Here is a 72,089-nt window from a genome sequence, read left to right as displayed (position 1 = left end):
GTTCACTAACGCTGAGACTTTTCTACATTTCAAGTACCAGCCATAATCTTTCTGTTGTAATGTGGGCTTTAAGTCCAATTAGACAGGTGTTCCTAGCAACTGATATGTGAGTGCCCCTTATTTTACCTTTATAGAAATCTTGACATGCTGGCTATTGTCTTTGCTCATAGGTAGGACTATGACCTGATTTGCTTCCTTGGCAGCTTGCAAAGTATTTTCTAATCCATGAGAGTTAGACTCATCTATGAATCTTTCAAATTATATGAAGCTAGAACAATCTTAATTCTTTGTTCTAATTGTATAGTGACTTCTACAATAGGATCTTACATTCAAATTTTGAGAGGCAACCAAAGACAACACCATAATTCTATACTATTTTTTAGTTATTTGATGGAAGTTCAAGAAAGAGAGCTAAAGCAGAAACTAAGGAGGAACACTGCTTCCTAGTTTGTTCTCTACATCAGGCTCAGCTGATTTTGTTTTATAGCCCAGACTTGCTAGCTTAGAGATGGGGTATAGTGGGCTAGGCACAATCTAACCTTGGCATACAATAGGTTCAGCCTCTGAAACTCCATGCCTAGTTACCATTTCTTGATTTTTTTTTTTTTTTTTTTTTTTTTTTTTAGTTTTTAGGTCGTGGTTCAATTAATCTATGCTGCCCCAAACTCTTCTCAGCTAACCTGGTCAATGTGGATTCCCTCTTAGCCCATAAATTGCTTTGCTTGTCCTCAAACTAAATCCAGCAATCTTTTCTAATCTTCTGGCTCTTTCTCATCTCTGGCTTGTTCTCTCTGCATTCTTTCTCTATTAGTGTCCCAGTAAAACTGCCTCTCCCCCAATCTCTCTATTGTCCCACTTCCTCTTTCTTCTCATTAGAATTAGGTGGTGTATCATGTATTCTGTGAAATCTTTCTCTGATTCATCACTTTTTCTGTCACTCAATTAGGAATAACTTTCAAACATAAGTATTTATTTCTACAAACTAACTTTACCTTCATTATTTGGGATTAAAGGTATGTACCACCATGACCTGAACTAAGCTTGTCTTTTCCTGAAACTTGCTTGATCCTAGGCTGGCCTTGCAATCAGATTCACTTGCTTCTCTCTTTTAGATTAGAGTTGTTTTCCAGCCAGATCACAGAGACATAGAAAGTCTTTGGATGTGATCTCTTGCCTGAACAGGCATCTTCTGAACTAAAATTCCTCTGAGGAGCACTTTTTGATATTTTTAAAAAATGTATTTTTGAAATAATTTATTCAGATTACATCCTAATTGTTATTCCCTCGACTATATCTTCCCAATCCCCCCTCTCTCTCTCTTTCACATATCCCACTTTCCTAGATCTGTGACAGAAGACCTCCTCCTATACCATGTGATCACAGACTATCAAGTCCATCTGGGTAGCCTGCTTCTACTTCCTCTGAGTGCCACCAGGCTTCCCCACCAAGAGGAAGTGGTCAAATAGGGGACACCAGAGTTCAGGTAAAAGGAAGTAACTGCTCTCTACACAACTATGGAGAGTGTGCTTTCCATTGGTTGGATCTGAATAGTGGTCTAGGTTGATACAGTTGTTTGTGCAGGCTCCCCTGGGTCCAGATCCACCAGCCTTGAAGGTCTTCTTGTAGGGATTCTAAACCCTTCTATCCCTCATTTTTCCATACCATTCTCACCTGGAGTCCCACTAGCAAGTCCCAGCATCTGTCCTCATCTCCCACTAAGTGAGGACTCTCACAGGACATCCACGTTGTGCTAGTATACAATTATAAGTGAGTATATACTATGAGTGGGTCTGGACTAACTCATTTAGGATGATGATTTTTAGTTCCATCCACTTGCCTACAAATTTCAAGATTTCCTTGTTTTTAATAGCTGAGTTTTATTCCATATTGTAAATATACCACAGTTTCTTTATCTATTCATTGACTGAAGGACACCTAGATTGTTTCCAGATTCTGGCTATTAGAAATAAGGCTGCTATGAACATAGTTGAGCAAATGTCCTTGTTATATGATGGAGCAACTTTTGGATATAATCCAAGGATTTAAAAAAATGCAAGTAGATTCACATTTATCACCATCACAGAACTACAGAGCAGTTTTTGAAAGCACAAACATGCATATAATTCTGGAAGGTCATAAGAAAGACAGTTTTCAGAAATTTTTTTTTTTTTTTTTTTTTTTTTGTTTTTTTTTTTTTTTTTTTTTATTAATTTATTCTTGTTACATCTCAATGTTTATCCCATCCCTTGTATCCTCCCATTCCTCCCCCCCCCATTTTCCCATTATTCCCCTCCCCTATGACTGTTCCTGAGGGGGATTACGTCCCCCTATATATTCTCATAGGGTATCAAGTCTCTTCTTGGCTACTTGCTGTCCTTCCTCTGAGTGCCACCAGGTCTCCCCCTCCAGGGGACATGGTCAAATGTGAGGCACCAGAGTATGTGAGAAAGTCGTATCACACTCTCCACTCAACTGTGGAGAATATTCTGACCATTGGCTAGATCTGGGAAGGGGTTTAAAGTTTACCTCCTGTATTGTCCTTGGCTGGTGCCTTAGTTTGAGCGGGACCCCTGGGCCCAAATCTGCCTATCATATTGTTCTACTTGTAGATTTCTAGGACCCTCTGGATCCTTTTATTTTGCTGTTCTCCCATGCGTCTCTCATTTAGAGTCCCAATAGGATGCCTTCCCCTCTGTCCCAGTTTCCTGGTAAGTGAAGGCTTTCGTGGGACATGCCCCTTGGGCTAGTATGCAGATATAAGTGAGTATATACCATTTGATTCTTTCTGCTTCTGGGTTAACTCACTCATTATGATCATTTCTAGCTCAATCCATTTATCCACAAATTTTATTTTATTTTTTTTTTCTGTTTAAAAATTTAAAAATTTCAAATTGTGCTAGCTAGTCTTATGGCAACATAAAACAAAATAGAGTTGTTGGATGAATACTCTTTCTTTCTATAGTAATTAATACAATAAATTATTACAGTAGCACGTTTTTTAATCAGAGAGTTCTCCAATGACTTACACAGACAGACCATGATTTATATTCAAATGTAAGCACTATGCTGGGTGAAATCTGAGAGATTTTATCATACTGTCTTTAAAACAAAATCAAATTACTTGTCATTCTGATGACTCTCAGGCAGCTTCTGCTTATCAGTCTGTCTTTACAAGCATGTGTTCATTTCCATCTTGCCTATGGTGACTCCTTTCTCTGGCTTCCAATCCTTCTGTTACATCTTCTGCTTTTTTTTCTCTTGCTCCTTCCTCTAAGCCCAAAATCAGGCACCTAACTTTCCACCTTCCTGTGTTCTACTGAGTCATGGGCTCCAGTATCTTTATTTACCTTATCATGGAATATTGGGGAACATACCTTATCATCACATAGTTATTATTATATTGAAATCCAAACAAGACTTTGTAGACCTTATTTTTCATTGTGAGCCTCACCTTTAGCAGCTGAGCTATCTTTTAAGCATGTAGTATAAATCTAAACATCCTTCTCTGGGCTCTGGGGTGCCTGTTGCATTAAGCTGAGCTTTTACTTGTCCCTTGTGAGCACCTTGCATACTTAGGGATAAGCCAGTTGTCCAGAGCATCAGAAAAGGCATTACCTTTGATATTTTATTTTCTTTCAACACTTTCTACTTTAGTGCCCAAGCATACCCTAGGTGTCTATTACCTACTTAGAGGTTGGAGCCTGAGTTTTTATATTTGTTGTAGCTGTATTTGTTCTACCCCTTTAACCATATGGAGTGGGTGGTTCTGCCTTTCATACATATGAGTAGAACAGCCTTAGTGTTTGGGGACCTAATGTAGGCTGTCTTGTACTTTGCTACCTGCAATGCCCCTGTGTCTCTCTGCAACAGCCGAGGCCACCACCTATCCCTTGAGCACATCTCATCTATAAGGATAAGCTGGTTTCCAGAGTAGAGTGACACCTTACCTCAGTCATCATTTAATAGATTTTGGCTGTGGCAGGCATTCAGCTTGCATGTTCATCTCCCAGACTAACTTTGGATACCTATATTTATTAAAAGAATGTCATTATTAGGGCAAAATGCCTGTTGAAACCAGTTTTCCAGTGAGAGGCCAACTTTCTAAGGATCCTGGCTGGCATTTTAAGGCACTGTGTTATCACGCTTTCCTTACATAAACCTAAGATTGATACCTATCCATGCTATAGATCAGTAAAAACATTATTATGAAAAAAAATGTACATAGTAACTTTAAAGAAATAGTCATTATATTGAATCCTAGACTGTCTTCCTAAGTGGCCTTATTTTATCTATAGGACATCCCACACATATATTATTTCATAGACAATGCTGGTCTAGAATTTACAAAGGTCCACCTATCTCTTTCTCTTTTGTATTGGAATTAAAGACATATGTCAGGGTCTTCCTGCTCAAATATTTCATCTCAATTCCATGATTGTAACTCTTGGTTTTAGAAAGCAACAAATTTGAATTGTAGTGAAAGTCTTCAAAATATTCCATGTTTTAGCATCATCAAATAACAAAAATATCCTCTTTATTCCCTTCTATTGGAAAAGCAAAAACTTTTTAACAAAAATCAAGCAATGAAATTAAAAAAAAAATTAAGTTTGGGGTCAGTTGTTCCATCTTAGGCTGAAGCAATGAAAACCTGATCATTATTACTTGGAATTTGGTTTCTGCTAAAATATTTCAGAGGACCCTTTTCAGAAATATCTGACAAGCATTTTGCCTCCAAAGAGCTTTAAGCTCAAATTGCTATCAACCTCTTATTCTTTATCTGTTAGAGTTTCTTTCCTTCCTCCATTTTCACTACCTGTAAGATAACATTCAATTCTTCAGTTCCTTCCATATTTAAGTTCATTCTATTTTGAACTTTTGGAGAGAAGGCCCACTAAGTCATGATCACTACTGAATACATTGCAACCACCATGACATCATGATGATCCATGACATCAACAACCAAACAAAGCCATAAAATTTCCATGTGTTCTCGATATGGTGCTTTCCCTTACAGAGATAGTTCTAAGTCAGTCTCTCTTTAGAATACTTTCCACCCTGTAGCTGTGTCTTTGGGCTTTGGTACAAGAGGGACCATTGCATCATCCATTAACAACACCTGCAATCTTTGCTGGAAGGCAGAAACTTTTCTTAAGGGAGCTGCACTTTTGATTTTGATTCCCTGCTCTTTCACTAAGAAACCACCATTTACCCAATACTTTTCAGGATGTAAGCTTAGATTCAAGTCTCACATTGCTTAACCAATTTGTTGAATTATTAATCCTTCTTATACTAGGTGGTGGTGGTACATGCCTTTAATCCCAGCACTCTGGATGCAGACAAAGTGAGTCCAGGACAGCCAGGATGACACAGAGAAACACTGTCTCATTTTTTCTTTCTATATTAATTAATATAGCAAATTATTGTGATAGTAATTTTCTTTAACCAGCTAGTTCTCCAATGACTGACACAGACTCATTATGATTTATTATTAAGATGTAAGCACTATGCTGGGCAGATTCTTAGCTATTCTAATACTAGTACCTTGAATAGCCACAGAAAAAGAAATCACTTGCCAATCTGATGACTCCTGGGTACCTTCTACTTATAAGTCTGTCTTGAACCATGTCTTCATCTTGCCTCATGGTGACTCCTCTCTCTCCAGCTTCCTATCCTCCTGCTACATCTTCTATTTTATTTTCTCTTCCTCTTTACTACAAGCTCCAATCCTTGGAACCTACCTCTCTGCCTCCCTCTGATCTATCCAATTATAGACTTCAAAATCTTTATTAAGCCAATCAGGTATAATTGGGGAACATTCTGTCATTAAGTGGTTAAAGCTGATAGTTCAACGTTCATAACAATGCCCATGGCAGAGCAGTAAACAGATCTCAATCACTAAAATCAATATTTTAAAATTCATTTGGACCTTCCTACAACATGGAGTCATTTCAGAAGAGCTATCAACTAAGAAAATATTTCCACAAACTTGTTCTCTAAGATGAATGAATGCCCATGATGCATTTTTATTGATAAATCATGTGGGAGAGACAAGCTTACTAAGGCCATTCTATTCTTTCACTGCTGGTCCTGTGGACTACAAGAAATCAGGCTGAGCAACTGAGAAAACAACATTCACCCAGGACTATTGGATGAGTTTCTGCCCATAGGTTCCTGCCTTGAATTTTTGTCCTGATTTTTATGGTTGATGGACTCCAAACTGTACAATGAAATAAAGCTTTTTCTCCAAAAGATCAGGTCAAGTTAACAAAAAAAATCTAACTAGAATATTTATCTAGCATATTTTCAGTATCGCTATAAAGTATACAAAATGTAGTCCTCAAAGCTTAATGAATTGTTAAAAATTCTGAATATGTCACCAATCCAAGAAAAGGTAAAGTTTCACATAAAATTAGGGTTGCTGACTTTAAAAGATATTTTCATGAATTGTAGGTATTCATAAATATCCTTTTTATGAAGGTCAAAAGAGTATTTCCCCTTAGTGATATGATAGATGGTAAAATTAGAAAAATTTGAAAACTATGAAATTCACACCATCTTCTCTCTTGTGATATGCAGTGATGATGCAAGGGGGTACCGTGGCTGGCCCATGACAAAGTGTACCTCCCTAAAAAATTATGTTATGCAACAGATCTGATATAAAAATGTTTATTGTGGAGAGTGAGAGTAAGGCCTGAAAAAAATATAAGGGAGCCAAGCATGCAAAATAATAAACGTGTTAGGAAGTGAGAAAAAGAGGGTGCCATGGTGAGAGAGAGAGAGAGAGAGAGAGAGAGAGAGAGAGAGAGAGAGAGAGAGAGAGAGAGATGGAGTGGCTGCAGTCCTTTTATCTTGCAGACACCTAGTACAACTTGTGGCTGCAGGTGATGACATAAGAAGTTGCTAGGAACTTGAAAGCAGGCCAGTGTAATCATTTCCATGATAACAATCTCTTTCAGGGATCTACTCAGAAAGTTTGAGTTAAGGCAGCAGTCCCCAAACAGGAAGGTCATATCTGGCTAGCAGTGAGCAATGACTATGACCTAAGATCTACAATATGATGAATGAAAACCAGCCATCACATGCATATATTGATTTGGATTTTCTTTTCTATAATTTAGTAAGGAGTCCAGTCAGTCTTCCCAGCACCTTGACTTTAGACTTGGGAGATTTTAAACAGAGGAACTGTCTAAGTGCAGATGAATCCTAGTACATGGAAGCTGTGACAAGGAAGGGATGCATTGTTTTAAGTTCCTAAGTGTGTGACTTGCTTCCAATGAAAACAAGAGAGAATAACCTGTTCAAGGACACCATAAGCAACAACTCTGTGAATTTCAGGAATGATAAAGGGAGTCCATTTACTGTTCCTTTGTAATCACCTAATTGAACATCAGTCCAGAGGCTATGTGTTTCTTTGTTAAAGAAACTGTAAGTGTATTCTTAGAAAAGGCCAATAATGAATACTAAATCTCAATGAAGTCCACAGTAAGAAGAAATGAACCAGTTCATTCACCATTAACCTTTACCACACTCTGCTAGGAGGTCTTTAAATGTGTAGGACAGGGTACCATCTAACAGCAAGGACAGATTAATTTCATTTAAATGAACATATTTAATTGGACAATGGTACAGGGAAAGAAATATGGGAAGCTTAGAGGAACTTATTATGGGAAACATAAAAAAATTAAGAAATGTTTTTCTCAGAAGTGGTTGTAGACATAAGGTTATTATGTCATTCAAATGATAACTTCTGTGCCCCACCCCATATTTGATTATAATCCTTGTTTGGGGAATCTCCTGTCTTATAATTCTGTAGAAACTATTTCCTTGTTACCCTCTGGTATGCCAATGAAAAAGCTGATGATTAGTGAAGAGAATAAGTTTGTACTTCCTGCTAGCCAGGAACAGAGAGAAGGTGCAGAGCTGGAATAGGGATCTTGTTTCTGTTTTTTGGAAAGAGGAGGAAGCAGATAAGGAACAATATAAGAAGTGGGGATATTAGAGAATAAGCAGAAGATAACAGCAGAGGAGAGAGAGAGAGAACAAACAGCATCGCTATAGGCTTGCCAGGATTTATTGCAGCCATTGATGGGTGATGTGAATCAGATATCAGAGCTAGTAGGATAGCCAGGAGATAAAGGACATGAATTATCACTGTAGATATTTTCCTCTTTCAAATTCTTTCAAATGAATGCATTGCTTGTGAATATCACATGGCATTGCAGTAACTACAAAGCTAAAAATAAAATAAATTCAAAAGTTTTAGCTTGGTATTGAAGAGTGCCCTGTGTTTTTAATTCATCTACCTTATTACTTACTACACCACCTGGCTCAGCCTGTACCTGGGTTGTGAAGTGTAAATTTAATATTATCAATTTTTGGTTGCTATGAAATGTGTTAGAGGAGATGTTGAAAATTATTATTTATTAATGCTGCCAGTTTCTCACAATTTTCATTCCAGCTCAGATCTCACCATGGAGCTGCTCTCTTAGCAGTGCTCCTCTTTAGATATTAGGTAACTTGATTTACAATTGTGTAAATCTCGTCTACGTTTTAGATGAGTTTGTTTCTTGTCAACTATCTGTAAATTACTACTACTCATTTGAGCATTTTAATACTTTTTAAATGACTAAATCAAATTTTGTCTGATCATTTTCTACAGTTATATTTATATACCTGTGTTAGTTTCTTTTCATTTGTCTCTCAATATTAGAGGTTGGCTGTGGGCAGAGAAAATGCTCCCTCCAAGTAAGCATCATGCTGGGACATAGGTGAGTGTATTCCCTGCTGGCAAAAACCTCCAGGCCTAGAATGTATTAAAAGGCTAGTTTCTTGCAGGGACACTTCAAAAGCAAACCCTAAGACAAAAGTTGTCAAAAGCTGTTTCTTTGAAGAGAAACATATCAAAGGTACCCTGCAGACAAGTCCCAGGAAGTGTCCTGGGAGTGTCTCTAGCTAGTCATATGCCCTTAATTTAAAACCCAAAGGCTGGGGGGTTGGCACACACACTCCCATTTCTCCCTCTACAGCTCCCTGTCCTCGTCTTTCTTTTATCATTAAGCTTAATTAATTAAAATCTATGTCTTCTTGTCTTGACGGTCTTTATTTTAATCAGGTGCAGTGGTTATCTGGCCTTTCACAGGTCAGAAGCTCCCTTCCCCCTCTGGAAGGAACATCCCATTGTCTCATCCCCAGCTGAGCATGGCTGTCTTGCAAACCTACCAGCTGCGTAATCTGTCTGGAAATCTCTCTCCCTGACCAGAATGCTTTCTTCATGACTTGTTCTCAGTATAGAGCCTTCATCAGCTAGCTTCCAGAAGGTTGAAGAAAACTCTGTGACCAGATTCTCAGGCCAGCCTCCTGGAAAAAGGAACCCAAATTTGGCACCCAGTGTGGGCCGACACCATCATTTATTGCTGAAAAATAAACATACTGGTCATGACAAAGAAGCGTGATTTTTCTCATGGGGGTAAAAAAAAACTTCGTATCTATTTTTACTACTTTTCTCTTCTATTCTGAATGTCCAGATAGGGTTTGTAGAATAACTAAAGCATATTGGTCCCTGATATTGGCTGAAGATTCCCTAAGCTGAGCTCTGGACCCCAACTGCCCAACTGAGTATGGGTGATGACCTTATAAGCTCTCTAAAAAAATACTTGTTACATAGGGATCAAGTAAAAACCATCTAGGGCTGTTGCCAGGTCTGAAACTGGCTAGGCTTGTGTTTGATAAAGGAGTGAATCTTTCTAACAAGAAATTGTTTAGATAATGTTGACAATCCTCAACAACACTTCCTATCTTTAGGTATCGCCATGGGAAACCATTCATCATGCAAGAAGGACACCAGATTAAGGCCATAGGCAACCTCTTAAAAGCGCAGTGAATAAAAACTTACAAAAAAGAGATTTCCTCATTTTAGGAAATGTTAATCCTACTAGAACGTTTAGAGAAAATGTAGAATATTTATAATCCTTATGCATAGTCCCAATTTTTTTCCATCATACAAAATGAAAATTGTCAGGCTAAAACTACATCTCCTCAATTTCCATATATCTTAAATATAATCCTCCAATGCTTTGGACTAATTTAATAAATGACCCTTTCTGAGTCCTTCCCAAAAAATCTCCATGAGGACTACAAATTGCCAGCCCTACCTTTGCTCCCCCAAACAGATTCCCATTCCCTCATCACATTTCCCACTAAAATGGAGGGAACAAGCCGTGCTTCCCATGATTCTAAACAGAAGCACCTCTATCAAAGGTCCACCAAAAGAATAAAACAAAAGCCAACTATCTCTCCTACCCTGACCCTCTATTCCAGAGTACCTTTGCAATTTCTGTGATTCTAATAAAATCATGAAAATATCCCAAGTTAAGGCTTCCTCCCCCAATGATTATGATTCTGGCTGAGAGCCAGAAAATCAAGAATCCCAAGCTTTTTCAGTTATTACAAACCACACTAAAAACAAGCCAATTAAGTGGTATCTGTATCAAGCTACAGATGTAAAGGAACTCAGGCAGGCATTAAGAGAAGATGGCATTCATACACCAAGACCAAATTGCTCTTACTTAGCTGGATTGACACCTTAAATACACCCAATGATTGGCAAGACATTTGTCATTCCTCCCTACCTGGCCCACTATTTTTACAATGGGAGGCCTACATCAGGGATGAATGTATACAACAACTTTTGAGAAATGATGGCTGAAGTGATACCCCATGGAGATTTGATGAACTTTTTGGCCAGCTGCTCTTCTGTTCTTGGACACAAGAGGCAACATTGCCAGCAGGTTGTTTTGACCAAATATGCTTTTGTGCACTCCAAGCTTGGGATAAAATAATTCAACCCTCTGTCTCACAGGCTCCCACCTCCTCCCTACTCTCTCTCTGACAAAAACAAGGAGAGGCCTTATCTGATTTTATCCTCAGAATCAAGACAAGTGTAGAGAGAAATATCCATGAGTCTGCAGCCAGAGACCACCTTCTCAAAAATATTATATGGGAAGTCATGACTTCAGAGTCCAGACTAGATGGTCATGGTCTCCCAAATTAACACTATAATTGATGGGTAGTAGCCACCCAAGATATACGGACAGCACTAAATAAGATATAAACTTTCACAGCTGCATTAAAAAAGGGAAATTGATTTGACTGTGGGGAAGATGGCCACTGGAGAAAGACTGTCAAAAAAATCACCAAACTAAAGACCCAGAGCACCCTAAGGTCATCTGCTCTTGCTGTCACAAAGGCTTTCACTGGAAAAGAGATTGCATAGCCCATTATGATAGAGATGGCAAATTACTAGAGCCTTTACACTCCAAATGGGGCATCCCTGAGCCTGAGTAAGGGAGACAGATGATTCCATAGAGGCTCTATGGGTATCTAGCATTTCAGAAATTTCTCACCCAAAATTAACCATCAAAATACATAATAAGCCATTAAAATGGCTTTGATATATGAGCTGACATGACAATTTTAAGACAACAAAAAAATCCCACAGGATTGGCAGCAAACACCAGGACACCAACTTCTGGGCACAAGTGGCTCCTCCCATTCATTTATCACTAACAAGCCAATAGATGGGAGCACCCTGATGGGACCACTGGTTTGATATGACTCTTAGTGGCTCATGTAGTTACCAGTCTTCTGGGAAGAGATATATTACAAGCTCAGAAATAATGCTTACTACCCAATCTCAAAGAAACCACATCAAAATAGATGATAATACCCTCAAAAGGAAGTGCATCAGAGAGGACCCTAAATACTCCCCTCCCAATCACCCTCCATCCTAAGGGCTATTGTTAGATTTAATATTCCCTGCCTTGACTGTCTATCAAATGAGCCAGTCTATGCTGAACAATGTCCTCTGTCAAGGGAGAAATTTGAAACCCTCACACAATTGGTAGAACAACTTCTACTACAACACATTCCCCCCTCCTGTAGTCTGTGGAAGACTCCCATGTTACCTACTAAAAAGAACTCAATGAGATGGAGACCAATACAAGTCATTAATAAAACTATGTGAATTTGGTGTTCCTCTCAAATGGGGTTACCCTTTGTCACAGGTATTCCTACCAATGTTCCCTTGTTAGTGATAGATATAAAAGACTGTTTTCTTTCTATTCCACTCCACCTTCAAGACTGTGAAAGGTTCCCATTTTCAGTACCTCCCATTAACAGTGCAACACCAGACTCTCACTATGAATGAATTGTACTCCCTCAAGGCATGGCCATTAGCTTGACTCTATGCTCTCTCTGTTGATCATACAGGTCTCCACCCTCTTACAGGAAAGAGTCTTCCCCCCTCTTCATTCAGCATGTAAGACCCCATAGTCCCCTGCCAGGACCAATATCTGAGTGAAATGCCATAGCTGGCCAAATGGCATCTATAGGGACACTTATAGTTTCTATCAAATATGCAAATCAATTTCTCTCTCTCTCTCTCTCTCTCTCTCCTCTCTCTCTCTCTCTCTCTCTCTCTCTCACACACACACACACACACACACACACACACACACAAATATAAAAGGGCTTAATGCCCACTTCCCCCATATTTCTCTCAGTCAACTCCAGACAATAATAAAAACATGCTTTCACTGTGAGTCCGTCATTAGGACACCAGCCCTATAAACTATGGGCACAAATTGTAGGGGTCTCAAATCCAATGCCCTATGACAAATTGATGTCACTCACATCCCTCAGTTTGGCAGACAAAAATATGTCTTTGTCACCATTGACACCTATTCATACAATGTCTGGGCTATGGCCCAAACAGGGAGAGCTCAAAGACACTAATGTATGACATGCTTTCCACTTTTGCCATCATGGGCTTTCCTCAAGAGATAAAGACTGATAATGGCCTGCTTTTGTTAGTTCTCAATTCAAAACCTTTTGCACACAATGGGAAGTTGCCCATCACACAGGAATTCCCTAAGAGAGAACACATCAACCCTAAAAACCCAACTTCTACAACAAAACCCAAATGCCTGCCTCCCTAATATGTCCTTAACCACCCTAAATATATTTATCATTTATAATAACTCAAAACAACCTTCTATCTCCCTCTATTTGCATATGCCAGGCATGGCCCCTACTATATCAGTTCAATGGTGGGATCCCTTAAATGGAATCTGGAAGGGATTGTACCCCATCCTTACAACTGGAAAGGGCTTTGCTTGTGTCTTTCAACAGAACCAGCCCAAAACTATTTGTGTCCCAGCAAGAAATATCTAACATCACCCTGCCGACCAAGAAGATGGTCAGTCCCTGTCTGATGAATCAAAGACAAAAAGTAAAATGGAGACGTCACATTCCTTGAAACAATAAAAATCTCCTGAAAAGACATACGTGACTTGGTGACAGCTGCTCAGGAGGTGTGCCTCCCCACAGGCATCTCTCTCTGTTACTTTTATGGTTGTGTTTATCATTCTTTATTCCAACTCTGCTAGTGCCCTGCCTCTCCATAGCCATCCTAACACTTACCACTGGAAATTCATGGTAAGGGAGACCTACAACAAACACAACGAAGTTGTAAAAACCTAGGACTGCCCACTGGAAGGATGCAAAACCTGGATTAATATTTCGCTACCCCTCAGGTCCATCCCTCAATCTCTGATGGCCCCTTCCTCTGTTTTCCTTACTGAAACACAGGTGATTGCCTCCAGGAGGTTTCCATATATGGAGGTTTCAGATATTGGAATTGCTGAATTGAATCTCCTGTCAACATGACACCATGTACACAAATTTCACCCATTTCAGCTTACTATCCGTGACCCCTGGGATGAACGATGGTGAATAGGTTCATGGGCAAGCTCTATACTAATGACTATGACAATTACCCTATTGCAGACCTTCACATCTCTCACCATCTTTTCCCTACCTCCTAATTGGTCCTGACCTACATTAATATTCCTAAACATGAAGATCAAACCCAGAAGTATATTGAAACCACCATTTCCTGGATATAGTACATTCAATATGCTGCTGACCTCCTTCTCTTAACCATCCACCCCAACTCCTCTCGATTCTTTATCTGTGCTTCTCTTTCCTGACCATTATTAGAAGCTGTCCCAACTAACACCTCCCTTTATGAATGCTGAGGATCTCTGTCCATTCAAAAGGCACAGGACATCTCTCTCTTAGAACTACCCCCTCCCCTCTGCCTTACAGGGCCCTCCTTAGAACCACATCCTGCTAGCTCTCACACTATCACTATTACCAGGCCAATCCGTGTTAGGACCCATGTCATTCTTTGGTGTAATGAGACCACTGGTTCCTGCCTTACTCTTTCTTTTCATGACTTCTGCTCACCTGTAATGATTGTTCCTCAGGTTTATCTCTATTAGCCTGAATAACTTATGGTGTAGCCAGGAGGGAGACATAAAAAGAGAGAGAATTTTATTGCCCTCCTCATTGGACTGGGCTTTGCAACTTCACTGGGTGCCATCAGAACTGTAGGAGTGGCCCTCGCTAAAACTCATCATCTAGTCATTGATTTACAGGACAAACTCGATCATGTGATAGCTTCTACCGCAGACAATCTTGAATTCCTTCAAAGCCAGATTACCTCCCTGGTGTGAGTTGCCCTCCAGAACCAAAAAGTCCTGGACCTATTGACTGCTGATCAAGAGGAACATGAATGCTAATTCGGAGAAAACGTTGTTTTTATGTCAACGAATCTGGGTTGGTAGAAAAAGATATATAAGTGTTTAAGGATCTCCATTGGGACCTGCAGGCATGATATGCTTCCTACTGCCCCACTCCCTGGTATTCAAATCCATTTGTAACCTGGACTGTCCCATTTCTTTACCTTATGGTGGGCTGTTGGGAGCCGAGAGACCCTGGCTGAGCTGAGAGACCCTGGTTTCGTTGAAATCCAGCTGACCCTTTCCAGCCAGCCTATACAGAAAGAACTTATCAAACATTTTGCCTGGCAATGGACAAACCACAAACATCGTGCTTGGCCCCAGGAGAGGGAACTTGGCCATGAGAAAAGGAACACTCAGTGTACTGTGGCTTTGTAGCCTTTCTCAGAAGTCACGGTACATGAACATCTGACATGCTGTGGTCTCTGGGAGAGGACCGCAGGGCCACCTGTCTCCTCCCCCCGCCCCACACATTGTCCCAGGGGTTCCTACCCCAGAAGATTCTGTACTTTCCCACTGCTCTCCCTCCTTCCCCCGCCCTTCCAGAAGCACACTTTAAAAATCATACACCTGCTTTCAGTAAATGACTCTTGATAAGACATACTTTCTTGAGTCGTGTCTTCTCTCACCCGTTCTTCATTCACAGGCCGCGACCCCCTTCGAGACCCCGAATAACTGAACCCGCGCGACGAGGACACTGGGCAAGGGAACCCTGTTTCTCCTTGCACTCTGCCTTATCCAATTCTTAAAATAACAGATGAATAATATTGCTGAGGTTACTGCCAGCCATGTTCTGGTTCAACACCAATTTCCAAACTAGAAACACAATGGTGACACCTTTCTTTTCTTTCTTCTTTAAAAAGAAAGAAAGAAAGAGAGAGAGAGAAAGAAAGAAAAAAGAAACAAAGAAAGAAAGAAAAGAGGGGCAGATGTGAGCCCTTGGCTATAGGTGGAGGAGATGCTCCCTCCTGGTAAGCTTCTTGCTCACACATAGGTGAGTGTACCCTCTGCTGGCAAAAACCCACCAGGCCTAAAATGTGTTAAAAGGAAAGTTCCTTGCATGGACACTTCAAAAGCAATCTCTAAGCCAAAAGGTGTCAAAAACTGACTCGTTGAAGAAAAGCATATCAAAGTTACCTTGAAGACAAGCCCCAAGAAGTATCCTAGGAGTGTCTCCTGCTATTTAGGTACCCTTGGTTTAAAAAACCCAGAGGTTGGGGGCTGATGATCATGCTCCCAATTTCTTCTTCCATAGCTCCATGTCCTTGTCTTTCTTTTATCATTAAGCTTAGTGAATTAAATTCTATGTCTTCCAGTCTGGACTGTCTTTATTTTGATCAAGTGAGGTTGGTTATCTGGCCTTTCACAGGTTAGAGGCGCCCTTCCCCCACTGGAAGGGACATGGATTCCCATTTTCTCAACCTCAGCTGAGCATGGCTGTCCTGCTATCCCTTGAGATGGGGAATCTAACAGGAATGCGCCCTCCCTGACTAGAAGGCCTTCCTTGTGACAGTTTATCAGTATAGAGCCTTTTTCAGCTAGCCCCTATGAGGCTTAAGAAAATTCTGTGGCCAGATTCTCAGCCCAGCCTCCTGGTGAAAGGACCCCAATGTTGGCTTCATGTATTTTGATGCTATTTACTGCTTGCCTCCTTTTATTACGCCCCAAGTATTTCTATGCAACGTTGCCTAAAAACTTATTATTAGTTGACCTATAAAAGCAAAAATTCCAGAGAGATCCAAGATAGTGGCACTAATCTCACACTGCATCTGATTAGCATAAAAAACAGGAATGTACAGTGACCTAAAGACCAAACTGAAAGTTACAAAAACAAGTGCTGCTGATTCTTAGGTGAGAGGGATACACACTGTGTTGGGCACAGGTAGTTCTGACCCCTGGCCACTCAGATAACCCACAGAAAGTTCCTGGGGGGGGACAGTCTACATTATCAGAAATCTTGGGAAGGACTGTTTGTTATCCGTGCAGCTTTGGGTTCTCAGCACCTGCCTACTGCTTGCCACATCTGGGATTGAGGATTATCTGTACACCTTAGGGATCTCACCACTCATCTATAGCTTGTTGATCCAGGACAGGGAACATAAGATAGACTGAGCTTCATCCTAGCACTGGACACAATCCACATTAGCTGCCTCCCAAGAACAAGTGCAGAGCACCTAAACACCTTTGAGTCCTGATCGCTCTCAGACCCCAGGTGCTTCCTGGCCTACTCTAGCTGCCTCACAGAGGAGATGAGCATAACCATGGCATCTCAAGAGGGACTGTGGAGTGCAGAGCTGAATCCAGGCACTGGCCACAATCCACATTAGCCACCATCCTATGAGCAATTTCAGACCTTGGTCTCTCTCTGCTCACCTTCCTGAAGCATACTGCTCAGACTAAGCTAAGAAACAAAATAAACAAGCTGAACAGAAAGCTCAGCAGGCCACAACTGTATTAGCTACTATCCTGTGAGCAACTTCAGGACTGATTCAATCTCTGCCTGCCTGCCTAAACCATACTGTTCTGACTTGGCAAAGACACAAGGCAAATTTCAGCTAACAGAAAGCAAACTTAGGCTGAGCAGAAACCTGCTCAGACCACAATCCTCATCTATCCTGTTAACAGATTTTGGCTTTGATCTCATTTCAACCACCTATAGCCTATTGGCCTGATGCATCAAGGTGACAGAAGAAAGACATATGCAGACCACACCCCACATTAGCTGCTGCTTTGTGAGCAGCTTTGAGCTCCATTCTTTTTCTAATGGCTAGCAGCTTACTGACCTGGCCCATCTGAAACACAGTGGATAGATAGAGCCCTGTCTTCTCGAAAAGGAATGTAGGGCATTTGAACAACTTTAGGCTTGAAAATCTATCAGCCCACTTATCTCCTGAGAGATCCAACCTGGATAAATTCAGGGAAGCCAGCTGAGTGGAGCTGGGAGCAGGCTCTAACACCCACTGTCCAATATCCTGAGGAGGCGTCTGGGGAGCCCAAGAGAACAACCTCAGGATTGGAGTTCTATTTGCTTGCTGGCAAGCTGACTTGCCAACATGGGACACAGACAGTGACCTCATTGGAGGAACCTCTCTACCTGCTAACACCAGAGACAGCCAGGTGCCTAGAGGACAGTACAAGAAGAATAGCAACAAAACTGAGAGCCAAATAAAAAAGCCAGAAACTTGAGATATGAACACAACCAAAGTATAAGGAGAAGACCTTAAATCTGAGGTGATGAAAAATCATAGAAACGTTGAAAGAGAAAAATGAATCACTCAAAGAAAAACAGGAAAATGCATCCAAAGAGATGAAGAAATTGAATAAATCCTCTAATGAATTAGAAGAAAATTCAATCAAATGGGACAAAGAAATTAATAAGATTATTCAAAACCTAAAGAGGGTATTAGAAAAAACAAACAAAATACAAGCTAAGGCTGTCTTAGAGTTGGAATACACAGCTAAGAGAACGTGAATGATGGACACAAGCCACACTAACTGAATACAAGAAATGGAAGAGAGAATCTAGAGTATGGAAGATATGATTGAAATTATCAATACAACTAAAAATTCCTGACACAAAACACCCAAGAAATCAGGAATGCTATTAAAAAAAAAAAAAGCAAAACTAAGAACAATAGGAATTAAAGAAGAAGACTTCCAGCTCCAAAGACCAGAAAACATTTTCAACAAAATCATAGAAGAAAACATCCCCAACCTAATGAAATGCCCATTAACATACAAGAAGGCTACAGAACTTCAAATAGAAATCCTCCTGCCACATAATAATGAAAACATCAAATGTAGAGAACAAAGAAAGAATATTAAAAGCTGCAAAAGAAAAAGTTAAAGACCCATATAATGCAAAGTCATCAGGATTGCACTTGACTTTGCAACAGAGATGCTTAAAAGTAGAAGGGCATGGAGAAAAGTCATGAAAACATTAAGAGACCACAGATGCCAGCCTAGACTACTATACCCATCAAAACTTTGAATCACTATAGATGGAGAAAACAAGATATTCCATACGAAAACCAAGTTTAATCAGTACCTAACTGCAAATGCATCCCTACAGTGAGTACTAGAAGAAAAACTACATCTAAATTGACTAACTACACCCAGGAAAACACAGGAAATAAATAACTCCATATCCACAGATTCAAACACAGAAACACACACTCTATCCCACCAACATCAAGACAAAAGGAATTAACAACCTCTGGTCATTAATATCTCTTAGCATCAGTCACTTTATCTCCCTAGTAAAAAGACACAGGGTGTCAGAATAGATAAGAAAACCAGATTCATCATTCTGATGCACACACAAAACACATCTCAGCAATAAAAATAGACATTACTTCAGAGCAAAGGTCTGGAAAATTGTATTCCAAGTAAACGGACCCAAAATCCAACTGGAGTAGCCACTTTTGCATCTGATAAAATAGACTTTCAACCAAAACTAATCAAAAGAGATGGAGAATGTCAATACATATCCAACAAATTAAAAATATGCCAAGATGATGTCTCAATTCTGAATACCTATGCCTCAAATGGAGGAGCACCCACATTTGTAAAAGGGATGTTATTACAAATTTAAATTACATACTGAATGCTACATATTAATAGTGGGAGACTTCAGTACCATCTCTCCCAAAGAGGCAGACCATTAAGACAGAAACTGAATGGAGAAACAAGGAAACTAATATGAATCATGAAACAACTGGACCTAAGTGATATCTACAGAACATTTTACCAAACACAAAAGAATAAACCTTTTCAGCACCTCACAGAACCTTCTTAAAAATTGACCACATACTTGGTCACCAAGAAAACCTTACCATATACAAAAAAAAAAAAAAAAAAAAAAAAAAAAACAAAAAAAAAAAAAAAAAACCTGAAATAATCCCCTGCATATTATAAAACACCATGGATTAAAGCTTGAATTCAACAACAGCAAAACAACCAAAAGCCTAGAAAATCATAGAAAATTAACAATTCCTTAGTCGACGAAATAAAAAGAGAGATTTAAAACTACCTAGAATTCAATGAAACTGAAGGCACAAAATACCAAAATTTATGGGACACAATGAAAGAAGTGCTAAGAGGAAAGTTCATTGCACTAGGTGCCTTTATAAAGAACCCGGAGAGATTCCATACTAGCAATTTAGCAGAAAACCTGAAAAGTTCTAGAACAAAAAGAAGCACACTTACCCAAGGAGAGTAGATGGCTGAAAATAATCAAACTTGGGGATGAAATGAATACATTGGAAACAAAGAAAATACTTCAAAGATCCAACAAAACCAAGAGCTGGATCTTTGAGAAAATCAACAAGTTTGACAAACCTTTAGGCAAAGTACACTAAAAGACAGAAGGAAAGTATTCAAATCAACAATATCAGAAAAGAAAAAGGGGACATAACCACAGACAGTGAGGAAATCCAAAGAATCATCAGGTCTTAATTAAAAAGATTATATGCCACAAAATTTGAAAAACTAAATGAAATGAACAAGTATCTTGGTAACTACCAACTACCAAAATGAATCAAGATCAGGTAAAAAAAATTGAATTTTCCTATCACTGCTAAGGAAATAGAGGCAATCATGAAAAGTCTCCCACAAACAACAACAACAAAAAAGCACAAGACCAGATGCATTCAGCCCATAATTCTACCAGATCTTCAGAGAAGAGCTAATAACAACTCTATTCAATGTGTTCCATAAAATAGAAACAGAAGAATGATTAGAAAACTCATTCTATGAGTCCACAGTCACTTTGATACCCAAACCACAGAAATACTCAAAAAGGAAAGAGAATTTCACACCAATTTCTCCTGTGAACATTGATGCAAAAATATTCAAAACCATATCATATTTTTTATTCACCATGACCAAATAGGCTTCATCCCAGGCATGCAGGGGAGGTTAAATATACAGAAATCCATCATTATAACTCAACATATAAATAAACTGAAAGAAAAAAAAACCCACATGATCATCTCCTTAGATGTCGAAAAAGCATTCAACAAAATCTAATAACCATTCATGTAAAAAGGCCTGGTGAGATCAGGGATACAAGGCACATACATAAACATAATGAAGGCAATATACAGCAAGTCTATAGACAACATCAAACTAATGGAGAGAAACTTAAATCAATTCTACTGAAATCAGAGACAAGACAAGGCTGTACACTCTCTCCATAGCTCTTCAACATAGTACTTGAAGTCCTGGCTAGATCAATAACACAATCAAAGGAGATCAATGGGATACAAATCAGAAAAGAAGAAGTCAAACTATCAGTATTTGCAGATGATATGATAGTATTCATAAGTGATCCCGAAAAGTCTATCTTGGAACTCATACAGCTGGTAAACAGTTCAACAAAGTGGCTGGATAGCAAATCAACTAAAAAATCTGTAGGCTTCCTGTCTATAAGGGAAAAACAGGCTGAGAAAGAAGTTAGGAAAATTACATCTTTCACAATAGGTATGAATAATATAAAGTATCTTGGAATAACTTTAATCAAGAAAGTGAAAGACTTGTATGAAAAAATCAAATCTCTGAAGAAAAAGAAAGAATTTGAAGATTTCAGAAGATAGAACAATCTTCCATGCTAATGGGTTGAGTGAATCAACATAGTAAAAATAGCCTTCTTACCCAAAGCAATCTACATACTTATTACAATTCCTATCAAAATACCCATACAATTTTTTCCTGACCTTGAAACTTCAATTCTCTACTTCATATTTAAAAACAGAATAGATATAGTACAATAAAAGATCTTCTGGAGGAATCTCCATCCTAGATCTCAAGCTATACTATAGAGGAACAGTAGGAAAAACAACATTGTACTGTCATAGAAATAGGCTGGTTGATCAATGGAATCAGATGATGACCCACAAATAAAACCACATACCTATGGACACTACATTTTTGACAAAGAAACCAAATACATACATTGGGAAGAAGATAATATCTTCAACAAATGGTGCTGGTCTAACTGGATGACTACATGTAGAAAAATGCAAATAGATCCATAGATATCACCCTCCACAAAACAGAAGTCCAAATGGATTAAAGATCTCAACTTAAAACTACACACACCACATCTGTTAGAAGAAAATTTGGGGAAGAGCCTTGAGCTCATCGGTATAGGAGACAACTTCCTGAATAGAACACCAACAGCTCAGGTCCTAAAATTAACCATTAATAAATGAGACCTTATGAAACTGGAAAGCTTATATAAGGCAAAGGACACTGTCAACAAAACAAATGATGACCTACAGACTGGAAAAAGATCTTCCGAATCCTACCTCTGACAAAGGTCTAAAATCTAAAATATATAAAGAACTCAATAAATTCAACAGAAGAAAATCAAATAGCTGAAAAACACTTAAAGAAATGCTCACCATCCTTAGTTGTTAGTGAAATGCAACTCAAAACTACTGTGAGATTAACATCTTACACCTATCCAAATAGTTAATATCAAAAACTCAGGTGACATCACATACTGGACAGAATGGGGAGAAAGGGCAACATTCATCCATTGCTGGTGGGAGTACCAACTTGTACATCCACATTGGAAATCAATCTGGTACTTTCTGAGGAAATTGGGAATAACTCTACTTCAGGACCCAGCCATATCTCTCCTGGAAATATACCCAAAACATGTCCTACCATACAACAGGGACATTTGCTCAAGCATGTTTATAGAATCTTTATTTATAATATCCAGAATCTGGAAACAACCTTGATATCCCTAAACTGAAGAATGGATAAAGATACTGTGGTACATTTACACAATGGAGTACTACTCAGCTATTAAAAAAAAAAAAAAAAAAAAGGAAACCTTGAAATTGCAGGCAAAAGTTCTCCTAAATGAGCTAACCCAGACCGAGAAAGACATGCACAGTATATGATCACTTATAAGTAGATATTTTCCACATAATATATGATAACTAAAATACAACACAGGGACTGAAATATCAAGCAAAGATCATATATGATGTGGACATTGACTCACCAATCAGATGTGTTAGCACAGTATCCTTGTGGATCTCATGTGTAGAGAGTAGGAACTACTTAGCACATGCACTTGGCCCCCAAAAATTAGATCACTTCCTCTTGGCAAGATGGCATTGCCAGGCTACAATGGAAGAGTTTACAGTTGTACAGATGATATTTGATAGACTGAGGTCAGATGTAAGGGGAAATGGTTTCTTATTTCTACTAAGAAATACCAGGGAGAGGGGATGAGGGAGGGAGGGGTAATTGTGAGGAAATGAGGGATGGGTATATAATTGGTATGTGAAGAATTTTACACTGCAGGAAAAGCAGGTAGCATATATTGCTAATCCCACTATTTGGGAATAACTTTAAGACTGGTTGAGACATGAATGTCTAGGCATAGACAATGCTTCTTGTTGGCTACAGAACCCCTATGAATTACTATTAAATACCATTCTTCAGATGGCATGAATAAAGATTTAAAGATGTATTTTTCTGCTCATACAAAGAAAAGGAAACCATTCTTAATTGTTCCATGCATCACACATGCCTTATACACTTACAATTTTAGCAATGTATAATGCTTGTGAGAAATTATTTGCTTTCAGAACAAAAGAACTGGACACTGACACTGAATGAGACCTGACAGGTGTCATTCCTCTCAGCATTCTGGACAATGACAGCCAATATCTTTCATGTTCCAGCATCAAGTGCATCAATTCCTGTTCCTAAACAGGAGAGCTCCCAGGACACTTTCAAAGAAAGCTTCCAGTTCCAATTTGTCCAGCATTTAGACTATCCCATACAGGACTCTAATTAAACCATGAATTTCTCAACATTTAGAAACTGAACCACAAATGCGATTTGTAGCTTGTTTAACTTTTTCCCCAATTTTATTTGCCCCTCACCTAGCGATTATTTGTCCTAAATCAGCCAGAAGAAACCTTAAGAGAACAATGACCCTTTAAGTGAGGACAGGTAGGTTTTTGGTTGCTTTCTTAGGCAGTAGAGGGTTATTATCAATGGGAATGGGTTATAAGGGTAATTTTTTTAAATTATTTAGAAAGAAAACTAGATTAGACTCAGCAATGTCTCACTTTTCCCTTATCTTACATACAAGAGCTTAGATATAGGAGTTGAAAAGACAGACAGTGGGAATACAGAAGTATATAGGGAAGATGGAACAAAGAGTAGTTTAATGACTCTACTCTTCAACTTAATGCCTCAATTGTCACTCACAAGGCTATTTTTAATTCACTGGTGTACAATTTTGTATGTAGATGCAAAATAAGTTTAATTATAGATAAAGTCATAGAATTCAAATGTAAGTTTTTTCATACACATTACATATATTTCTACTCTAATATGGTGTATTGTACCCATATAACTCAATTATAATACAAGGTTTAGTTACTATACTTTGAAAGAGCTATTGCAGGCTGTTTAGAAAAATAAGTTATGCAAGTTAGTAGCTGATCAAATCATGGTCACATCAACTACTCGTTTATTTTTATCACAAGAATATAGATCTTAGGTGTGGCAGATAGATAAGATTCTATAGAAAGATAAGATAGGATAGTTAGATCAACCTCAGAGACAGTGAGCCCAAGATGGCCATGCTGACTGCACACTATATCTGATCTAAAAGGAGACTAAGACTCCTACTAGGAGCCACAGACTGCAAGACCTGGACAATATTCAGTGAGAGGGGTCCACAAAGTGCAGACCACAGAAGGATCTGGCCTCTGGATATCCAATGGCCCGTGGAGGACCTGAACCCAGTCCCCAGACTCTGTACTGTGGACTCTGCCTGTGAATTGGGAACTTAAGCCATAACTCTAAGCAAATCGGTATATGGGACTGAACTCCAAACAGTGAAACATCAGAATTCCTGGCCTGGGGAAAAGCCAGAGACACTGGTGGATTGGTCCTCAGACCCTAACACCTACCCCTTTGCCTGTAAACAGCATAGAGTGTGCTTGCATTACCTGCACTCTCTGTCTCCCTCCCTAACTGATCTGTGGACCCACTAGCCCAGAGAGAATGAAGAGGGAAAAGAGGGACCTGCCAATCCAAGGAGGGACACAGGGCCCACACAGGATCCCAGGCAGTTGTAGACATGCCCTCTAGCCACAGCTCTAAAGCTTTGCACTCAGGTTGACTGATCTAAGTAGATGGAGAAAGAGTGCACACTTCTCAGCAGCTCAACAGGCTCCTGTCAGTGACAACCAGGACCTTGGTATCTGAGACTAAACTGTGCATGGCTTAACTCTAGCCTGGAGCTGTTGGTCCTGAAAAAAACCAGGAAAACAGGTAGCTCGGATCTTGGACCATCCCACAAATCATGAGAAAACCCCAGGGACCAATGACCACAGAAACACAAAACAAAATCCAGAGCCAAGCGAGCATGTGTGCCTCACATGTGCCCCTGTCTCTCTCTCTGATCATTTGCTGGCCCACAGGCCCAGGGGGAACAGAAGGTGTAGATTGAGGCCTGCCACTCTACAGAGAGAACCAGGACCCACATAGGGGCCCAGGCAGCTGTGGACACACCCTCCAGCCACAGGTCTAAAGCTGCACACTCAAGTTGTCTGAGCTACAAACTTGGAATAAGAGTGCACACTTCCCAGCAGCTGGACAGTTTTCTTCCAGTGATAATTGCGAGATTCATATCTGACACTAAACTGAGGGTAGTATGTCTCCAACTTAGAGCTGCTGGCCCAGGAAAAACACAGGAAATCAGGTGTTTCTGACCTCAGACTGTCTCACAAGTCCTGAAAAAGCCCCAGGGGATGGAGACCACTTGAGCACAAAACCAAAACCCAGAGTCAAGGGTTTTTGCCTCACCTGTGTCCCCTGTCTCCTTTTTTGACTATCTGTGGCCCGCTGGCCAGGGGAAATGGAAAGCATGGATCAAGCCGCCAGTCCACGGAGAGACCCAGGACCCACACAAGGGCCCAGGGAGCTGTGGATACACTCTCCAGCCACAGCTTTGAAGCTTCACACAGCCAAGAATGTGTGCATGTATATATGTGTGCCACATCTGCCAACCCTCTGAATCCCTCTCTGACTGATCTGTGGGCCTAGTGGCCCAGGGTGAACAGAGAGTATGGACCAGGGTCCCAATGTCAGAGACAGCAAGATAACTAGACGTCAGTGTAAACCCATAAACAACAAAACCCCAAACAATATGGTATCTCCAAATCCCAACAATCCCAAATATATCAACTCTGAAAACTTGAACACAATTGAAACACAAGAAAATGACCTCAAATCAGTAGTGAAGATTAAAATGGAGGAAACAAATGAAATTTGGAGGCAAATGCAGGAAGATACAGCCAAACAGATCGAAGACATTGAAGAGGCCTATAGAGAGACACTGGAAGAAATTGAGGAAAGACAATCCGATGAAGGAAATCAATAAAACAGTTCAAGATTGAAGGCCTAGAGAAAGACACTGAAAGAAACTCTGGAAAATACAACCAATCATATGAAGGAAATCAATAAAACAGTTCAACATCTGAGATGAAAATGGAAACAATGATAAAAGCACACACAGAAGAAAGCCAGGAATACGAGAACTCAGACAAGCAAGAAGTGATGTAGACCTAAGCATCTCTAACAGGATTCAGGAGATGGAGTAACAAATCTTGGCAGTAGAAGATACTATGTTAGAATTGAAACAACCATCAAAAAATGCTAAAACTGAAAATTTTATGACATAAAACATTCAAGAAAGCAAGGACACCATAAAAAGACAAAATCTGATGATAATAGGAATTGGGGAAAGAGAATATGCTTGCTCCAAGGCCTAGAAAAATATCTTCAACAAAATAATAGAAAAAAATTTCCCTAATTTAGGGAAGGAGATGCATATAAACATTAAACATATAATAGGGCTACAGAACACCAAATAGTAAAGACCAGAAAAGAAAATTCTCCCTCTACATAATAATCAAAACACAATACACCGAATAAAGAAAAAACATTAAAAGCAGCAAGGGAAAAGGGTCAAATAACATATCTATCAGAATAACAAACCTATCAGAATTACACCCAACTTCTCAGCAGAGACTATAAAAGCCAGAAGAGCCTGGAAAGAGGTCCTGCAATCTCTAAGAGACCACAGAAGCCAAGCAAGAGTATTCTATCCAGCAAAAATTTTAATAACTGTTGATGAAGAAAAGAAGGTATTCCATGATAAAATTAAACTGAAAGAGTACCTAACCACAACTCTGGCCATACATAAGGTACTAGAAGGAAAACTTCCTAAAATACAATGAAAATGAAAGAACAACATACCCAAATTTATGGGACACATTGGAAGCAGTGCTAAGAGGAAAATTCATAGCACTAAGTGCCTTCACAAAGAAACAGGAAACATCTCATATAGGCAACTTAAAAACACATCTGGAAGCCCTAGAAAAACAAGTAACAGAAACACCCAAAAAGAGAGTTGGAAATAAAAAACTCAGGGCTGAAATCAATAAAAACAAAGAAAACAATTCAAAGAATCAACAAAACCAGGAGCTGGTTCTTTGATAAAATCAACAAGATAGATAAGCCATTAGTCAAACTAACTAAAAGGCAGAGAGACACTATCCAAATTAACAAAATCAGAAATGAAAAGGGTGACATAACAAGAGACACTGAAAAATGCAAAGAATCATAAGATCTTACTTAAAAGGCTTGTATGCCACAAAATTTGAAAATATAAAGGAAATGGACAACTTTATTGATCACTTCCTCTTGCCAAGGCTGAATCAAGATCAGATAAGAAAATTAAATATTCCTATTTCTCCTACAGAAATAGAAGTGTTTATTGATAGTTTCTTAAAAAAAAAAAAAAAAAAAAAAGCCCAGGACCTGATGGTTTCTGTGCAATTTCTATAAAACCCTCAAAGAAGTGCTAATAGTGATACTCTCCAAGCTACTCCACAAAATTGAAAAGGATGGAACAGTACTAAACTCCTTCTGTGAGGTCACAGGCACCCTGATACCTAAACTGAACAAAGATCAAAGAAAGAAAGTGATTATTAGATCAATTTCTTTTATGAACATTGATGCAAAAATAGCCAATAAAATACTTGCAAACTGAATCCAATAACACATCAAAGATATCATCACTATGCCCAAGTAGGCTTCATCCCAGGCATGCAGGAATGGTTCAATATGTGGAAATCCATCAATGTTCTTCACCATATAAACAAACTGAAAGAAAAAAACACATGATATTCTCCTTAGATGCCAAAAAGCATTTGATAAAATCCAGCACTCATTCACGTTTTAAGGTTTAGAGAGATCAGAGATGCAAGACACATACCTAAACATAATAAAGGCTGTAAACAGAAAGCCAATATCCAACATCAAATTAAGTGGGGAGCAATTCAAGGAAATTCCTCTAAATTCAGGGACCACGCAAGCCTGCCCACTTTCTCTAAATCTCTTCTATTTAGTTCTAGAAGATCTAGCCAGTGCAATAGGACAGCAAATAGATATCAAAGGGATACAAATGGGAAAAGATGAAGTCCAATTATCCCTATATGCAGATGATATGATAGTGTACATATGTGATCCCTAAAATACACCAGAGAACTACAGCTGATAAACATCTTCAGCAAAGTGGCCGGATACAAAATTAACTCAAAAATATTGTAGCTTTCCTGTATAAAACTAAGAAATGTGATGAGAAAGAAATTAGGAAAACTCCACGTTTCATGATAGCCACAAGCAATATCAAGGTATCTAGAAATAACTCTAAACAAGCAAGAGAAAGACTTATTTGAAAAAAAAAAACCTTCAAATCTCTGAAGAGGGAGATTGAAGGGAGAATTATCATAGTAAAAATGGCAATCTTATCAAAGGCAATTTATAGATTCAATGCAATTCCTATCAAAATACCTACACAAATTTTAAAGACATTGAAAAATACATTCTCAATTTCATATAGAAAAGAAAAACACCAGAATAACTAAAGCTGTCCTTTACAATAAAAGACCCTTCCAAGGAATCTCCATTCCAGATCTCAACCTGTACTATAGAGCAACAGTAACAAAATGGCATGGTACTATCATAGGAAGAGTCACGTTGACCAATGGAATTGAATTGAAGTCCCAGATTTAAACCCACATGTATTTGGATACTTGGTTTTTGACTAAGAAGCCAAATATATTCAATGGTAAAAGGATAGCAACTTCAAAAATTAGTGTTGGTCTAACTGGATGTCTAAGTGTAGAAAGATGGAAATAGATCCATATTTATTACCATGCACAAAACTCACATCCAAGTGTATTAAAGACCTTAACATAAAACCAGAGACTCTACATCTGTTAGAATAAAAAGTGAGGAAGAGCATGGAACTCTTTGGCACAGGAGACAACTTCCTGAACAGAACTCTAACAGCCAAGGCTCTAAGGTCAATAATTAATAAATGGGACCTCATGAGGCTGAGAAGCTTCTGTAAGGCAGGAGACACTGTCAACAGAAAAAAGCAACAGACTACAGACTGGAAAAGATCTTCACTACCCCTACATCTGACAAAGGTCTGATATCCAAAATATATAAAGAGCTCAAGAAATTAAACTCCACCAAACTAAATAACCTAAGTAAGAAACGGGTTCAGAATTAACAGTGAATTTCCAACAGAGGAATGTCAAATGGTTGAGAAACAATTAAAGAAATACTCAACATCCTTAGTCTTTAGAGAAATACAAATAAAAACAACTCTAAAATTCTATCTTACATCCATCAGAATGGCTAAGATCAAAAATTCAAAGGATGGTACATGTTGGCAACGATGTAGAGAAAGGGGCACTCCTTCATTGCTGCTGGGAGTGCAAACTTGTACAACCGCTTTGGAAATCAATCTGGCACTTTCTCAGAAAATGGAAATAGGCCTACCTCAAGATCCAGCTATTCCACTCCATGGAACACACCCAGAAGATGATTCACCATGAAACAAGGACATATACTCAACTATGTTTGTAGCAGCTCTATTCATAACAGACAGAACCTAGAAACAACATATATATCCCTCAGTTGAAGAATGGATAAACTGTGGTACATTAACACTATGGAATTCTACTCAGCTATGAAAAATGAAAAACAAAAAACAAACAAACAAAAACAAGGAAACCCTGAAATTTGCAGAGAAATGGATAGAACTAGAAATGATCATACTGAGTGCATTAACCCATACCCAGAAAGACTCACATGGTATATACTCACTTATATTGAGCAATAGCCCAAAAGTGATGTCCCATGAAAGTCTTCACTTACCAGGAGATTGGAATTGATGTGAGGACCACCTATTGGGTGAGAGAAGTATGGGAAATTAGGAAATAAAAATACCCAAAAGGGTTCTAGAAACCTACAAAAAGAACATCATGACAGGCATATATGGACCCAGGGGCATCTATTTAAAGTACAGCATCAACCAAGGACACTACATAAAGTAAACATTGAACCACTGCTTGGTTCTATCCAAAGAACAGGATATTCTCCACAGTGTGTGGAGAGTGGTGTCTGACAATGTCCTGAAATCTGGTGCCCCATATTTGACAACTTTCCCTTGTTGGGAGACCCAGTGGCCCTCAGAGCAAGGATAAGCAGTCTACCAAGTTGAGAACTGATAGGCGGTGACAATATGATGGACGAGGATGTCCTCTTCTGTCACAGACCTAGGGGAGGGAAATAGAGTGAAGTAGGGGGGTAGGAAGGAATGGGAGGATACAAGTGAAGGGATAACAATTGAGATGTAATCTGAATAAATTAATAAATAATAAAAAAATTTTAAAAAGAAATAAAACCTCAGAGACATGCTTAATATGGCATTAAAAATTTTTTTTTATTATTTTTAAGATTCATTGACAATGAGACAGATTAGCTCCTGGTAATGCCCAGCCGATCTCATAGAGGGCAGTGAGCATCAAAGAACCTAGCCACTAGGGGAAATGTCCTCATTTCTACCAAAAACATAATTCTGCCTAAAAAAAGCAAGCTTGTTTGCAGGCAGATTCAATGGACATACTCTGCCGAGAAAGGGTAAGCAAGTCCTTATCAGTTCCTGCCTCACAAATATGTCTGTTGTATAGAATTCTGAAGAAGACGCTCTACTATATAGAGAGTTTTGGATGACTATTCAGATAGAAAACTGTCTCTGTCATCTTCTCATTTGGAAAGCTACTAACCGGCACTCCCGGCATACTCAGGTAATCAAGTTTATGCCTTCTCGCGTCTCTGATGGATTTGAGGAACAGGTAGCTTAATTGTCACTGACCAACCCAGCTGGTTGTGAGGGTCCATGGGAAGATGTTGCTGAAATTTAGGTGGTTAAGGATACAGCAATGACTAATAGAAATAATCACAGAGGCAGTTTGAATCTGAGTGCATTTTGTAGCTCTCAAACAAGGATTTTTATTCACAATGAAATAAGTATTACAACTCTTAGACGATGTTTTCAGTGAAGCAATCATGGATAGAACACAGAAGATGTGTAAAGTGAAGCAAACACAAATAGGACAGATAACATCATTGCTATTTGGCACAGAAAATTAAAAAATCATTCAAGGCGAATAGCAAAATTCCAAGAGCAGGTTAAAAATTCTTATGATCAGTAGTATCTAACCTACATTTCTGTGAATCTTCAAGGTGTGATTTTAAACAATTTTCATGTTTTTATTTAAGGCTCTCTTAACCATATACCAAAGCCCACTTCTGGCAACACATGTATAACCATTTGAAAATTTGTTGGTGGTAAAAATTTTATCAATCATAATACTATTTTGTAATATTAGAAATGATTTATAAAGTGAATACCTGATTCTCCTGGAGATAAGGCCATGGCGAGTGACTCCATCTCAAGTGATGGTCTCTTATCCAATTTCTCACTAAAAAAAAAAAAAATCTCACCCTAGGCGATAAGAAACATCTCATAGATAAAAAGCAGAATATAATAGATGAATTGCCATGAGAATTATGGCTCAATGTTTTATTTTCCATTTAAGAGTTTTAAAACTGTTTTCAGGAGACATCTTCCCTTTGAAGTTAATGCCTCAGTATTTGGAACTTGTCACACAAAATCTACTGAAGTTGGTGTGGCACTTCATTTCACAATGAAGCTTAGTTGTTTAGGATATTTTTAGGACTAGATAGATGTTTTATGTTGATAATGACAAGATATGATGGAGATTGATTTACATTCAGAATTTTAGACACACCAAGTTAGGACAAATGGTTTCTTTTAGGGTGTCAAATACAAATAGCCCACACACTAAGAAAATAACATTTATAGAATTTCTGATTGTCTCATAGTTATTCTTGCTATAGATATTTTATTGTATATATGTGAAATAATGTAAATGTATATGTAAAATAATAAATTACCTTAAACAGTATGTCACAGTAAAAAAAAAAAAACCTGACATACCTTTGCAGGTAATTGGGATAGGCATGGCTAAGTTTTGAGAGCTTTGAAGAGAGCAATGATCTTGGGAGAGGGACAGGATGGAGAAAGAAGGAGGGGAAATTGCATGGGAAAGAAAAAGAACTACATGGCCCCAGAGGACAAATTCTGAAGGTCTTCATGAAAATAGATTGAGAACATTAGCAAGCATTTTTGGATGAAGGATGCTGTGTAGTCTAAAGAGTAGTTATTAGAATCAGATCAAATGGTATGAAGATTAGAAGGAGGTAAGATTTTCCTTGTCCCTGGTAAATGCTTATTCTAAAATACATCAGGTGTCTGTGCTTTCATTGATTGTTACTTGGTTAAAGAATATCAATATCATGTCTATAGCCTACTAGCAAATATTTATTAGACCATACTCCTAAACTAACCACAACATTTAACACAGCTATCACACAAATTAATGAGACTTTTATATTTGTTTATAAAGATTTAGAACACAATCTTGGCAGTTTATGTCTGTTCTTAGCCCTTTTTGTTATCCCACTCCATCTCTGTCCAAATCCCCATGTTACTTGCTTTTTAGCTTGTTCTTTGCTCCAAATGAATATTCTTCATTCCTCCTACAACTCTGTTTGTGGATGTATCCCCTAGCTGAATTACATCCTTCCTCCTCTAGTTCCTCCTCCCATGGCTGGTAGGAAATCCAGCCCTATTCCCTCTCCTGCTCATCAGTTGACTGTAAGCTTATTATGGGCATACCAAAGGACAGTTAGGGAACTGTTTTACACAATATTATGACAGGAAATTCTCAGAACAAGTATTACAACCAGATATGGGTAGGGGGTACAGAAATTATAATTTGAATTACACAAAAACTTTATGCCTACAACAATTTCTGAGAAAAGCATTTTTTGTTTTTCTTCCTGTTGCCCTAACAAGTTGCTAAAAGCTTCTCATAATCCTTGCCATGTACCATTGCCCAATTAAATATGTTTATTTAAATGAAAGTCATCTGTCCTTGCTATTAAATGATAACCTGTCCTACACTTTTAAGGCCCTCCTAGCAGAGCATGGGAAAGATAATGGCAGATTAAATTGTTCATTTCCTGTTAGTGTGGGCTTCATTGAAACTTAGTATTCATTAGTGTTTTTTTTTAAGTTTATCAGCAGTTTAAAATACCTGATTCTTTCCTTGTAGTTTCATTAACAATACAAAAACTGTGTTTTTAAACGCCCCTTGTCAGCTCCTTTGTGCATCTTTCTAATGACCATCACTGGTGAACTTCAAGGAATATCTCTGATATAGGCTGGATCTGTCTTCCATCACAAATCTTTCTTTTTAAAACAACTTTATCAATTAAAATCTATGTTTCCTTTCCTGAAAGAATACACATTGTTTATATGAAGTAGTAACTGCTATCATTGTATGTTATATGTGACATATGTGTATTATATTTTAAAGATTAAAAAATTAAAACTAGAAATTCAGCAAAAAGTATTGTATTTAATTTATAGATAATACTCTCACATCCTTTTGTACTATTAAATATATAGTTGTATATAATTTTGAATATATAGACTTTCTTTCCTTTGAATGGCTGTATTTTGGGAATTTTCTTCCAGTTGAATTGTCTGATAAATCCAAAATTAGAAATATGACTGTAGAGAGGTAACAAAATAATTAAATTGTTTTCACTTACTCAATCCTGTATTATCAATGATCTGTCATTACCATAAACCAAAAAAGAAATGTACAAGATCTGTGAGAACGCAAGATATTTGCTCTAAGCATAGTGTAAGCCATTCCAAGATATTCTTGTTGGAAGCCTCTCTTCATTGATTTGTTCACAGAATTCCAGGCGCTTGTCTTGAATTATAGTACACAGAGTATCTGCAATTTCAATACATTCAAATTGAATTTAGCCAAAGAACTGTAAGGGCTTAAAAATGTATAATTTTGCCATGGAAATAAATCATACCACTGCATAATTGTTTCAGGTTTCTCAATAATACATTTATGTTTGTCCCTACTTTCTTGGCGTAGTTTCATCAGAGTTTGTGCCCAAGTGTGGATAAAAAGTTATATACGAAGCTATGGTAACTTCTTAATGACTACATCAAGGAAGAAAATGGTTTTCCCTTAAAACAATTATTGGTAGATTATAATCCCTTAGGGAAATACGTGACTTCATACTCCCTCCCACCCCATCCTTGATGAAATGGTTATGCCTCAAATCCTGTGCAAATATTTTATAAAATCCCACAACTCTACAGAGTTCAACAGTACAAAGTCAGTGAATTAGATATTGCTGCACATCTACCTATCTTCGGACTCTTTTTCCACTCCATTTCTGTGATGGTTTGTGAGCCTCAGAGGGGCTGTATCAGCCATTATTTTTCTCATACCTTTGTCCACGTATAGTATTATGCATCTATAAGTATTTGTAATGATTAAATATGAATAATAAATGCTGAATAACAAATATGATATGAAAAAGTATATTATATGAGCGTGGGATTAGCAGAGAAGGATTAGGGGAACCCTAGAGAAGAATAGAGACAGAGTCAGCAAGAGAGAGGAAGAGAGAAACAAGAGATGGAGAGAGAGATATAAAGAAGTGCAGAAGATGAAGACGAGGTGAGCTGTCACTATCCTTTAATTAAAAGAATGGTACAAGGTTGCATCTGAGACCTGTCTTTTAAGTCTGGCAACAAGGTAGACTGTACTTAGACCTGGCAGTAGTATCTCTAGGTGTGAGACTTAAGGCCTAGTTTCCTGTATATGAAGAGGACTGAGAATGTCTCTGAAGCCTATTTGTCTTTAACCTGAGTTCTGTGAGAAAGGCAAACCTGTTTGCTTTTCTAAATAAATTATCTAGTATCTAGTAGTTTAAATAGCTAATGAATTGACTAATAAATAACATGGTAGATTACTTTGGGTGAAGGAGCTAATTGTTTTGTAGCTACTAAGCTAACATCAGCTTAGCTGTCAATGTGATCGGTCTTGAGAAAGACAAATGGTAACTTAAATGAATTTATATATTAATAAAAGTCTCTAATGGGGTTGAATATGGGATACTTTAGTCCTATAATTAACCTAAGTTGTTTAGGGGTTAAGATATTTTTAGGTCTAAACAGAGGTTTTGAATTGGCAGTGATGAGAGATGATAGATATTGAGTGTCATTCAGAATTTTAGACTCATCAAGATAGAAAAGATGCTTTCTATAAGGTTTCCAAATGCAATTAGCTAAAACACCTTGAATGTAACATTCATAAGATCCCTGAATATTTTGTGCTTCTTCTTACTGTATGTAATTTTTCTACTTATGTGTAATAATATAAAGGTATACGACAAAAATTAAAAAAATAAAATATTAAATAAAAAGTAAAAATAACAGAGATGACTATTTATATCCCAGCATGCAGACAATTGCCCCAATTGTCTCCTGGGTCAATATGGCCACATGAGCAAAGATAGTCTTGCCATAAGGCATAGAGGAGGACAGGTTCTTCCTGTGGAAAGAGACCATGGGAAAGACTTATCTCACCTTTTTTTTTTTTCAGGAAAGCCAGACAATGACTCTCCATTTGTCAAGATTGTCCACATTTCAGGATTAGGTCTAGAAATAGGGTGAGACTTTGAGTGGGGGAGTTGTTGATGGCTATCTTGCCTAGTAGTCAGCATGCAAAAATTCTGGCTTGAAGTCATCTGCTGCTGTGCCCAAATCTTCTGGGATGATGGAGAACTACAGTTGTGATCTGGGAATCTGTTTTTTTATAATGAACTTACACATGTTACATGCCATATTCAACAAATACATGACACGTTTGAGAGCCAGCATATTTGAATTAAACATTCTTTCCCTGTATCTAATTATCCACTCAAAACTATACTTCATAAACATAAAATGGAATGTGGTGATCTTATTCTATGTTTGACCTTGAAAATATAATTGATCATATTTGTTTATAACAGGACTAAACATATATTGGAGTTGGTGATGACACTTCCACAATTTTCTGTGAAATGCTACATGATTAGCATCTAGCACTGTTCTTGACAGTCTTTGGTCCCCTCTAAAACATCATGAGCACAGTCTTCATTATTGTGTTTCTTTGGGCATTTTGGCCTTCTAATTTCCCATAAGAAGGACTTATCAAGCTCTGTCTGTGTACTTTATTTTTGTTTTTCATTTGCTAGTTGGCAATTCAGAATTCTGTCACATTCCTTTAAAAATATCTCAAAGGTCCTTTGGAACTACATAGTCAAGTTTATCGCAGCAAATGGTATACTAATCAGTGAATTTTTTTCTGTATTAGTTACCTTTCTCTTTCATTTAACTGAATTTCTGAAAGTAAGCAAATTAAGGGAAGAAGATATGTGTTACAGGAAATAGATATCGTCTTTGTCAGATGGAACTGGATGTGTCCTAAACATATCCAGTTTGGGTGTGCCTCTAAAATTACCCTCCATAGATAAGAATGCTAAAGAAAGGAAAGTTCCATTTGACCATGTCCCCTTGAAGGGGAGACCTGGTGGCACTCAGAGGAAGGATAGCAGGTTACCAAGAAGAGACTTGATACCCTATGAGCATATACAGGGGGAGGAAACCCCCTTAGAATAGTCATAGGGAAGGGGAATAAGGGGAAAAAGGGAGGGAGGGAAGTATGGCAGGATACAAGGGATGGGATAACCATTGAGATGTAACAAGAATAAATTAATAAATATTTTTTTAAAACAGAAAGTTCCTTTGTATTTTAAGCAGGCATCTTGTAGTCTTTGCTCTATGGCCTGAAGCAAAGTAAGTTGGATGGCCTTGAGCTGCCCCACCCCAAATGTAAAGGTAAAATTGTTCTACCCCTACTGAGTTAGCTTGGAGCCCAACCTCACCCCCAACCATGACAGTGACACCATTGACAGGGTTAAGCCTCCCATGACTGTAGGGGAGGAGTTAGGGAATGCTTACGTAGCACTTGGATATTTTATAGTTCTAGTATTTGGAACCTCCGTCAGAGTAGGCACTTATTATAAGGGATAGTGATTTTTCCTCTCTGGGTTTGCAGGAACAACAGAGAGGTAGATGGCAGGACACAGGTAAAATAGTAATCTAGGAAAAAGAGCTAAGGCCCTCTTGGATCTAGAGGAACTCAAGAAAATGGTAGACAAGCTAAGCAAAAGGACACAGATAGAATGAGATGGCTAAAGACATAACAGGTTTTTACCTTAGTTTATACCTCCTGTGTCTTTATTGGTATGAATATTAAAGGGTTTGTTTGTTTTTTGTTTTGTTTTGTTTGTTTGTTTGATTGTTTTGGGGACAAAGTTTCTCAGTATGACCATGGCTGTCCTGTACTTGCTTTGTAGACTAGGCTATCCTTAAACTCACAAGGATGGGCCTTCCTCTGCCTCCTCATGGAATTATAGACAAGCTCATTGCTATTAGAGTTAAAATTAAAAGATAACTATTATAGCAGTCTATCATGTTGGGAAAGTATGGAGGTAGGAACAGCTTGACACATGGCACCAATCAAAAAAGAAAAAAAAAAGAGAATTGAGTACTCTGTTTATTCTGTGTTGTTATTTTTTATTTAGTCTAGGACCTACACCCTGGGGATAATGCCACTCACATTCCACAGCTAAATTCCTAGAGAAACATCAGGACACTTATATCCAGGTGTGGGTCTTCTTGGATTTTCTAAATACTATTAAATTGACAATGAAGATTAATCACCAAAATTAATAAACAAGTTTGGAAAGCCATTTCTAAATTCTGTGGCTATAAATCATGTAGAAAGAAGATGCTGTATTAATTGCTATAAATCTACCATATCTTATTTCAGAAAAATATATATTTAGAAATATATATTTGTATTCTAGTACTCTTATATAATATATTGACAGCATATTCTGGAATTCTGTAAGTGATAGTGCATTTCTTAACCTCCTCTGGTACATAAACTGTGGCTGTGAGTAGCACGACTCACAGTTCTAAGAGGCGGCATTTACTTTGTGCTGTTGCTAGCAGAGGGGGTGGAACTAAATAGCAGAAAATTGTTAGAGAGACATAAAACCCACCTTCATTTACATTAATAAATTGTTAAGTTCCTTCCTGCCATAGATTAATGTATTTTCTTTTGTAATTTTCAGTTATAAGTGTAAGGAGGGTATCATTAGTGGAAATAGTGATTTATGATCATACCAAGAATAGTAATTAATATTCTTATATCATATAAATATTTGAGGCATCTCGCTATCTCAATCAAACTTAAGGAAACAAACCATAATAGCCTTTTAATCAGCTTTATGTATGACTTTTACTAAATGATAAATTGTAGGCACAATACTAAATAATTTGCCTTAGAGCTTAGGAAAATGGTCTAAATGTTGCTAAATAGTTAAAGAAGATGACTTGCTATTTTGTATTGTATCTCGTATCTCATTGTGAGAGAACTAAATGAGGGAAGGAAGGTAGCTACTCCAATATTATAAGATTAAAGGCAAAATTCTTTGTAGTCTGAAACCTTGAGGTAGGCAATTTCAAATGTTTTATGGGCCATGTTGTTTTGTACAGTGCCAGCTTTTGAAAGGGAAATAAAATTTTCTTTGGATATCAAATGATTTAACATTTTGATAAGATATGTAAATAAATTTAAACTGCTTCATGGAGAAAAGAATAGTTAGAGTAAAGAATTTTTGGCATACATTAGGATGGCTAAACAGGAAACACATAGTCATTTTAACAATATTAAATTTTTCCTTTTCTTTCTTTTGTTTTCTTCTTTTTTTCTTTTTTGGTTAAGTGTATTTTATTTTTCTTTATCCTTTAATAATTTCATATACATATAAAATGAATTTTGATTGTGTTTATCCAACCTGCTTGGAACTCCCACCCTCAAATATGTTACTCCCTATTGTATATCCTATTTTCAAAATATTTTTTCATTATTATTTTTAGCCCACTGTGTCCATAGGTGTAAGGTATAAGCAACCCATCAGAGGACGCTTCAAAAAGTTTCTCTCCTCCAGCAGATACCAATTGCCAATGCTTTTTCAACTAATCATGGGACATCCAGATGAGTTGGAACTTTAAGTTGCTTAATTCTGTTCAGGTAACTAAGACTGCTACCAGTTCACACATGCAACTATCACATCATAGCCAACGGGCTGCATTTTGCAGCCTTCTTACCTATCATCCAGCTTATTAATCATTCCATATCATCCTATATCTTCAACATTCTCTGAGACTTATGGGTGGGTGACAGATTGATATACATATGTATATCACATCAATGGCTTAGAAAATTTAGGCACTCATCATCATCACTTTGTACAGTAGAGATTGTATTGGCTACTATCTCCTTCATTCAAGAAGATAATAGGAGTCAGATGGAATGGAGGACACCATGAGAATATGGCACACTATGTCAGCTAAGCAGGGTTCACGTGTACTCACAGAGGCTGAAGCAGAAAGAACAAGACTTTAATGGATCTGCAACAAGTCCTTTACATATAAGTAATTGCTGTTAGACTGGTGTTTATGTGAGACTTTTAACATTGGGAAAAGGTATATTTTTGACTCTTGTTTGACATTCTGGATTCTTCCTTCCTATTGAATTGCTTGAGCAGCCTTAATGTAATGGATTTTGCCTTGCCTTACTGTATCCTATTTTGTCCAGTTTGGCCGTCTTCTTTTGGAGGCCTGCTCTTTCCTGAAATGGAAATGAAGGAGGAGTTGATCTGGGGAAGAGAGGAAGTAGGAATAGCTGGGAAGAGTTGTGGGAAGAGAAACTGTGGTTGGGATATATCATATGAGAGAAGAACCTATTTTCAATGAAAAAAAAAAAACCAAAGGAACAAATTGAAATGCAAATCAATACTTTTTGAAAAGTGAAAAAAGAAACAATTTAACAGCAATGCTGTACATCAGATTCTTTCTTTCTTTTTTCTTTCTTTCTTTCTTTCTTTCTTTCTTTCTTTCTTATTCATTTCACATCTTAGACATGTCCCTATCCATCCTCTCCTCCCAGTTTCTCCCTCCTTCCCTCTTCTGACACTATTCTTCCCTACTGTTAACAAAAAAGAGAGCTCCCCTTTCTTCCCACCACAGCTCTTCAAGTCACATGAGGACTGTCCATGTCCTGTTCCCCTATAGCTTGGCAAGGCAGTGCCACCAGGAGGTTGTGATCACAAAGCTCACATCAGAGTCATCCCTCACTCCTCTTACTAGAGGATCCACATGCATATTGGCTACCTCTGTGTAGGGGGCCTATGTTCAGTCAATGCATGGTCTTTGGTTGTTGCTTCAGTCTTGACAAGCCCCTCTGTAACCTGACACAGCCTTTCAGCAATCGTACATCTGACAAAGGGCTAACATCCAAAATATATAAACAACTAAAAATATTAAACACCAACCCAAAAAATTAAAAAATATGGAACAGACTAAAACAGAGAGTTTTCAATAAAGGAATCTCAAATGGCAAAGAAGCACTTAAAGAAATACTCAACATCCTTAGTCATCAGGGAAATAAAAATAAAAATTACTTTGAGATTTCATCTTATACTTGGTAGAATGGCTAAGATAAAAAAAATTCAAGTGACAACATATACTGGTGAGGATGTGGAGCAAAGGGAACACTCCTGGTGTTACTGAAAATAGTATTTTTAATTGCTTATTTGATTTAATTTAACTTTGGTAAGTCATATAATTAAAAATTGTCAGGTTTTGTTAATTTTCTAATTTTGTAAATATAGGTTTTATATGTATGTATTTATGATCCTCTGCATTTCATTGGTCTCTATTATTATATCTATGTTCCAGCTCAAATTGTGTTAAGTTGGATCTGTTGCCTTCAGATTTTAGCTAATTTGGCAGAGTTAGTCAATCATATTGATTATTCTTAAAGAATCAACTCTTCACATTATTAATTTTGTGTTTGTTTGTTTGTTTGTTTCTGTTTGTTTGCTTGCTTCAGTCTTTAGACTTTCAGTCCTGAGTTTGATTATTTCTTACTATCTACTCCTATAGGGAACAATTTCTTCTCCTTGGTATAGGGATTTTATGTATGTAGGTATAAAATATATGAGATGTCTCCAATTTTTAGTATAGGGTCTTAGAGTTGAGAAATTGCCTTGTAGAACCACCTTTTTTGTGTCACAAGAGTGTTGATGGTCTGATGTATTTTGATGCTAATTATTAAAAAGCCATCCCACCTGGGCAGGGCAAATGATATAGAGGTGTGGCTAAGATTCCCTGGCTTAAAGGAGAAAGAGGAATTCTGGGAAGAAGAAAGACCCAGGAGGAGAGAATAGGAAAAGGTGCCATGGTTTAGATAGAGGAGGAACGTATGGCTGGCATGGATGGAGGATTCAGCCCAGATGAAGAACATTAGCAAGTATTTTAGATTGTGGATGGGAGGTAGCTTGAATGAAGTTATTAGATGCAGATGGCATGGGATTGAGGCAGGGATCCCATACCTATCCCACTATGGGAAGTAGTTTAAAAGGTTAATATCTCCCCTGCCCTAGCTTAACTTAGGCTATTTTAAAATATAACAAGTGTCTGTGTCTTGATTGAGTGCTATCCAGGCCTACTGATAATAAAGATAATTTAAAAACAAATATGAGTTGAGTTTTTCTCTTTCAGTTTGTTTATATGATGGATTACATTAATGGATTTCCATATGTTAAACCATCCCTGCATGCCTGGAATGAATCCTACCTGGTCATGGTGAATGATGTCTTTGATATACTGTTGTATTCACTTTGTGAGTATTTTGTTGAGTATTTTTGCATCAATGTTCATAAGAGAAATTGGTCTGAAATTCTCTTTTTTTTGTTGGGTCTTTGTGAGGTTTAGGTATCAATGTGACTGTGGCCTCATAGAATGAATTTGGTAATATTCTATCCATTTCTAACTTTTGGAATAGCTTGAATAGTATCGGTATTAGCTCCTCTTTGAAGGACTGGTAGAATTCTGCACTGAAACCATCTGGCCCTGGGCTTTTTTTGTTGGGAGACTATCAATGGTTGCTTCTATTTCTATAGGCAAAATAGGGCTATTTAATTTGTTTTTCTGTTCTTGGTTCAACTTTGGCAAATGGAATCGGTCGAGAAATTTGTCCATTTCCCTTAAATTTTTGAATTTTGTGGCATAAATGCCTTTGAAATAGGTTCTTACGATTCTTTGTTTCTATGGTGTCTGTTGTTATGTCTCCCTTTTCATTTCTGATTTTATTAATTTGGATTGTGTTTCTCTGTATTTTAATTAGATTGGCTAACTCTCTATCTTGTTAATTTTCTCAAAGAAGCAGCTCTGGATTTTGTTGATTCTTTGGATTGTTCTCTTTGTTTCTAATTTATTGATTTCAGCCATCAGTTTGATTATTTCTAAGCATCTACTCCTCTTGGGTGTTTCTGCTTCTTTTTTTTCCTAGAGCTTCTAGATGTGTTGTTAAGTTGTTTATGTGGGATGATTTCCTTTCTCTTTTTAAAGGCACTTAGTGCTATGGATTTTCCTCTTAGCACTGCTTTCAATGTGTCACACACATTTAGGTATGTTGTTCTATCATTTTCATTGAATTTCAGTAAGTCTTTTATTTCTTCCCTTATTTCTTCTGTGACCCATGTGACATTAAGTAGAAAGTTGTTTAGTTTCCATGTGTTAGTATGCTTTTTGTTATTTCTGTTGTTGTTGAAGTCCGGCCTTATACCATAGTGATTTGACAAGATACAAGGTATTATTTCAATCTTCTTGTATGTGTTGAGGTTTGCTTTATGATGAACTACGTGATCAATTTTAGAGAACGTTCCATGGGGTGCTGAGAAAAAGTATAATCCTTTGCATTTGGGTGGAAAGTTTTGTAGATATCTGTTAGATACATTTGATTCCTGACATTGGTTAATGAGGTTATTTCCCAGCTCCGTTTTTGAATCAAAGACCTATCTTTGAGTGAAAGTGGGATTTTGAAGTCTCCCACTATTAATGTGTGGTTATTGATGAGTGGGGGCAAGTTTTGTTAATAACTCTTTTACAAATGTGGGAGCCCTTGTATTTGGAGCATAGATGTTCAAAATTGTAGTGTCTTCTTGGTTGACTTTACCTTTGATGAGTACGAAGTGTCTATCCTCATCACTTTTGATTAATTTTGGTTGAAATTCTATTTTATTAGATATTAGAATGGCTACCCCAGCTTGTTTCTTGTGACCATTTGCTTGGAATATTTTTCCCCAACCTTTTACTCTGAGGCAGTGTCTGTCCTTGTGGTTGAGGTGTGTTTCTTGAATGCAGAAGAATGTTGGGTCATGTTTATGCATCCACCCTATTAGTCTGTGTCTTTTTATTGGAGAATTGAGACCATTGACGTTGATAGATATTAATGACCAGTGATTCGTAAGTCCCTTCATTTTTGGTATTTGTAACAGTCGAGATTTTGTGAGGTTATGATTTTGCAATGGTATAGTTGCCTATTTCCTATGTAATTTTGGTTGTAATTTGACCAGTTGTGGTGGAGTTTTCCTTCTAATAACTTCTGTAAAGCTCAATTTGTGGCTAGGTACTGTTTGAATTTGTTTTTGTCATGAAATGACTTGTCTTCTCCATCAATGGTTATTGATAATTTTGCTGGATATAGTAGTTTTTCCTGGTATCTGTGTTCTCTTAGGGTTTGTAGCACCTCTGTCCAGGCACTTCTGGCAATCATCGTCTCTGCTCAGAAATCAGGAGTAATTCTGATAGGTTTGCCTTCATATGTTACTCGGCCTTTTTTTCTTGCTGCTTTCAATATTTTTCTTTGTTCTGTATATTTTGTGTGGTTATTATTATGTGGTGGGAAGATTTTCTTTTCAGGTCTATTCTATTTGGTGTTCTGTAGGCCTCTTGTATTCTCATATGCATCTCCTTCTTCAAGTTGGGGGAATTTTCTTCCATTTTTCGATTAAAGATATTTTCTGGGCTGTGGAGTCGGCTGCCTTCACTTTCCTCTATCGCTACTATTCTCCAGTTTCATCTTTTCATGTTGTTTTTTAATTGCTGAGTGCTCTGTGTAAGGAACTTCTCAGATTTAGCATTTCCCTAAATGGTCGTTTCCAGTTCTGCAGTTTTATCTTCAAGTCCCGATATTTTTTCTTCCACTTCTTGCAGTCTGTTAGATAAGGCCACCTCTGAGATCCTTGCTTTCTTCTTTGATGCCTCTTGATCACATTTTTCTTCTGTGTGTTCCAGCATCATAGCTTCCATTTTTATCTTCATGTCTTGGACTGTTTTAAGATTTCCATCTGGTTATTAATATTTTTCTGAAATACTTCAAGTGCCTCTTTATATGACTCTTTTAACTCTTCAGCCCTCTTGTTTGCCTCCTCCTGCATTTTTTTTACAGATTTTATTTGTTTCTTCTATTATCATCTTCTTTACTAAGGACTTGAAGTCATTTTCTTGGCTTTTCATTGCTGTTAGTTTCTCTAGGTTGTTTTCATTGGGAATGTTGGGATCCGGAGATGCCAAACTGTTTTGGTTTTTGTTAGCATTCTTTCACTGTCCTCTTGTCATTTTGATGGCTCTGATGTTGAAAGGTATTTTGTAGTGACTTTCGCTGGCTGAGAGTGGTTAATTGTTGACTGATTATAGGTCAGGTGCTCTTTCCTGTGTGGATCAGGAAGTATTTCCATGGAACAGGTAGGTAATCCGGTTTTACTCCCCATGATTTTCCTCTACACCGTTGGCTCCAGGCTGAGTCAGCCAGAGTAGATATCTGTTTGGACTTTACTGTTGTAATTCTGATCAGCAGTTTTGGGACCTAGAATAAGGTCCACACAGAAACGTTCTGGTTGTGTAAGTTGATCCCAGCTGCCTGTCCTTCCTGTGGCTTTGTAGTCCACACCCTAGGTAGTTCAGATCATCTGGGGGTGTAGCTGTCTTTTAGCTCTGTCTCTATACAGTGTAGCGATGTCCAACCTCTCCCAGAACTATATGCCTGGAGGGACCAAGTTCGCTCTTGGTCAGCAATTAGACACTGCAAGCAAGACCCATGGATCATCTTCCGATAATGTGAGAGTACCTGCCTTGTTGGGGCAAGGAGCCCCAGCTAGGCTCTCTCATTCCGGGAGTGCAGGGCCAGTGCCTTGCAGCTGAGAGGTTAGGGAGACTAGGGTTGCAGAGCTCTGGCGGTAGGTCGTGGGACCAGATCTTCCCTCCGTGCTATGGCGCTCCACTAATGCTCTAGGTCAGCAATTAGATACTGCAAACATGACCCACCCACATCTCATCTCCTGATAATGTGAGAGTGCCTGCCTTGCTCAGGGCCAGGAGCCCTAGCTAGGCTCCCTCATTCCAGGACAGGGCCAGTGCCTTGCAGCTGGTAGGTTAGGGAGACTAGGGTTGCAGAGCTCTGGTGGTCGCCCGTGGAACCAGATCTTCCTGCCGGGCTATGGCGCTCCACTAACGCTCTAGGTCAGCAATTAGAAATTGCAAACATGACCCATCCACGTCTCGTCTCCCGATGATGTGAGAGTGCCTGCCTTGCTCGGGCCAGGAGCCCCAGCTAGTCTCTCTCGCTCGGGGAGTGCAGGGCCAGTGCCTTGTGGCTGGGTAGGAACAATAGGGTTGCAGAGCTCTGGCTGAAGCCCACAGAACCAGGTCTTCCCACAGGGCTATGATGTTCAGCTATTGCTCTAGGCAAGACCCACGTCTCCTGATAGGTCTGTGGAAGCAGTTCAAGGTGATTTCTCACTGCCTCTGTTTGCAGGCTCAGTCCACTGTGATAGGTGTTAGGTTGGGTCCCGGATGGCCAGTGAACTGCAGTCCTGCTTTAGCTGTCTCTTTTGGGTCCCGCCACCTGTGTTTCCACTCCGCCTAGGGCGGTGACCTCAGCAGTTTGGGGTGGTGTGGAAAGAGGACCTAGGGCAGATTCACCCTCTTCACTGAAACTCCCCTGGCTAGGGACTCCGGAAAATTCCCTCCCCAAACAGCGAGTCTGTGCTTTATATACAGGCTGCAGTTTGAATGTGGATTCGGTTCCAGAGTTTGGGGAGTGTGTTTAGTACCTCTGGGATATTGCTTGTCCCAGGGGGGTAGGCCTCTCTTTAGTCTGCAACCTTTGGAGCCCCACTCACCTACAGTTCTCAAAGTCCAGCAATCTGTTGCTCCACTTATGTCTCTGGTCTCCTCAGAGTAGATCAGATACGTGGCTTCTTGGTCAGTACCATCTTGGAATCCCCGGAAGCATGAAACCTTATTGGTCATTGAGGATTAGGGAGTGAATATGACTGAAATATATGTATAAAATACTAAAAATATATATTTATAAAATAGTCAAAAAGAAATAAAATATTTTTAAATATGTCTGTAGTTTTCACTGAATCCTTTTCTTTACATCTCTGGAAAATATTATATTACACTTATTCTCTATTTTTCTATATTTATTGTTCCTTGAAATAGTGACAACTTTCCCACTTAGTTTGTAGTAACCTTCAAATTCTTTATTTAAAAATCCTCTGTTCTTTCTTCCTGCTGTATAGAGCTCAAGTCAAGCATCTGCACATCCTAGTGAAAGAGACAAAGAGTTTGCCAGTCTCTTACTGGAATCAAACTTTCGTCAACCATCTGCTCACTAGAAGATGCCAATGAATAATTGGGTAATATATCCACAAATAAATTATCTATGAGTCATACACCAGCTTACAAATATGGACTTGTGGGATGATAAAAATAAACGGTAACACATCTAATGCTTGTCTTCAGCTTGAACATTCAATATATCATATCCTACATTCAGAATGTTGCAAGAGTCAATTTCAAAGGAATGAGAGAACAGTAGTTTTTGATGTACATTGCTGAGCCCTCATTTTTTGTTTTCAGCAACTTGATAAATGTCCATATGGGCTGGCAAGATGGTTCAGTAGGTAAAGATTCTTGCTACAAAAGTCTGGTGACCTGAGCTAGACATGTATGATCTATGTGAAAATGTGAGTGAACTACCTCCCTAGAATTATCCTCTGACTTTGACATGTGTACTGGGCACAAATAAGTTCTTACATATATTGCACATGCACACACACACACAAACAGGCACACAGACACACATTCTATGATTACACAAAAGGAGGTCACCTACAATATATGTAGAATCAAAATTAAGACCAATCAACCAAGATCTTTGTTCAATCCACACTGTGAAGAATGTCCTACATCTCAGGATCCATGTTACACCAAAACCAACCAATCAAACAAACAAACATGATTAAAGACCTTAATAAAATTAACAAAATATAAATTGATACAATTTCATTAAAAATAGTTTTCAAAGTACCTCCTAAGTAAATGATACTGTTCAGTCCTATCTGTTCATGTAAAATTTTTTCAGTGCTGAGAATGTTAGTGCATGCCTTTAATCCCAGAATTTGGAAGACAGATGCAGGTGGATTTCTGAGTTCAAGGCCAATCTGGTCTACAAAGTTAGTACAGCACAGCCAGGGATACCAAGAAAAAGCATATCTGGAAAAATTAAAAAATTAAAAAGTAAAAAATTTTGAAGTGAAAGTAAGAGAGAGAGAGAGACAGAGAGAGAGACAGAGAGAGAGAGAGAGAGAAATATAAAGCCAAATAAATATATGTTAAAAGGTTATTTTGTCACATGCAAATTTTATAAAAACAGGTTTCCCAGATTGCACAGAGCATTGAGAAACATTTATTTTCTTAAAATTTTTTCACATATTAAGAAAGAAAAAATAAAGATATGTGGAATGTGAAAGAAAAGGCCTACTTGTAATAAGTATTTATTAGTATTATTTATACTAAATTCTGCTTGCAATGTATCAAGAACATTTTCTTGCTCTTTGTAAACTCATTTCACAAAGAAAAAAATCAGCAATCAATTTGAGTACGTGAAAAAATTCTAGAAAATTTTCAGTGTTAAAAAGATAAATATGAGTCTGAAGAGATGGCTCAGTAAAAAAAAATTGAAAAGAAATTGAAAAAAATAAAAGAAAATGTATTGTTCTTGTAGATAACCAGTTTATATACCGATGTCCCACATGATGGCCATGTAACGCTAGGCCAAATAATTTTCATTTTTGGCGTCTCTGGGCAAAAGATACAAATGTGCATGCTTTGCATTTATACCTACAGATAAACACTCATACAAATAAATAAAATCCAAGAATTGTTTCAAAAAATCTGAAGTATGGTATCCATTCATTCAGCATTTACTTTTACTTGAAATCTATTTTTCCATATATTTACCTATGTAACCTTGTTGGTGATGTGTGGAAATTGTAAGACATTAAATATCAGAAATAGTACCTTCCAATACTTTAAAGACATTGCACTTTCCTACAGAAAGCAAGATTATCTCAAGTCAAAACCTTGTTTGAATGAGAATAAAATACTACCTCTCTTACAGAAACCTTCAGGATGATATGTGTAGCTTTTTCTTTGACTGTGAATTCACACAATCTTAGAAAAAATATTCTCTCTAGTCTAAATAGAGGTTACAAAATTTTATAGTAACTTTTGGAATTGCTAAATTCCTTAAGAGTTTTGAGTGTCTATCTCAAGATGTATATCTCTGAAACAGAAATGATAGTGCCCAGTTGAAAAGGTGGCTGTAAGCATAAAATATATTTAGAAAGTACTCAGAGTATGCAAAATTGTTTGCAAGTACATGATCAGGAATGCCAGCTCCTTCATAACTGAACAAAGTACACTTTAGAAATAGTGGATTATAGTTTGACTTCATGGATATAACAGATTTCTGTCCATGAGAATTTTAGTACAGGATGTTAATATGCTGAGTTCTATCAAAAATATGCACTGATTCATATTTAAATGGTAGATGGGAACACTTAAGTAGATACCAAAGACAAAGTAAATTGAATAAAGTTATAAAAATAGGAGACACAAACATCCATAATCAAATTTCATAAGAGTGGCAGTTAATATAGCTATTAATGGTCAATTTGAATGCAAAAGAAATATAATTTTTGTAGGGGTGTGTTTGTGTGTATATATGTGTTTATGCATGTGTGTTCATGTGTGCCTTTGTGTCTGTGTGTGTATGTGAAGTCTATATAAGCTCCTGCCACTCAAACATTTCTTTTTAGATTTTTAGTTTTTGTTTTAAGTGTGTGAATCTGTGCCTCATTTATGTATCTGTGTAACTTCTACAGATATCTGCTGGTCCCGAGAAAGCCCCAGGGGCCAGTGTCCAGGTGAGTGAGAGTGCAAAACCTAAAACCAGAGGTGAGGGTGTTAGCCTCACCTGCACCCCCTGTCTTGCTCTCAGATCATTCATGGGCCTGTTGGCCCAGGGAAAATAAGAAATGTGGATCTGAGCCTATGAGTCTACAGAGAAACCCAGGGTCCACCCAGGGGATAAAGTAGTTGTGGAAACGCCCCCCCAGACACCGTGCTAAAGTGGTACATCCAGATGGTCTAATCTAAGAACCTGGAGGAAGGGCGCACACTTCCCAAGGGCCGGAGAGGTTCCTGCCAGTGAGAACCAGAAACTTGGTATCTGATACTGAATTATGGGCAGTATAAATCCAGACTGGAGCTAAAATATTTTTATTGAAAGAATATCACATATTTTTGTTATCTGAGTTGTTGACACAGTTTGTTTAATTCCGTGTTCGCCATATTGATAAAGGATTACTTTTAATGGTTTTTTTTTTGTTTTGATATTTCATGTTTTATAATATATTTAATCCATATTGAGTTGAGTTTTATATGCAGTCCAATTTATTTATTTTTCTGTGAATTTTATTCATAATAATAAACTTAACTCTGCAATCCAGCTAAACATGGAGGGAAATAAGGATAATATGGAACCCAGAGAACTTCAGGGTGAACAGAGGGACACTCCCTTTTGCTACAGAAGTAATGGTGTGGTGGGTAAGTTGCCCACAAGTTAATAGAATTAGAGTTGTCCACAGTTGCAAATGGTGATCTTCATGCTGGTCTGTGTATGTGGTCTTTTGAAAGGTAAAAGAATGCATGAGCATTGTGGAAGCCATCGGAGCTCTTCAGGTCCAGGAATGTGAAGACCAATTTATTTATTTATACCTGCATATTCAGTGTTGTTATTATCATATAGTTTTAATATATTATTGTAAATTGCATGTGCTATATTATAATGTATTATAATAGATATTAATGTTTATTAAATATATATTTCATGTTATATAATGACTATCCAGGTATATCTTTGAGTAATTCTCTTTTAAATTTTACTCTTCTAAGCCAAATAACATTCATACCAATCTGCATATAACCAAGCCTCTGTCTTTGTAATCTGAAAAAACACTCACTGTTGATGTTGTGTACTACTCAGGCATACTATGTTTCCAAAATGAAAATTTTAAACAGCTTTTGTGGTTTATTATTTCAACAGTTAGGTTACTAAAATTTTTAAAAATGTGAAGGACTTTATGATCCATGTTAAAATATTTGTTGATTCAACTAAATCTGTGTCTCTGTAGTCACTGTGGATTATGCATATTATGGGGTAGTTCAGAAAAATGAATAAAATTTATTTTTACCTAAATACCTGAAGAATCTGTTAATAAATGAAAAGCAGAGACACAATATTTAAGTTACCTGTCTTGAGACACAGAAGTGGTGTTTAAAAATAAAGATTTTTAACTCATAATTTTCTAATTCTGAAATATATCCTTTAATTAATTATATTTGAGTTAAATTAATATCAACTTTCTTAAAAGAAACAGTTGTGAATCTAAGGGATAAGACTTAAGGAAAGTTTTTCTTCTATGGGTTTGCTTCTTTTGTGTTACTTAAGATTTGTAAGCAAATAATGAGATATTAAAATAAGTTTTTATAGTATAATTTATAGTATTTCATACTATGAATTATAAAGATAATCATCTAAGTTATGCATTAAATAAAAATTAAACTTTTAAAACTTTATGCATACTAATAACTGCTTTTTTCTTAGCACAGTAAACATGAAAGTGAAAAATAAAATACAACTTGTCTTTGTTTATTACTTTAATAATTTTCCTAATTTTTTATCCAATACTTTATACAAATAGTGTGGTATGAAAGTCAGCAAATCAGTAGTAATATAAAGAGTTGTTAATAACATTAGTATAGAAAATGTTTCAATATATAGTTGTTAGACATAATTATTAGTTCAATAACTAAGATCTGTATATAGTAGAATAGATTAAAACTTGTTATTGACAAGTATTTGAATTGTAACCTAGTTGATATAGAAAATGTCTGATTGTTTAAAGAAGAAAAAGAATTCATATCAGGTACCAAGCAATTAACTGTAGAGCCTTGCTATCCAACTTATATAGCTTAGAAATTATCAGTGAACATACGTGCTTTTGGTCAATTAGAAACACTTCATTTTCCTGATGGTTCTATTAATGACTTAAAATTCTACACAATTTCTTTAAGGCTTTTCTTAGATTTATTTTTACTTATTTGTGTTTGTTTTTCAAATTCTCTCTTAACCCAGCTATCACACAAATAAGTAAAACTCTATTATGTTATTTAAACATGTTGCACAGCACAAGAACTGATCAGGTATTATTCTATTCTTTTTATTTACATTTTATTTATTTTACAATATATATTTAATATTGCATAATTGGTATACATTGTGATTTGTGCGTATTAACACATCCCGGCATATATGTTGAGATACATACATGCAGTCACCATCCATTCTTTCATACATACATATATCATCTACCCATTTATCCATCTATCTATATATCTGTCATAAACATAAAAAAGACAATGTGTGTATTAATATATTCTTAAACCTCTAAGCTAATTTGGCTTTCTCCCCATTTGCATGCAAGAGATACTTGCACTTTGCAGGTTTTCCTTTGCCATCCCTTCCTCTCTTGGTTTCTCCTGGACAATCTCTCAAGCTTCATACCATTGCTCTACCCCTTACTTCCTTCTCTAACTCCCCCTCTCCTAGATGGCAGGAAGTCCAGGCACACTCTCTCCCTTGCTTATCAACTAGCTAGAAGCTGATTTATTTGCATGTCAGGGTGCAAGTGGGGAGCAGTGTTTACACAACATGAAGACAGGCCAATCTCAGAACAAAGATTACAACCAGAAACAAGATATTGGTGGGGGTACAGAAATCATCATTTAAATTATACAATAAACTTATACCAATTGTTTTCTGAATGAGAATATTGATTTTGCCTATCTTTGGTGTCTTCATTTATAGCAGGTACTGACAAGTCAGTGAACAAATGTATTTTCATATTTAATATATCCCAAAGTTTTTCATTTTGAATTTTCATCCTTAAGCAAGTTATCTCCAAAAAGGAAAAATTGCTGACAGGATTACAAAGTCCTTTCAAACCTTGTCTAACTTGTAAATCATTTATCTAACTATTAAACCATTCATGAAATCTGGGTCATGATGAGTATATGGGTTTTCCTGTGACACAAGAAATAGTAGTCCAAAGAACTAGACATTTCTACTTGGAATAACACAACTTAATGGAATGAGATTTTATTCTTTTTACTTTGTGAATACTACCAACATGTGAAGATATTAATCAGTAGAACATGGATGCCTTACACCTTGAGATACCAGGTGACAGATAACCAGATTGATACAATGGCTGACAGGTCAGAGGGAGGAGTCCCAAAAGAATGGGACTTAGAGCAGAGGAATGCATGCTTTGGAATATAAACTAACTAACCATATAGCAATGAACTAGTCCCAGGACAGGTACCAGGAATAGGCAAAAAGAATTATTAGAAGTGAGGAGATTTAAAGGTAAGCAATGATATCAGTTGAGGAACAACCCAGTAACAATTCTTCTCTGCACATGTTTACCTTTAAAAGCAATTAATCCCAAAGGGTGGAGGAGAGCATAGGAGATTTAATGACTTTGCTCACAAAAATAAAATTTATCATCTAACTGAGGATTTAGAAGAGAACATAAACATTAGGGGGAAATAAATTCATATATTAAACACTCCTGACATTTTCCTGAAATAATAAAAGCTGCAAAACCTGAGGCATGTGGACCACAAGTAGATAGAGAAAGAAAGGAAAACTCTTCTGGCATCTTCTTTGCAGCCTCCATGAAATACACCTATGTCTGTGACAGAAGGTCTTGATATATCAGTCTCACTTTTATATATCACTGAGACAAACTAATTATTTCTTGATATCAAAACTAACATTAAGTTTCTTTATTTCTTTTATCTTTTAGGTGTTATGGTAATTATATTTTTGAGCTAATACTTTTATACAATTCAAGACAGGAATATCTCTAAGAATAAACTGTGATTCACAAAAATTTGTTGTTTCCTATAATTGACTCATATAAAATAAAATGTGTCATGAACACATATATAAATTAATTTTCATTATTTCAATATACATCTATGGAATATCTTTCTTCTTCACACACAATATAGAGTTAAGAAATGTTAATGCCAATACCATTATAATTTATCTACTTCCCCAAGAGACACAGGATATTATAAATAGTGATTAAAGGGATAGTTTGAGACAGATAGCTTTAAAAGATAATTAAATATATACCGAGGAGATCCAAGATGGCGGAGAGCAGTGTGGACCATGTTTAGAAGCTCCAGGAAACAATTCATGGAACTGCACAGAATTCTGAACCACGAACAATGAGGTCCCCACACCACTGCAGCAGGAATGCTCCATGGTTTGATGGGACAAGGGTGCAGAGGACCTGTGTGCCCGTGCACACAGAAGGAGCACGGATTTTCTCAGACCAGAGTGGCAGCAGCAGCGGTGGAGGCGGTAGCGGCTGAGGTTTGCAGCTCAGAGTCCTCCGGCAGAAGCGATTGGTGTGGTGGTCAGTGGGAGTTGCTGTGGGAGAGGGGACTCTGGGCAACATTTGGGCCATGCTACGCAATATGGCCCTTGAGACCCAAGCTCAGCTCAGCACGCCATTCCGCTGCAGAGACACTAGCTCAGCACAGTGCACAGTTTCGGCCCAGAGTCCCTAGCTGGACTTGGCAGCGTCGGGCCCAGAGACTATAGCTGAGTTTGCACGCAGTCACGGCACTGAGGCACTGTCTGGACTCTGCGCGCAGTTGGGGCCCAGAGTCCCTGGCTGAATTCAGTGCGCAGTGTGGGTCCAGAGTCCCTGGCTGAGCTCGGTGTGCAATTCCACCCCTGAAACTCTGGCTGAGCTCAGCGTGCTGTTTGGGGCCAGAGTCTCTAACTGGACTTGGTGGGCAGTTTGGGCCCAGAGACTCTAGTTGAGCTTTTTGCGCAGTCCCGGCACAGAGACTATGGTTGAACCTAGTGCACAGTTTGGGCCCAGAATTCCTGGTTGAGCTTGGCGAGCAGTTCAGGCCCTGAGACTATAACTGACCATGGCACGTGCTTTGGGCCCAAAGTCCCTAGCTGAGCTTGACAAAGAGTCCCAGCCCAGAAACTCTAGCTGGACTATATGTGCATTTTGGGCCCAGAGTCCCTAGCTGAGCTTAATGTGTAGATTGGCCCCAGAGTCTCTAGCTGAGCTCAGCTAACTGTGCGGGCCCTGAGAATCTAGCTGAGCTTGGCTCGTGGTTTGGGCCCAGTGTCCCTGGCTGGACTTGGCAGGCAGTTTGGGCCCTAATACTCTAGCTGAGCTTGGCAGGAGGTTAGGCTCCAGAGAACATATCTGAGCTCAGAGTGTGGATTGGGCCTGGAGACCCTGGCTGGACTTATCATGAAGTCCCAGACCTGAGATTATGACTGGACTCGGCAGGAAGTTTGGGTCCTGAAACTCTAACTGAACTCAGTGAGCTCAGTGTGCACTTTGGGCCCAAGACCCTGGTTGGACTCAGCAGTAACTGGACTAAGTATGTGTAATAGGCCTTGAGACGCATTTGGGTCCAGAGAAAAAACTGCATTCAGTGTGTGGACAGTTTGGGCCCTGTGACACTAACCTGGACTCTGCAAGCAGTCTGGGTCTTGAAACACTACCAGGAACCACAGACCAGCAGAGCACCAAAGCTCGAGGACTAAGGAATTCTCAGGGAGACAGAGAGTAGAGTGGCCATCACACAGCCTCTACCTGACCTGCTTCAGTCCCTGGAGAGCTCCGGTGTTCAAGGGGACCCAGAAGGTAGTGGATACTTTAGCCTTACCCAACACACATTCAGAGACCCAGAATGATTGCAAGACCCACAGTACAGGGGAGCTGGGGATCACTGGTTGTGGGAGTACAAAACAACAGGGGTAGCCTCCTGCAATCCACTCCAGTGAAGCAAAAGAGCTTCTGGTCTAGGGAAATTGTGAGGAAACAGGTGAATTTATCATCAGACTCCCTCCACCCAACTCTGGAAGATACCCAACAAAAACAGAGATTGCAAGATGTCTAAAGGACAGCGTAAAAGCATACACACAAAAAAAACCCAAAACAATATGGCATCTCCAGATACCCAATTATCCCATTTAAATCAACCCTAAGAACTCAAAAACAATTGAAATACAAGAAAATGAACTCTAATCTATAGTAATGAAGATGATAATGGGGCAAATGAATTATATCTAAAAACAAATGCAGGAAGATGCAGCCAAACAAATTGAAGACATTAAAAAGGCCTATGGACAGGAACTGGAAAAAATCGAGGAAAGGACAAACAGCCAAATGATGGAAATCAATAAAACAATTCAAGATCTGAAGGCCCATAGAAAGTCATTGGAAGAAACTCAAGAAAACACAAACAGCCAGATGAAGGAAATCAATAAAACGGTTCAAGATCTGAAGATGAAAATGGAAACAATGATAAAAACACATACAGAAGAAAGACAGGGACAAACAAACTAAGAGAAGCATGCAAGTAATACAGACCTAAGCTTCTCTACCAGAATTCAAGAGATGGGGGGTGGACGAATGTCAGCAGTAGAAGATTCTATGGTAGAACTTGAAACACACATTAAGAAAATGCTAAATATGAAAAATTCCTGACACAAAACATCCAAGAAATAAAGGACACTGAAAAGACAAAATCGGAGGATAATAGGAGTTGAGGAAAAAGAAGATGCCAAGCTTCAAGGACCTGAAAATATCTTCATCAAAATTACAGAAGAAAATTTCCCCAATCTAAGTAAGGAGGTGCAAATACACTTACAAGAGGCCTATAGAACACCAAATAGAATAGGCCAGAAAAAAAAATCCTCCCACCACATACTAATCAAGACACAAAATATACAGAATAAAGAAAAAATATTAAAAACGGCAAGGGAAAAGGGCCAATTAATATTTCATGGAAACCTATCAGAATTACACCCGACTTCTCAACAGAGACCATAAAAGCCAGAAGGGCCTGGACAGAAGTCCTGCAAACTCTAAGAGAACATAGTTCCAGGCAAAACCACTCTAACCAGCAAAGCTTTCAATAAATATTGATGGAGAAAACAAGATTTTCCATGATAAAAAACAAATTCAAACAGTTCCTATCCACTAATTCAGCCTTACAGAAGTTAACAGAAGGAAAACTTCAAATAAAAGTGACAAACTACAACGGAAACTGTATGGGATTTAGGTAACTATACTCTCACAAAAACAACCACAAAAGTACTATACTGCAAGCAAAATCAAAATCATGGGACTTATCAGTCACTGGTCACTAATATCTCTCAACATTAATGGTCTCAATTCTCCAATAAAAAGACACAGACTAATCGAATGGATGCATAAGCGAAGACTCAACATTCTTCTTCATCCAAGAAACATATCTCAGCCACAAGGATAGACAATACCTCAGGGTGAACGGCTGGGAAAAATATTCCAAGCAAATGGACACAAGAAGCAAGCTGGTGTAGCCATTTTAATATCTAATAAATTAGAGTTTACACCAAAATTAATCAAAAGAGTTGAGGAAGGACACTTTATACCCATCAAAGGTAAAGTCAAGGAAGATGACATCACAATTCTGAACATCTATGCTCTCAATACAAGAACACCCACATTTGTAAAAGACCTACTGAGAAAGTTCAAACCACACATCGATCCTCACACACTAATAGTGGGAGACTTCAACACCCCACTTTCACTGAAGGATAGGTCTTTGAAACAAAAACTAAACCGAGAAGTAACAATATTAACCAATGTCATGAATCAAATGGATCTAGCAGATATCGACAGAACTTTTCACCCAACCACAAAGGATTATACCTTCTTCTCAGCACCCCATGGAACGTTCCCCAAAATTGACTAAATAATAGGTCACAAAGCAAGCCTCAGCAGATTCAAGAAGACTGAAATAATACCATGTATCCTATCAGATCACCATGGTCTAAGACTGGACTTCATCAATAACAGAAACAATAAAAAGCCTACACACATATGGAAGCTAAACAACTCTCTACTTGATGACACCTGGGTCAGGGAATAAAGAAATAAAGAAATAGAAGACTTCCTGCAATTCAGTGAAAAAGAAAGAACAACATACCCAAATTTGTGGGACACATTGAAGGCAGTGTTAAGAGGAAAATTCATAGCACTAAATGGCTTTAAGAAAAAAGTGAAAACATTCCACATATAGAACTTAACAACACAGCTAGATGCCCTAGAAAAAAAGAAGCAGAAACACCCAAGAGAAGTAGAAATCTGGAAATAATCAAGCTCAAGGCTGAAATCAATAAATTAGAAACAAAGAGAACAATTCAAAGAATTAACAAAACCAGGAGCTGGGGTTTTTTCAGAAAATCAACAAGATAGACAAACCATTAGGCAAACTAACTAAAAAGCAGAGAGACATTATCCAAATCAACAAAATTAGAAATGACAAGGGAAACATAACAACAGACACTGAAGAAATACAAAGAATCATAAGATTCTATTTTAAAGGCATATATGCCATAAAATTTGAAAATCTAAAGGAAATAAACAATTTTCTTGATAGATTCCACTTGCCAAAATTGAATCAAGAAAAGATAATCCATCTAAACAGTCCTATTTCTCCTATAGAAAAAGAAGCAATTATTGACAGTCTCCCAACCAAAAAAAAAAAAAAAAAAAAAAAAAAAAAAAAAAAAAAAAAAAAAAAAAAGAAAGAAAGAAAGAAAGAAAGAAAGAAAGAAAGAAAGAAAAAGCCCAGGGCCAGATGGTTTCAGCCCAGAATTCTACAAGACCTTCAAAAAAGAGCTACTCCAAAACATAGAAATGGATAGAACTCTACCTAATTCATACTATGAGGCCACAGTCACATTGATACCTAAGCCCAACAAAGACCCAACAAATAAACAGAACTTCAGAACAATTTCCCTTATGAATATTGACACAAAATACTAAATAAAATACTCTCAAAAGTGAATACAACAACATATCAAAGATGTCCTTCACCATGACCAGGTAGGCTTCATTCCTAGCATGCAGGGTTGGTTTAATGTTTGGAAATCCATCATATAACCAAATTGAAAGAAAATACCACATGATCATCTCCTTAGATGCAGAAAAAGCATTTGACAAAATCCAACATTCTTTCATGTTAACTTTCTGGAGAGATCGGGAATACAAGGCACATACCTAAACATAATAGAGGCTATATACAGCAAGCCAATAGCCAACATCAAATTAAATGGAGAGATACTCAAAAAAATTCCTCTAAAATCAGGGACCAGACAAGGCTGCCCATTTTCTCCATATCTCTTGAATATAGTTCTTGAAGTTCTAGCCAGACCAACAAGACAACAAAAGGAGATCAAGGAGATCCAAATAGGAAAGGAGGAAGCCACATTATTCCTAAATGCTGAAGATATGATAGTGTACATAAGTGACCCCCAAAATTCCACCAGAGAACTCCTCCAGCTGATAAACACCTAGAGCAAATTAGCTGGATACAAAATTAACTCAAAAACATCAGTAGCCTTCCTATATACAAATGACAAACATGCAGAAGAGGAAATTAAGGAGGCTACATGCTTTATGATAGCCACAAGCAATATAAAATATCTAGGATTAACTCTAACCAAGCAAGTGAAGGACTTATTTGAAAGAAACTTTAAATATCTAAAGAAAGAGATCGAAAATGACATCAGAAGATGGAACAATGTCCCTTGTTCATGGATCGGGAGAATTAACATAGTAAAAATGGTCATCTTACCAAAAGTAATTTACAGATTCAAAGCGATCCCTATCAAAATACCTACACAATATTTTAAGGACATTGAAAGATCAACTCTCAACTTCATATGGAAAAACAAAAAACCCAGAACAGCAACAACAATCCTATAAAATAAAAGATCCTCTGGAGAAATCTCCATTCCTGATCTCAAGCTGTACTATATAGAGCAACAGTAATTAGAACAGCATGGTACTGGCACAGCAATAGGCCCATGGATCAATGGAATAGAATTGAGGAGAGAGAAATGAATCCACACACATATGGTCACTTGATTTTAACAAAGAAACCAAATCTATTAAATGGAAAAAGGATAGCATCTTCAACAAATGGTGCCGGTCTAACTGGAGGTCTACATGTAGAAAAATGCAATTGGACCCATATGTGTCATCATGTACAAAACTCAAGTCCAAGTGGATTGAAGACCTCAACATAAAACCAGAGACACTAAATCAGTTAAAAGAAAAGTGGGGAAGACCCCACAACACATTGTCACAGGAAACAACTTCCTGAACAGAACACCAACAGCCCAGGACATAAGGTCAACAATTAATAAATGGGACCTCATAACACTGAGAAGTTTCTGTAAGGCAGGAGATATTGTCAACAGAACAAAGTGACAGCCTACAGACTGGAAAATGATCTTCACCAACCCTACATCTGACAAAGTTCTAATATCCAAACTATATAAAGAACTCAAGAAATTAAACACCACCAAACCAAATAATCCAATTGAAAAATGGGGCTCATAATTGAACAGAGAATTCTCAACAGAGGAATATCAAATGGCTGACAAACACTTAAAAAAAATGCTCAACGTCTTTAGTCATCAGGGAAATGCAATTCAAAACAATGCTGAGATTCCATTTTACTCCCATGAGAATGGCCAAGATCAAAAATTCAAGTGACACCACATGCTGGTGAGGATGTGGAGAAAGAGGAACACTCCTTCATTGCTGGTAGGAATGCAGTCTAGTGCAGCCACTTTGAAAATCGGTCTGGTGTTATCTCAGAAAATTGGGAATAAGGCTTCCTCAAAACCCAGCTATTCCACTCCTTGAAATATACCCAGAAGATGTTCCAGCATACAACAGGGGAATATGTTCAACCATGTTCATAGCAGCCTTATTCATAATAGCTAGAACATGTAAACAGCCTAAATGTCCCTCAGTAGAAGAATGGATAAAGAAACTGTGGTACATTTACACTATGGAATACTACTCAGCTATTAAAAACAAGCAATTCTAAAAACTTGTGGACAAATGGATTGAAGTAGAAATGATCACAATGAGTGAACTAACGCCAAACCAGAGAGACTCAAATAGTATATACTCACTTATATCTGGTCACTAGGCCAAGGGGCATGTCTCATGAAAGTCTTCACTTACTAGGAAAGGGGGATAGTGGTGAGGACCTTCTAAGGTGAGAGAAATATAGGAAATAGGGAAATAGATGGATCCAGAGGTTCCTAGAAGCCTACAAGAAGAACACTATAATGGGCAGATCTGGGCCCAGGGGTTCTGCTCGATCGATGGCACTAACCAAGGACAATATGTGAAGTCATCTTCAAACCCCTACCCAGACCTAGCCAAGGGACAGGATTTCTCCACAGTTAAGTGGAGACTGTGGACTGACTTTCACACAAACTCTGGTGCCCCATATTTGGCCATGTCTTCTTGATGGGGAGGCCAGATGGCACTCGGAGGAAGGATAGCAGACTACCAAGAAGAAACTTGATACCCTATCATCAAATTTAAGGAGAGGTGGTCCCCATCTGTCACAGTCATAGGGAAGGGGAATGGGTGAAAGCAGGAGGGAGGGAGGAATGGGAGGATGCATGGCATAGGATAGCAATTGAGATGTAATATGAATGATTTAATTTTTCAATAAAAAATAATTAAAAAAGAAAGAAATCGCCTTGAGTGAGGTAACCCAAAGAGAAATATGGCATTAATTTACTTATATTTGGTTGTTAGTTTTTAAAGCTTTCAAAGGCATATTACAATTCATGACATCACATCAGTTGGTTTTAAAGTATGTGTCTGGGAGGAGATGCTCCAGCATACAACAGGGAAATATGCTCAACCAGTTTCATAGCAAGAAATAAAAAACATGTTTTTATAAAGGTTTGGGAGGGGACCATAACCAGATAATTAAACAGGGAATGGAAGGGAATAAGGTGGTAAGAAAGGTAATACAAGGAGGAAAACCTACTCTGAGGTCCCTTTGAGGGGTTATATGGGAACTTACTACAGTGAAAGAAAATACATATATATCTTCAACCACCAAGTGAAACCTCCAGTGCCAGGAATAGGTTACATCTAATTTTGTAGTGGGGTCCCATGGATCCCTCCCCCAATACAACTCAGGATATTCCCATAATTATTGTTTGGTCTCCACAAACAGATGCAAAGTTTGTATTGCTGCAAGCTGCTATTACATATCTCATTGAACATGCAAAAGTAGGTTTCTAAATAGAGACTTAATCTTGCTGACTATGTTTCATGGTACTGGAAACTATTCTGCATGCTACAAGAAGAGAACTCTAATCACTAAGCAAGAGATAGAACCTTCAATCTAGAATGATCATTTATCTGCTATATATGTTGTTATAGTAGTGACACAGATGTCTGGTAGTAGCCAACCAACATCTAATTGAATTTAAGACCCACTCCATAAGATGTATCCCATGCTTGACAAAACTCAGGTGGCCAAAACCTTAAATAAACTATATAGGCCATTATACTAGAGAAAAACAAATGCTATTGTTACATTAAAGGGACATAGCAATAAAATGACTTCTAATGACATTTTGATATACCCTTAGGTCAGTATCTTGCTCACACAGAGTATGAGATATATTGAGACATTCAGTTCTTTATGATGTTAATGGGCTATGCAGAAGAGGCAGCAGAAAGACAGTAATGGGACGGCATACATCAGCACTGTCTTGCAGATACAAAATGACTTAAGCAAATATGAACTCACAGAGACTGTAGGAGCATAAACAAAACCTTCACAAATCCAACTTAGAAGCGAGTCCCAGCACTATCATAAAGATATGAACAGGAGCTCCCTTCCCTAGCCAAGAATTTATTTATAATTAACAACTACTTGAAGATGGAAAATAACTTTTCTCCAATAGAATCTCTCCATGTATATAAACCATGCTGAGTGGTAGAAGGACAACACAAAATGAATTAATTAACAATTTGTGGTAGATATTTTTCTCATATGATTATGTTGGTATTTTTTAACTTTAGTAGACTTTTGCTTGCATATTATAGGTTCCACCCTTTTGTTTTTATTTTTAGTGGTATGTGTGAGTGTGTATGTGTGTGTGAGTGTGAGTGAAAGTGTGTGTTTGTGTGTGTGTGTTTGTGTGTGTTTCTAGTGCTCATTTTTTTTATCCTGTTCTGTTTATTTATTTTCATAATCTGTTTGTTTTCTTTTAAAAAGGGAGAAATAAGACCTGGAACTTAGAGAGTCAAGGATATAAAAAGGGTGTCAGAGGAGTTGGAGAAAGAAAAATTGTGATTAGAATATACTTTATAAACACAATTTATTTTCAATAAAAAATTATAAGCAAATGTGAAAAACTTATTTTCTTTTTTTCCTTGCTTCTTTGAGTATTTTTTAACTTGTTTATATTTTTTTCATTTATTCACTTTTACGTCCTGATCATAGCACCCTCCCTCATCTCCTACTGGCTCCTTCCTTCCTCCCGCTACCCCACTATGCCTCTCTGCTAGTCTTCTTACTCTGTTACTTGGTAAGGCCAATCCACCATAGGGAAGTCATCAAAAAGCAGGCAACAGAGTCCAGGGAAGAGACAATCCCTGATCTCGTTACTAGGAGACCTACATTGAGACAGGACTGCTTATGGGCTGTATGTGAATAGGATGCCTAGGTCCTCTTAATGCATGGCCCTTGAAGAAAAATCATTCTGGATCCTTTAAAAACAATGTCATATTTTCAGGAAACTGTCAGCTGAAACATAATTTTCATAAGTTACCTAGATAAGGTTTAGTAGTAGTAAAAATAGTCTCAAACAGATTGAAATAAAATACAGACTTCTTATATATCAAGTTTGTTGCAAGAATTTTATCTATCAAAAATAATCAATGATTAATTACTTTTCATAAGTAGGAAGAAACCAAGAGAACAAGCAGGAAAAAAGGTGTTGGTACAATGATTACAGATGCTTCACAGTGGCCAAAAGTTTTTTATAAGAGGGGCAGCAGTAACAAACCATCAATTATAGTAACATGGGGCAAGGAAATGACTTGATATTTACAAGTATAATTATTTATTTTATATAACCCTTATCTGTTTCACCTGTCTAGAAATAATATCTGGAAAAGTGCTTTCCACGCCTACTGTCACTCATGGAATTTCAGATGTCATTTGCTTCAGTGTCAGCATGTAATGTAGAAAATCACACACACACACACACACACACACACACACACACACACACACACTAGTTCAACTCCTAAGTGGATAAATATTACCTGCTCTCTCACAAGTCTGTTCCTCATCCCATACCTGGGATAAAACAAAAACATGTTTATATCCACTACACACTCTATTAATAAAAAGTATATAGAAATTATGAGCACCAATATCCTTTCCAGGAACTACATTTCTTCAATATTGAAACATTTTGATAGGAAGGAGGTAAAGGCTTCAGCACACAGATTTACATACACAAATTTGTCTGGCAATGTGTAGATTGATAGACTTGAGGCAAAGTCAGTGAGTCAGCAACATATGCAATGTAATCTTGTCTAGAGGATAATAACCCTTTAATGGTAATAAAACAAAAGAGCCATTTGATTGATAATCTGCCATTTGTTTGGCATCATAGATATCTGTAAGAACCCTTGCTTTGAATTCACCTCCATAAATCTTTAATGTCCCTTACATGATAATTTGAACATACCCTTATAAGTGTCTTTAGTGTTTACTTCACTACTTTGTTTCTAGCAAATATCAAATAAATAATTCTACAACACACTAAATGGATCACTATATTCAAACTGAAACTGGAGAAATTATTTTATTATTATATAGCCTTGCTGTATTTTACAAACACACACACACAGACACACACACACACACACACACACACACACACACACAGAGAGAGAGAGAGAGAGAGAGAGAGAGAGAGAGAGAGAGGAGGAGAGAGAGAGAGAGAGAGAGAGAGAGAGAGAGAGAGAGAGAGAGAGAGAGATCAGCACTTTACAAAATTTTGGCAGAATAACACTGTAATCTAGAGAGATAAATATCAGTGTTTCCCATCCTATAGCCTTTTTTTCTTGCCACATCCATTTGTCTTATACTACCACCACCATCCTCCACCTTACTAACACCCAATGAAGTCTGTCTCTGTAAATCTACTGGCAAACCTTCCAGAGAATCAAGTAGGTGATTTTTACTCCCCTTTCCAGCCTCCAATTCCAATTACAAACACTTATCCACAGCATGGTAGAAAACCACCTAATATTCCCTCTCCTTTCACTCTACCCCAAGTTGAAAGGGACTATGCTGGTGATTCACTCTCTACTTAAAGAGGTGATTCTTTAATAAAGTTACTCCTGCTGTAGAGTAAGGGCAAAATTAATGCCATATTCTATATGTAATGTAGATTCTTCAATTAATGATGTTCTGTATAACAACTTGTCCTCTAGGTGACCCTTCTCCCTGCATTCTGGGAATACACCTTCTAGCAGTCCCCAGAAACTCCACCAGAGCAATTACATATAATTAGCTCCCAATGTTCCTGCAAGATAAAAAGACTTCCTCTCCAGATTCAGCCTCCACTCATTCTGCTTGGAGGTCAACATTCCTGTGACCCACAACTTCCCTGAAGATCCAGTCTACACCCAACCTGCCTAAGGGTCAACATTCCTGTGACCCCCAAATCCCCTGCTTCACATTAGAAGCCCATTTTCCCTTGAAGCTTGGGGTCACTCTTCTATCCTTCTGCATCAGGAAGGATTGTGATTCAAAGTTCTGAGCCTATAATACAGGACTCTGTGTAGGTTGCATTTGTATTGAGTCCTGTTTGTCATTTTGGTGGTCTTGTGGTCTGGGTAATCTTGGTATTATATTGAGCGATCTTGGTATAATATTTGTAGCCCCTCCAAACATAAAATTATTTTTGTTGCTAATTGATAACGGTAAAGTTGCTACTGTCATGAATTATAATGTAAATATCTGTGTCATCTAATGGTCTCCAGTGACCCATGTGAAAGTTTCTTTCAACTTCCATGGGTTTTGTAACCAACAAGTTGAGAATCAATAGCGTTAATTCTTTACTCCAACCCTTTTCTCATCTGCCAACACCCAATACAAGCAGTCGTCATTTGACTAGGAATGGTATCCGTTGATTTATGCATATGAATAATTGGCCATAAGGATTACAACTATTAATAGATGCTGCCTTTATGGAGTAGCTGTGGCTTTGCTAGAGGAAATGTGTCATGTATTGATAGGCTGTAAGGGGTTTTTTTTTTTTTTTCATTTTGTTTTTTCTTTTTTTATGGAGTGGGGGGACAGGGTTTCTCTGTGTGACAGCCTTGGATGTTCTCAACTTGCTTTGTAGACTAGGCTGGCCTTAAGCTCACAGAGCTCCACCTGCCTCTGCCTCCCTGAGTGCTATGGGGTAAGGGGCACTTTGAGGTTTTATAAGCTTAAACCTATCCAATGTATCACAGTATCCTTCTGTTCTCAGTGAAGAAAGATTTAAAACTATTGGCTCCTCCAATATCATGTCTGCCATATTTCAAACCATGTTGATAATATATTGTCCTTCAGTGTCTGGGATGCATCCTAAGTCCCATATACTCCTGGTTGATCCAGGTACTGCTTGCCTCTAGAGAACAAAGTGACCTATATGTCAATGGTCCCAAGGTCCCATTTCTTGCTCTTGAACAGCATAGAGTGTCCAGGGTAAAGTAAAGGAACCAGCAAGTCCAGGTTTCCTGTCTCACTAGGAAGGTAAAATGTGAGCTTCCACTGTGGTTAAAGTTTAGATATTTTAGGATGAGATTGCAGCTCTCAGAAGGCATTGGAGGCTTAGGAGCTCCCCAAGCCGAGGATGATATCAAAGGCTTTACAGATCCTTGTTTAAGCTGATGCACCAAACACAGAAGAGAAAGCAGGTTGATGTCCAAAACACACTGGCATGCACTTCTGGTAAGATACATGTCCAGTAGTGCTTCTTCAGAGATCAGCACTGAGCCAGTGCCTTGACCTATTTAATCTATAGTCACACCCTCAATGTTCATTCTCGTTCTTCCCAGAATGAATTGAGTCTTAATTGGACATGATTGATGAATGGCAAGCAAGACAATCAGTACACAAACATGATAGCCAGCCTTTATTTATAAACCCTGAGCAATGGTGAGGGGCTTGGGAGTGAATGTGTGTTAGTACTAAGGGTACCAGGATACTTAATTGGCATTTGGTGGTACTATACCTCATTTACCTGCAGTAACATGAGCCATATCACAAGAAGGAGAAAACAGTACTTAATTATCCTATAGAGGTGAGAATAACTTCTAGGTATGGATAGAGGTCTTTTGGCTAGGGTCTATTCAGCACAAGGTAGACTACTTGCAGGAATTGCCTGTGCTTCTTGACAAGTTCTTTATCAGGATAGGGTAGGGCTTGTAATCTTCCTAAAGGGCAATGTACCTTATAAAAGCTGGTATTACCAGATAAAGTGGAGTGAGAACCCTGCTGAGCAAAGAAAGTCCATCAAAGTAGACCAAGTACAAAATGGATAGCAGGAGAAGTCAGACATAAATCTTATACAGCAGGGTTGCACAACGTATTATACCTCTCAACCAGTAAGTCAGTCCTCCTATTAAAAGTTTTCCTTTTATAAGAGTTCCTATGGTTGTGGTATCTCTTCACAAGAGGGAAACCAAACTAAGACACAGTCTTTCCCTGGACACACATTGGTCAATCTACCCAAGAAGAAGATCCTCTTGGCAGACCCAACTTTCTTCATTCATTTGGATCCTCCCAGAACCCCCTTTAAAGAACATCCCCATTCCTGTTTGTAAGCTTCCTATAACTAGAAACAAGTTCTACAAAAGATCCCTAGTGATCACAGTTTCAGGTACTCAGAAGCACTCTCTACCAGGCAAACAGCACTAATCACATACTCCCCAGGTACAGAAAGGACAAAAGAAACCAAGGAATGGAACATCTATGCAACAAAGACAAGACTAGATAATAAAACCTAGATTCACATTCATCATTATCTCAGGTGCCTAGACACCAGTGTAAAAGCACAGTCAATGACTACCATGAAAATATGCCTATAGCAGAGAACAGAAATCTTAATATTGTAGGCCCTAAGAAACCAAGTATATCTGAAGTAAACAAAGATGTGAAATTAGCTATTCTGTATATAAGCAAGAACCTTAAAGATAATATAAATAAATCTATTAATGAATCTATAAAAATTCCAGCAGTGAGAAAATCATATCCCACTCTCCACTCAACTGTGGAGAATGTTCTGACTATTGGCTACATCTGGGTAGGGGTATAAAGTTTACCGCCTGATTTGTCCTAGGCTGGTGCATTACTTTGAGTGGGACCCCTGGGCCCAAATCTGCCTATCATAATGTTCTACTTCTAAGATTCTAGGACCCTCTGGATCCTTCTACTTTGCTATTCTCCCATGCTTCTCTCATCTAGAGTCCCAATAGGATGTCCTCCCCTCTGTCCCAGTTTCCTGGTAAGTAAAGGCTTTCATGGGACATGCCCCTTGGGCTAGTATGCAGATATAAGTGAGTATATACAATTTGAGTCTTTCTGCTTCTGGTGCCTCACATTTGACCATGTCCCCTGGAGGGGGAGACCTGGTGGCACTCAGAGGAAGGACAGCCGGTTACCAAGAAGAGACTTGATACCCTATGAGCATATACAGGGGGAGGTAATCCCCCTCAGGAACAGTTATAGGAGAGGGGAATAAGGGGAAATGGGAGGGAGGGAAGAAGGGGAGGATACAAGGGATGAGATAGCCATTGAGATGTAACAAGGATAAATTAATTTAAAAAAAAAAATTCAAGCAGTAGAATTAAAAAAAAATAAATTTCCAAAACATGAAAAGTAGAAATGGAATCTATTAAGAAAATCAGAAAATCTGAGAGAAAACTGGAAATAAAAAAAAAATTATGTAGTACCCTGGGAACCTCAGAGGCAAAAGTCATCACAGAATAAAAAAAAAACAAAAAAAAAAAAATGGATTCTTAGGCATTGAAGACAGAATAAAAGAAATATGCCTTCATCAAATACCATTCTAAGTCATAAAATATCCAGGAAGTCAGGGACAGTACAAAAATACTGAATCCACAAATAGTAGGAATAGAGAAAAAAGAAACAAGGTCAAAAGTCCAGAAAATATTTTCAACTATATCATCAAAGAAAAAATTTTAATCTAAAGAAGGAGGTGGCTATCAAGGTAAAAGAAGGAAACAGAACAATAAATAGAATGTAAAATAAAATAAATTCCTATGCCACATCATAATCAAAACAATAAATACATACAACGAAGAAAAATATTACATGATACAAAAGAAAATGCCAACTAACATATAAAGGCAGACCTGTTAGAATAATGCCCAGCTTCTCACTGAAGACTATAAAAGCCATAAGTAGGTTGATGTTTTGCAACACTAAAAGACCACATAGCCATCCCAGAATTCTACTCATACAAAAAAAAAAATCATGCAATCATATTAGATAGAGAAAGAAATACACATTCTATAATAAAACACAAAGGAAGTCTGATTGTCCCTGACCCGCGGGTTCAGTTATTCATGGAGTGGCGAGGAGGGTCATGACCTGTGAATAAAGAATAGGCGAGAAAGAGGCACAGGCCCAGGAAAACGTTGCTTATCGAGGGCCGTTTATTGTAAGGTGGTATCCAAATTTATAGTAAGCTTCTGAAAGGGCGGGGGGTGGGAAGGAATGCAGCGGAAAGTTACAAAATCTTCTGGGCCAGGCCCAAGGACAGCAGGTGTGGAGTGGGGCGATTATTCAGAAGTCGCGATACACCGAATGTTCTCGTTCTCAAGGTCAGGATGGATCTTTGTGGTTGCCAGGCAGAATAATTATCTCAAGTATGCAGACAGCTGTGGCTTTCAGCCAGCAGGGCCTCTCAGCCACTGGGGCAGGTCAGGCAAGGTCCTATGGCTCCTGATATCTGATAATCAGTATCTATTTACAAATCCAGCTCAACTCAACAAAAGATACCAAAAGTAAAATTACAACCTAAAGATGTCAATCAAAGCCAAAAGCAAATAAATAAACAAATAATCAAAGTCCATCATATAAAGGTGGTAAAAACATACAAAAATGATAAGAATCAATATAACCACTTGTTGATAACTTTCATCATCATTCACTTCAATTTCCTAATATGAAAGACACAGATTAACAGATTGTATATGAAAACAAGATCCACCCTTCTCATATATCCATGACACATATCTGAACATCAAATATAGATAACATTATAGGATAAAATGATAGAAAATTTTATTGTAAGCAAATGAATTCCAGAAACAAATCTGTGTAGATACTTTAATATATAACAAAATAGATCATTACAAAAACTAATCTGAAGAGACAGAGAAGAAAACTGTATTATGAATGGTAAAAAACCACCAAGAGGATATTGAAAATCTAAACATCAAGGCACCAAATATAAGGACATACAAGTTCATAAAAGGAACACTGCTACACCTAAATTTTCATACTTATTCTCACACAATCATAATAGCCAAATTCAATAACCTACTGTCCCTAATAAACAGATTATAAAAACAGATCATAGAAAAAGTAAACAGATAATTGCTGAAGCCCAATAGATTGAACAGACATTACCAAAACACCCAAACCCAAAAGAATATACTATATATTCTGGCACATCATACAACTCCCAACTTTTCCAGTTAAAATTAAAGTTTGGAATATATTCACCACATCAGAATACTGCTCTTCCAATGCACACTCAGGCATGTGTCAATTTGCAGGCAGGGCACAGACAGCTGGATGTTTTCTTAAATGCCAGTAGACAGCCAGTGCCAGCCTACATTGCCCCTTTAAGGCAGGCTCCATATTCAACCAGAAGACTGGCAGGCCTCCTAGTCAAATGGGAAGATTCTGGTTGAGAGCTAATACATGCTCAAATTCTCCTTCTGGAGGTATAAGAAGATGTTTGTAGTTTTTTCCTCCATGTCTCACACTCCATGCACAGAGCTGGGAATTGGCCTTATCACCCCCACTATATGCACCAGACATATGAAGCAAGTGGAAGTAAGCTGCAGGTAAGTACCCAACCTATAATTTTGTGTTTAAAGGTGTATGTCATCATGCCTATCAAGTAAAAAAAAATATAAAGAAATAAAAGTCAATAAACATTTATGTTTAAAGTTCTGGAGAGATCGGGAATAGAAGGCACTTATCGATACATAATAAAGGTTATATACAGCAAAGCAACAGCCAACATTAAAGTAAGTGGAGAGATACTCAAGGAAATCCTTCTAAAATCGGGAACCAGACAAGGCTGCCCTCTATTCCCATATCTCTTTAATATAGTTCTTGAAGTTCTAGCCACAGCAATAAGACATCAAAAGGAGATCAAGGGGATCCAAATAGGAAAGGAAGAAGTCAAATTATCCCTATTTGCAGATGATATGATAGTGTATATAAGAGACCCCCAAAATTCCAACAGAGAATTCCTACAGCTGATAAACACCTTCAGCAAGTTGGCAGGATATAAAATAAACTCAATAATGTCAGTAGCTTTCCTGTATACAAATGACAAACAGGCAGAGGAAGATTAGGAAAACCACTCACTTCACAATAGCCACAAACAATATAAAATATCTAGGAGTAACTCTAACCAAGCAAGTGAAGGACTTATTTGAAAAAAACTTCAAACCTCTGAAGAAAGAGATTGAAGATGACATCAGAAGATGGAGGGATTTACCTTGTTCGTGGACCTAGAGAATCAACATAGTAAAAATGGCCATCTTAGCAAAAGCAATTAACTGATTAAATGCAATCCCTATCAAAATACCTACAAAATAATTTGAAGATATTGAAAGATCAATTCTCAAATTCTTATGGAGAAATAAAAAACCCCAAATAGCAAAAACAATCCTATACAGTAACAGATCCTCCAGAGGAATCTCCATACCTGATCTCAAGCTGTACTACAGAGCAACAGTAATTAAAACAGCATGGTACTGGCAAAACAATAGGCCGGTGGATCAATGGAATCAAACTGAAGACCCAGAGATGAATTCACACACATTTGCTCACTTGATTTTTGACAAAGAAGCCAAATTTATTCAATGGAAAAATGATAGCATCTTCAACAAATGGTGCTGGTCTAACTGGATGTCTACATGTAGAAAAATGCAATTAGACCCTTATTTGTCACCATGCACAAAACTCAAGTCCAAGTGGATTAAAGACCACAACTTAAAAACAGAGACATTAATGCAGTTAGAGGAAAAAGGGGGGAAGAGCCTGGGACACATAGGCATAGGAAACAACTTCCTGATCAGTACACCAACATCCCAGGCCTTAATGTCAACAATTAATAAATGGTACCTCATGAGACTGAGAAGCTTCTGTAAGGCAGGAGACACTGTCAAGAGAACAAAGCGACAGCCTACAGAATGGGAAAAGATCTTCACCAACCCTTCATCTGACCAAGGTTTAATATCCAAAATATATAAAGAACTCAAGAAATTAAACACCAAAAAACCAAACAACCCAATTGTGAAATGGGGCTTGGAACTTAACAGATAATTCTCAACAGAGGAATATCAAATGGCTGAGACACACTTAAAGAAATGTTCGTCCTCAATAGTCATCAGAGGAATGCAAATCAA

The sequence above is a fragment of the Acomys russatus genome, chromosome 6 (assembly GCF_903995435.1).
Source record: "Acomys russatus chromosome 6, mAcoRus1.1, whole genome shotgun sequence".
Lineage (NCBI taxonomy): Eukaryota > Metazoa > Chordata > Mammalia > Rodentia > Muridae > Acomys > Acomys russatus.
Note: the sequence above shows the minus strand (reverse complement) of the source record.